The following is a 60,948-nucleotide window of genomic DNA, read 5'->3' as shown; positions in this document are numbered from 1 at the left end:
GGAGAGTTTATTTCGAGAGGGGCTGAACTGTACCGGTATAAATTCGCCGGGAGGGGGGTGGGGGTGGGGGTGGGGTGGGGTGGGGGGGTTGGGGTATTCTGGGGGCGAATATATTTCGTGACACCGGAACTACTGATGTAACTGATTTCAGAGATCTTATTAATCCTCGCAAACATTCGGTTTTAACACTAACTACGTAAAAACTGTCAACATACCCACGCCGTTATACTCTGATTAAAGATCTAAAATATATTCCTTAATACAGGCTACCATTTGAAAATGGTATCAGTGTAATACCAGGGGCTAGAATATCATGGTGCAACCAGGTTTCTGTTAAACATACAACATCATAACTATCTAATTCAGCACTGATTAAATCTACTTTAAAATCTACTAAGACTGCGTACGTTTACATGTATAATCTTTATAAGCAAAGTAACCCAAAATATAGATAATGTGTATCATCTTCCCGAAATGATTAGCATGTAGAATAGATTCAAAAACACCTGTATTGAACAACATCAACCGGCATCGTCAAAGCAAAGTGTACATGTAATTGTTACAATGGGGCTGGCGGTGAATATTAATGTAGAACATCTTGTTAAAAAGACACACGGAAACTGATTTGCATAACTGATGTCCACAACATATTGCAAAATATCAAAATAGTAAAAATGATACAGTTTAACCTCACACTGAAGAGAAAACAAGAACGACACAGAAAAGTAAAATAGTACGTCATATAGAACTGAGATAAAGTAATCTGAGAAGGGATTCATACGTTATATACAACTTAAAAATATAATATTATGAAAAACGAAAGGAAAGGTGTGACACCCCCCACCCCCCACCCCACACAAGTAACTAAATGTATAATTCAGAAAAAATAAAGGAGATAAAAAAAAAATGAATAAAAAAACACATAAACAAATTAACATTAAAACTATTGGCAACTGCATGGCAAGTATTTATAAAACGACCGGGGGAGGAAATATTCTGGGGGGAGATTTTATTTCGTAGGGTGGGGGAGAGTTTATTTCGAGAGGGGCGGAACTGTACCGGTATAAATTCGCCGGGGGGGGGAGAGATTTTATTCTGGGGGCGAATATATTTCGTGACACCGGCTCCGGCCTTTGGAGAATACAGACACAGGCAGATGATGATGATGCTTTTATTAAATGATGGGGGTGGCTGCTGTTGAGGAAATAACCTGAAGAAAATACACATCCTTCCTCCTCAACAGCAGCACATGAAGTCTGGTATTTATGTTTTGCAGAGTTACAGGTATTTATATTAACATGATAGTACAAAGGTATTTTGAAACCGTAATAAAACTAGTAGTAATTTAACATTAAAGTTATACAATACTTGAAAAAGCACATGGGCCAAAATGGACCATGTGGTTTATTATTTTACAAATTAGTTTTATATAATTAATATTTCATTTACTAATCTAGTATTACTTTAAATATCTTATATAAATTATTCAATTTAATTCGGCATCTTAATATAAACATTAATTTCTGTTAGAGGCAGATAAAAACAGATTGAAAAGTGGCCATTCCACACCACACCACACCTCCTTCCTCCTCAACAGCAGCACATGAAGTGAGGAGGAAGTCAGGTATGGAAGGAAGCTACCTGTAGAGGACCAGGGTGGTCAGTTAGAGGATAGATTGCATTAAACATCATAGGAAGTGCTAAATGCAAGATATAAATAGACTGAGGGAGGCCCTACAGGTGTGAAAAAATGTCTTAAGATATACACAAGGTTGAAGGGGTAGATCTAGTGAGAGATTCCCAGAGACTGAAAATAAGGGTGTTAGGTACTGTAAAGAGTTATTTACTGACATGCAACTGATATGTTCAAAAAGATCATTGATCATGATGTTAAACAGGAGTGTCCCTTCCAGAAGCCGCTTTGATCAGGTGTGAGGTTGCCAGTTTCAAGGTGATGCATGTGCCATTTTGTAATGTTTTTGCACGTTTAAGGTGAGTGAGATCGGTGGATAAGAGTTCGGTAGGGCTTTGTCTTTCCCCTGCTTTAGAAGCATAACTAAGCTTTGGGACTTCTCCTTTGGACCACACCGTGTGGTACAACTCAGGGAGGAAGCTCTTTGTTTGATCAGGTAGGCGTTTCAATATCTCGTATCTGGTTGTGTCAAGACCAGGTGCTGTGTCTTTTCTTTGTTGTATTACATCATCAAACTCTGTCACAGTTGTGGTCGACTGGGGATTATTGTTGGTTAATTGTTGTATTTAGGAACATACTGTAGTAGGTGGGTTAGTTTAAGGGGAGTCTTTGTAATCCTTTTCGTAGCAGCTTTTGCCCAGGCGGGCGTAGTGGCTGGGATGCTGCTGGGAGGACCGAGATGAAAGGAGCGTGTTCATTGGTTGTGTCCGTTTTCCTGGTCACATGGTCCACGTGTTGGCTTTATAAGCCTACCCTGGGTAGAGAATCGTCACGGCAGAACTAATGGGCATGGCCTCAGCCCTCCATAGTCAAGAATCCAAGAACCACAATAAAATCCTAATACTTACCGACTCCCTAAGTGGACTGCAAGCCCTCCAAAACAAAAATACCAAAAACCGACCTCAATTAATAAATCTAATACTTAAAAGCTCCAACGACCTAACTAACGCAGGCAAACAAATAACCTTCTTGTGGATACCCGCCCACGTAGGAATATACGGTAATGAAAACGCCGATAAGGCAGCTAAAATATCCCTCAAAATCCCAGAAATAAGCTTAAACTTACCCATCTCAAAATCAGAAATTAAAAGTGTAAATAAGCAAAAAATCACCAAAAAATGGCATAACCTATATCTAAACTCAAATAGCCAAATCAAAAAAGTACTCAGCAAACCACTAACCAAACCAAAAATTCACCATCCATCAAAAAAAATCGACAGAGTAATCACTAAACTCCAAACAGGACACACCAACCTAAATAACCACCTAAAAAAAATAAAAAAACATACTACAGGTAACTGCCCACACTGCAAACAACTAGAAACCCCAGAACACGCACTCATCTACTGCACACACTACCTAACACATCGAACCGCATTACAAACCACCCTCAATCTAAACAAGGCTCTCACTCTAGAAGCAATACTAAACCCACAAAATAAACTAGAAAACTTCAAGGCCTTAGGCGTATTCTTAATCAAAACGGAACTAATAAAACGCATCTAAAAACACTATAATCCACCAAATCAAAATTACATAAACACACAAACATCCACCATACCCAGCTCCCTTAGTTCTCCTCCCCTACCCCATCGGCATCTATTCCAAATCTCAAAATTCCCAAATTCTATATAAGCAGCCCCTAAAGCCCCCTCTTGGGTTGCACACACCACTTTCGCCCCTTTCGGAAACACATTAAATGGCCTGGCCGGGCCCGTGTGCGAAATACGCATCAGTCGGAAAGCGCACGTTAAATCTCCAAAGTAAGTAAGTAAGTAAGTAAGAGAATCGTCCCGTGTGCGAAATACGCATCAGTCGGAAAGCGCACTTTAAATCTCCAAAGTAAGTAAGTAAGTAAGTGAGAATCGTCTTTACCTAAATACAGACAACCTAAATAATTTACAGTTAAACACAGCCCCAAATAACACCTTCACACCCAAACTCCAAACCCCCCAAAATAACATATCTCTCTCCACCAGACTAAATAAAGAAACTGATCCAAAAACCGCTAAATCCATCACACTAGCATACATTCACGAAAAATGGCCCAATTGGTGTCACATTTACACACACGGGCCCTTTGACCCGGGCTTAAAACGCACAGGATTCGGCATCCATATCAACAAACCCCCAAAAGAAACACAATCATACAGGCTCCCAAATAATCAATCAATTTTCACAGCCGAATTAATGGGGCTAGTAACAGCCCTGCTCAGCAATCAAATAAATAGACACCAAAAAACCATAATCCTTTCAGACTTCTTAAGTGGGTTCCAGGCCATAAAAAACAAAAACAGAATATGTCGGAAAGCGCACGTTAAATTCCTAATTTAAGTAAGTAAGGGAATCGTCAGTCGTCGCTCACCAGTATCTGGTAAGATACAGTCGGCACCCGCACCCTGAATCAGGACCATTTATTATTCATTATAGGGCTTTCGATGGGATATTAGATTAGGAGGTATGGGTGGGGGAAATATAGAGTAGCGGTTGAATAGGTTTGTTTTATAGACGTTTTATTTTCGGGAGTTAAGAAAGCGGGGTGGTAAAAAGAACAACTTTAAGTATTACGTCGGCAGGGAAGGGGGAAAATTACGTAGGTTATAGTTAAGTGGAGAAGGATTTTGCCCCTGTTGTTTTTAGGTTTTTTGTTGTTAAATAAACTTAAATCCAACTTCGCTCTTTGTGCTTTATCAGGCTTTCATTCCAAGTACATAGTAGTTAAGACTCACTTATACAGTTGAGTAGGTTTAAGATGCAGTTACTCTGCAGAAGCCTGTTATGTACACAGAAGGGTAAAACATCCAGTGTAACTGCATCTTAAACCTACTCAACTGTATAAACACTGCCTCCTATCCTGTATATATACTTGTCAACCATGCTCTGTAAATTACTTGCTTGATAACGGTGTTAGAACCTACACCGAAACGTTGATCTTAATTGTAATAAAGAAGTTGTTCATCCATATATCTTATCCTTACTTAGTACTCCAACTTCTAAATGCCTCTCAAAGAATTTGTCCTGAGACATCAATCTCACCAGCCCCCTCCCCTCCCCTCCCCTCCCCTACCATGCACCACAAGACACAACCGGCCCCTTGTTTAATCCATTGCCTGGTTGAGTTCGGGTACTTGAGTGTTATTCATCAAAATACATCACATCTTATAGGCGGTCACTGTATTTATTTCATAATAACACTTTATCACTTTGTTACTTAGTCCGATTCTCCAGCAAAAGAAAACTCAAGGCCAAATGTTGTAACAAATACATTGTTCATTCAACATGAGATGTACACATGTAACATGTACAGGGTGGCGTGAAATGTACAAGTCACAGAAGTGCCACAGACTCACACACAGCTAAATAATACACATGCTAGACACAGGTGCTGTGAAATGTGTGACGTCTACACCGTCTAGAGAGCAGTCCTGACACACTAACATCAAACCCCCGTAACTGTAGAGTATGTTTCAGTCCACAAACAATTGCACAGTTGGTGGAAGTACCGTGACTTAGCTCATTTCATAAAAAAAGTCCTTGATTCATATCATAAAAGATTTACAACAAATCATTCTAAAATCAGGTTCAAATACAATTTGTACAAAGAAAATCCTTTCCTAAAATGTATATTGACTATCATAAATCTACTGCTGAGAAATGAATGAGACGCAACATCTTCCCAATTTATCATCATCAGAGCAGAGGCAACTCCAGGGTCTTGAAAAGGTGGCTGCACACAGTACCTATGTCAAGACGTGAACACAACCTCATGATGGTTGACACGTCACAGTACCTATGTCATGACGTGAACACAACCTCATGATGGTTGACACGTCACAGTACCTATGTCATGACGTGAACACAACCTCATGATGGTTGACACGTCACAGTACCTATGTCATAACGTGAACACAACCTCATGATGGTTGACAGGTCACAGTACCTATGTCAAGACGTGAACACAACCTCATGATGGTTGACACGTCACAGTACCTATGTCATGACGTAAACATAACCGCATGATGGTTGACACATCACAGTACCTATGTCAAGACGTGAACACAACCTCATGATGGTTGACACGTCACAGTACCTATGTCATGACGTGAACACAACCGCATGATGGTTGACACATCACAGTACCTATGTCAAGACGTGAACACAACCTCATGATGGTTGACACGTCACAGTACCTATGTCATGACGTGAACACAACCTCATGATGGTTGACACGTCACAGTACCTATGTCATGACGTGAACACAACCTCATGATGGTTGACACGTCACAGTACCTATATCATGACGTGAGTGACTTGGGTTTTAACTCCGCTTTTAACTTTATTCCAGTTATATCACGGCTTAATGTAGGAGGAAAGCCCGAAGTGATGCAGGTCTAAGACGTTTACCACTTCGGTGAAACCCACGATGGTTGACACGTCACAGTACCTATATCATGACGTGAACACAACCTCATGATGGTTTACATGTTAGTTGTGATAGGCCCGCCTTCCCTGGACTCTCCCGTGCAGAGCTACATCCCACAGTAATCTGTGCACATCATGGACACTGGGCATCTCAATCATTGTTTGGTTGTTGTGGATGTGCAAGGAGTGAGACATCTTCCCGAGGCAAGGGAGTTAACTGACTATAAAAGTCAATTTTCGACCCTTGTCAAACAAGGCTGGTATTATGGAGTTAGAATTTGGCTGGACTAACAAGTCTATGCATAGTCCAATCAAAATCGCACATTGAAATCAAAATCCAGTTCGTAAACTGTCATGCAGATTTTGGTCAATTGTAGGATTAGCAAAACATGTGCACTGCCAATTCGTTGTCAAGAGATATTTTCCAAATCTTTTCATGTTTTCAATCAAGGTGCTCACGTGATTTGAGGCACTTCGCGATGTAAGACCTGTCTTATCACAAAATAGATCTTGAGTATCGATCAGATCCTCTTGGCTGGGGGCTGCCATTTTGTTTGAAGCTGATGCAAATGATATGAGAGTATATGGAATCTGATTGGTCCATAGGAAAGGCATAGAAGGGACATAACCTCGTAATAGCCACTTGTGGCACTAAGATCAAGCCAAGGAATTTAAGCCTTGTTCGGCAAGGGTGGAAACTGGACTTTTAAAGTCAGTTAACCCTCTTGCCTCGGGAAGATGGGAGTGAGACTATGAACAGTGTTGTTACAGGGATATGTAAAGAAGGTGCAGCATGAACCCTCCTGCCTGCCTGCCTAGCTTCCTGTCTCCTGTGTACATCGGCAATACTTCACAGTCTGTACACACAACGGCCACCATCACCAGTGCATACATGTCACCACCGTGGGATGTTGTCCCTACATTTGGAAGTCATCCACCCATGGGGCATGGTGGAATTCAGTATATACAAACCTGTGAACTAGTGAGGACATTTATATATGGTATATTATGAAGCCATTTCTGCTACCAGTGCAGGTCTACAATAACATACAATCATGTGGATTAACAGTAGAATAGTCCGACACAATGCCGCCAGAAGTAAGACTGTATCTGACAAGACCCTGCTAATCATGGAGACAGGGAGACAACACAAGCAAGGAGGGATTCAGGTCTTGCCGTGCTCTATTATGACATTAACACACATGTTGCTACATTCCTGTGAAACTAAATGAAGCAGGTGTAGAATTATTTGCCCGCAGAGAAAAGCTAATCCTGTTGCTACCAGTGAGAAGTTGGTTCATTTCAAGAGTGTTCACCTTGTTTAATATTTCACTATCAATCAGAAACATAAACTGAATGTTATGAAGAATATAAAATATCACATATTTGTACTTATTGATCAGACAGAAGAATGACTGCATCATTAAACCTTCGGCATAGTCTAGGAACTAAATAAGGCAAATGTATGTCCAGCAACTTGTATCCAAAAGGTCCATAAGATTTCAGTTCAAATGTTGACAATCTACACCTTGAAATGGACAGCATAAAGAAAACTTGTAAATCTTAACAAATCTGTGAACAGATTTGAAACAGGAATCCCAACCATGGGACAATGTTGTAGTTGATGGTACTATTTGTGGGGCCTCTTCGCTGGTACAATATATATTGTGGAGGACACTGAGTCAGTAAGACAGACTGCCAGCAAGCACTCCAGGGTCAGTGACGGACTCCAGCAGAGCTCCTGGGATCAAGTTGTTATGCAGTACAAAACCAGACTCACTGACTAGCTTGAAAACAAGCTTGATGACTTAAGGACAATGTAAATTAAATATTGATTATTGTAGTAGATGTCCACTGTACAGTCTCCGAACACCGGGGGTATCATGCAATAGCTTTGGCCTCCGGCAGGAATGTTTCCCAGAACTTTATCATCTGAAAGGAAGTACAGCCATATCAGCAACATATTCAGTAAGCGATTAATCATTCTCTTAAGTATTCTCGTGCGTTATGAAATAGCTGCTGGGGTTTTGTCAGTTAAAGTCATAAGACGAAATAGTCACTCAGTGGTTAAGGATACGCATATACACAGAAAGAAGAAACAATCACTCAATGTTTTATGATAGGAAAACTATAGAGTCTGAGTGTCCTAGTATAACTATAGTGTCTGAGTGTCGTAGTGTCGTAGTATAACTATAGTGTCTACGTGTTCTAGTATAAGTATAGCGTCTGCTTGTTCTATTATAAATGAAGTGTCTGCGTGTTATAGTATAACTGTAGTGTCTGAGACCAAGGATGTGATGAGCCTACCTGTGCCAAAGTAAGCATGTGGATGTGATGAGCCTACCTGTGGCTTACTGAGACCAAGGATGTGATGAGCCTACCTGTGGCTAAGTGAGACCAAGGATGTGATGAGCCTACCTGTGGTGAAGAGAGCATGTGGATGTGATGAGCCTACCTGTGTCTTAGTGAGACCAAGGATGTGATGAGCCTACCTGTGGTGAAGAGAGCATGTGGATGTGATGAGCCTACCTGTGGCTTGGTGAGACCAAGGATGTGATGAGCCTACCTGTGGCTAAGTGAGACCAAGGATGTGATGAGCCTACCTGTGGCTAAGTGAGACCAAGGATGTGATGAGCCTACCTGTGGCTAAGTGAGACCAAGGATGTGATGAGCCTACCTGTGGTGAAGAGAGCATGTGGATGTGATGAGCCTACCTGTGGTGAAGAGAGCATGTGGATGTGATGAGCCTACCTGTGGCTTAGTGAGACCAAGGATGTGATGAGCCTACCTGTGGCTTAGTGAGACCAAGGATGTGACGAGTCTACCTGTGGCTTAGTGAGACCAAGGATGTGATGAGCCTACCTATGGCAAGGTAAGCATGTGGATGTGATGAGCCTACCTGTGGTGAAGTGAGCATGTGGATGTGATGAACCTACCTGTGGCTTAGTGAGACCAAGGATGTGATGAGCCTACCTGTGGTGCAGAGAGCATGTGGATGTGATGAGCCTACCTGTGGCTTGGTGAGACCAAGGATGTGATGAGCCTACCTGTGGCTAAGTGAGACCAAGGATGTGATGAGCCTACCTGTGGCTTAGTGAGACCAAGGATGTGATGAGCCTACCTGTGGCTTAGTGAGACCAAGGATGTGACGAGTCTACCTGTCGCTTAGTGAGACCAAGGATGTGACGAGTCTACCTGTGGCTTAGTGAGACCAAGGATGTGATGAGCCTACCTGTGGCTTAGTGAGACCAAGGATGTGACGAGTCTACCTGTCGCTTAGTGAGACCAAGGATGTGACGAGTCTACCTGTGGCTAAGTGAGACCAAGGATACGATGAGCCTACCTGTGGTGAAGTGAGACCAAGGATGTGATGAGCCTACCTGTGGTGAAGTTAGCAGGTGGATGTGATGAGCCTACCTGTGTCTTAGTGAGACCAAGGATGTGATGAGCCTACCTGTGGCTTAGTGAGACCAAGGGTATGATGATGCCTACCTGTGGCTTAGTGAGACCAAGGATGTGATGAGCCTACCTGTGGCTTAGTGAGACCAAGGATGTGATGAGCCTACCTGTGGCTTAGTGAGACCAAGGATGTGATGAGCCTACCTGTGGCTTAGTGAGACCAAGGATGTGACGAGTCTACCTGTGGCTTAGTGAGACCAAGGATGTGACGAGTCTACCTGTGGCTTAGTGAGACCAAGGATGTGATGAGCCTACCTATGGCAAGGTAAGCATGTGGATGTGATGAGCCTACCTGTGGTGAAGTGAGCATGTGGATGTGATGAACCTACCTGTGGCTTAGTGAGACCAAGGATGTGATAAGGTTACCTGTGGTGAAGTGAGATCAAGGATGTGATGAGCCTACCTGTGGTGAAGTGAGCATGTGGATGTGATGAGCCTACCTGTGTCTTAGTGAGACCAAGGATGTGATGAGCCTACCTGTGTCTTAGTGAGACCAAGGATGTGATGAGCCTACCTGTGGTGAAGTGAGCAGGTGGATGTGATGAGCCTACCTGTGGCTTAGTGAGGCCAAGGATACGATGAGCCTACCTGTGGCTAAGTGAGACCAAGGATACGATGAGCCTACCTGTGGTGAAGTGAGACCAAGGATGTGATGAGCCTACCTGTGGTGAAGTTAGCAGGTGGATGTGATGAGCCTACCTGTGTCTTAGTGAGACCAAGGATGTGATGATGCCTACCTGTGGCTTAGTGAGACCAAGGATGTGATGAGCCTTCCTGTGGTGAAGTTAGCAGGTGGATGTGATGAGCCTACCTGTGTCTTAGTGAGACCAAGGATGTGATGAGCCTACCTGTGGCTTAGTGAGACCAAGGATATGATGATGCCTACCTGTGGCTTAGTGAGACCAAGGATGTGACGAGTCGACCTGTGGCTTAGTGAGACCAAGGATGTGATGAGCCTACCTATGGCAAGGTAAGCATGTGGATGTGATGAGCCTACCTGTGGTGAAGTGAGCATGTGGATGTGATGAACCTACCTGTGGCTTAGTGAGACCAAGGATGTGATGAGGTTACCTGTGGTGAAGTGAGATCAAGGATGTGATGAGCCTACCTGTGGTGAAGTGAGCAGGTGGATGTGATGAGCCTACCTGTGGCTTAGTGAGACCAAGGGTGTGATGAGGCTACCTGTGGCAAGGTAAGCATGTGGATGTTATGAGCCTACCTGTGGCTTAGTGAGACGAAGGATGTGATGAGCCTACCTGTGTCTTAGTGAGACCAAGGATGTGATGAGCCTACCTGTGACTAAGTGAGACGTAGGGTGTTATGAGCCTACCTGTGGCTTAGTGAGACGAAGGATGTGTTGAGCCTACCTGTGGCTAAGTGAGACCAAGGATGTGATTAGCCTACCTGTGGTGAAGTGAGACCAAGGATGTGATGAGCCTACCTTCTGTTGGTTCTCCATCAGAGCTTCCAAGTATTTCACTACACTGTTCTTGAAGTCTATGACCCGATACTTTTCAAAGCGGCGAATCTCTTTCCTTATTGTGTCAGAGATCTTCTCAAAATCCTCTTGGCCTTTCTCTACCTTTTGTTCATACTGCAAACAAGCAAACATTCCTATTATATTAACAAGGTACTAGTTGCATTCAATATACCCAGTAAAATAGAGTAGAACATGGAAATAACAAACTACAAGGGACCGGAGAAATCAGTTATACACATTCTTTATATACGTTTTCACTCAGAAACGTCCACCATCTCAGTTAAAACAAAACACAATGCTCGTAATTGCAGCATTGACTTGTATTTGTAGTGATCACTTCATAGCATTCAATTAATAACATTTCATACAGTAATTTAATAACCTTAAATTATATTAGTCCAATTATAGGTAAGATTAACATAAGCAAGTTTAACAAGGTTGAATCATCACCGTTGATCACGCTGATACGCCGCTGATTGCGAATAGCCAATAATCAGTGACACTTGACACTGAGTGAGATTTCAGTGGTATCTGGGCTTGTCGGGGATCAGATATCAGTTAGCTATATACGTTTGTTCACTGTAGAGAGTTCATTATATACAAATATTTTATATGATAATATAGAGGAGATAAATACAGTTCACTGTACACATGTACTACTGCTACGCTGCACTGGACAGCACAGGCAAGGACATATGATGACAGTCCATCACTACTGACATTGTAAACATGTGTGACATTACGAAGGCACTATAAACAGGTTGACATGTAAAGTGTCTGGATAAGGGGACAGACACAGGTTGACATGTAAAGTGTCTGGATAAGGGGATGGACACATGTTGACATGTTAAGTGTCTGAAAAAGGGGACGGACACATGTTGACATGTAAAGTGTCTGGATAAAAGGATGGACACATTTTGAGATGTGAAGTGTCTTAAAAAGGTGTCGGACACATGTTGACATGTAAAGTGTCTCAATAAGGGGATGGACACATGTTGACATGTAAAGTGCCTGAATAAGGTACCGACACATGTTGACATGTAAAGTGCCTGAATAAGGGGACGGACACATGTTGACATGTAAAGTGTCTGAATAAGGTACCGACACATGTTGACATGTAAAGTGTCTGAATAAGGGGACGGACACATGTTGACATGTAAAGTGCCTGAATAAGGGGACGGACACATGTTGACATGTAAAGTGTCTGAACAATGGAACTGATAAAGGGACCGACAGATATCTGAATTCAGGAGAGGTGTGACATGCACAGATCACCTACCTGTACAATGAAACATAGTAAGGTGTTAGAATTCTTTGACACCCCATATGTGTAGCCCATGACAGCCCCTTGCTATATAGAATAATTAAGTGAAGTGTTCCGACTTTTCTGCATAATATGTCAAGCATGACACAGTGACAGTTAGATACCACAAACTGACCTCTGTGATCTCCTGCTGTGCCTGTGAGATCTTGTCTGTCTTGTGTTGCACCTCCAGTTTAGCCTTATTCTCGCGTTTCTTCCCCAGGACCACCTCAGCATCCTTCCAGTTCTTGTACAGCTTGTAGCGCTCATGAAACACCTCCTGCAACACAGTCAGTACAACATGGAAACAAGCTGGGTGTCCGTCTTACCTACTGGGGTGCAGGAACGGATTTGGTTTCCAGTGTTGTAGCCAAATATTTCAGAATGTATATCTGTGTCTAAAAAGTATGCTCAATCACAGTTGTCTTTCAGTACATTTCAGTACAGTTTTGATATCAATATTTTCTGGAACGTGGAAAATTTAACAATTGTGAAACCAGTAAATCTTTGCTGATGCCAAATGTAAACGTAGGGTTACACTGTTGACAACATGACACAGACTCAATTATAATGAATCTCTGAGTCACAAAATGACGGTTAACATTCATGTTACCATATCATCCTACCATGCACACATTCACTGCTGGCTGAACAGAGGAATGTTTCGAACAAAGATGCTAGAAAGCTGAACGTCTGACAACTCTCCACGAGCCCTGATGCTGCACACAGGAGCATGTGCCTGCATCACCAGGTTTGTCCTGGCTTTCATTGCAAGTGTGCTTCATGTAGGAATAGAGGTATCTACAGTTGAGGTGCAGGCTGTCGGGGCCGAGTCTCCCCAGTGTCAGCTCTGCCTGGCACAACAGTGCTGCAGCTCCCTACCTAAGCTCTTCCTGGCACAACAGTGCTGCAGCTCCCTACCTAAGCTCTGCCTTGCACAACAGTGCTGCAGCTCCCTACCTAAGCTCTGCCTGGCACAACAGTGCTGCAGCTCCCTACCTAAGCTCTGCCTGGCACAACAGTGCTGCAGCTCCCTACCTAAGCTCTGCCTGGCACAACAGTGCTGCAGCTCCCTACCTAAGCTCTGCCTTGCACAACAGTGCTGCAGCTCCCTTTGTCAGTTCTGCCTGGCACAACAGTGCTGCAGCTCCCTACCTAAGCTCTGCCTGGCACAACAACGCTGCAGCTCCCTATGTCAGTTCTGCCTGGCACAACAGTGCTGCAGCTGCCTACCTAAGCTCTGCCTGGCACAACAGTGCTGCAGCTCCCTTACTAAGCTCTGCCTGGCACAACAGTGCTGCAGCTCCCTATGTCATTTCTGCCTGGCACAACAGTGCTGCAGCTCCCTACCTAAGCTCTGCCTGGCACAACAGTGCTGCAGCACCCCATGTCAGCTCTGCCTGGCACAACAGTGCTGCAGCTCCCTACGTCAGCTCTGCCTGGCACAACAACGCTGCAGCTCCCTACGTCAGTTCTGCCTGGCACAACAGTGCTGCAGCTCCCTACGTCAGCTCTGCCTGGCACAACAACGCTGCAGCTCCCTACGTCAGTTCTGCCTGGCACAACAGTGATGTAGCTTTCTATGTCAGCTCTGCCTGGCACAACAGTGCTGCAGCACCCCATGTCAGCTCTGCCTGGCACAACAGTGCTGCAGCTCCCTACATCAGTTCTGCCTGGCACAACAGTGATGTAGCTTCCTACGTCAGCTCTGCCTGACACAACATGCTGCAGCTCCCTACTTTGGTTTAAAGAGTCCACAGATGTTGCTGGAGCCTCACCTTGACTGCTCCTATGAGGGAGATGTAGTCCTTCATGAGTTCAGCCATGGTGAAGAAGTCATGCTCTGCCTGTTCTCTGTGCAGCTGCTCGATCTTCTCCTCCGTCTCGGCCAGCTGGGACAAGGCCCGTGACAGAGCCGTGTGTTCCTCCACACTCCCCAACATGGCAGCACTCTTGGCAAACACGGCCGTTGTCATGCTTAGCTCTGCAAGAGAAGATGAGTAAGGAGGAATTGTGAGGTTACTTTACTTTCCTATTGAGTTTTATTGTATGTGTAACAGTGTGTATGTTTCCTGTGTATTGACAGAACATGTAACAGTGTGTATGTTTCCTGTGTATTGACAGAACATGTAACAGTGTGTATGTTTCCTGTGTATTGAGAGAATATGTAACAGTGTACCTTTCCTGTGTATTGACAGAATGTGTAACAGTGTGTATGTTTCCTGTGTATTGACAGAATGTGTAACAGTATACCTTTCCTGTGTATTGACATAATGTGTAACAGTGTGTGTTTCCTGTGTATTGACAGAACGTGTAACAGTATACCTTTCCTGTGTATTGACAGAACATGTAACAGTGTGTATGTTTCCTGTGTATTGACAGAATGTGTAACAGTATACCTTTCCTGTGTATTGACAGAACATGTAACAGTGTGTATGTTTCCTGTGTATTGACAGAATGTGTAACAGTATACCTTTTCTGTGTATTGACAGAATGTGTAACAGTATACCTTTCCTGTGTATTGACAGAATGTGTAACAGTGTGTATGTTTCCTGTGTATTGACAGAACGTGTAACAGTATACCTTTCCTGTGTATTGACAGAATGTGTAACAGTGTGTATGTTTCCTGTGTATTGAAAGAACGTCTAACAGTATACCTTTCCTGTGTATTGACAGAATGTGTAACAGTGTGTACGTTCCTATGTATTGACAGAATGTGTAACAGTGTGTATGTTTCCTGTGTATTGGCAGAATGTGTAGCAGTGTGTATGTTTCCTGTGTATTGACAGAACGTGTAACAGTGTGTATGTTTCCTGTGTATTGACAGAATGTGTAACAGTGTGTATGTTTCCTGTGTATTGACAGAACGTGTAACAGTGTGTATGTTTCCTGTGTATTGACAGAATGTGTAACAGTATACCTTTCCTGTGTATTGACAGAACGTGTAACAGTGTACCTCTCCTGTGTATGACAGAATGTGTAACAGTGTGTATGTTTCCTGTGTATTGACAGAATGTGTAACAGTGTGTATGTTTCCTGTATATTGACAGAATGTGTAACAGTATACCTTTCCTGTGTATTGAGACAATGTGTAACAGTGTACCTTTCCCTTTGCTTGGAGAGAATGTAATAGTGTAGCTTTCCTGTGCATGGACAGAATGTGTTACTGTGTGTACCTTTCCTGTGCATGGAGAGGGCCTCAACACTGGAGTGGAGTTTACGGAGCTGTTGGTCCAAGGCCTCAATCTGTTGCTGTTTCTCCTCAAACCACTGAAAACAAAACTTGTCTGCTATAGTGTGTCTACTAAAGCATCCCAGCATGAGAGTGAGGTCAAAGATTATACATATTTCATCTATGTATGCACTTGACGCACCATTACTATACTTCAACTATGCATGTATGGAGAAGAAGGATGGAGCTTTTTTCAGCTATTGAATGGAAAACTGTCCTTTGGTTTACTGGAATATTTCAAAACATAAGGTTTATCCTCAGATATATAGAAAGAAAGGAGGTCAAGCTTGTATGAAAAGAGATGAAATAAATTAGGTGGAATTAAGAACAAACTTGATTCATGTTTTAGCATGCATTTTGATCTTTGTCATGCACAAGAAATGCATGTGGCTGATACCCACATGCAGGACCATGCACAAGGCGGTGTCAGACAATATACATTCACTGCATTTTGCATCACAAAACTAGAAATGAAAACCGTTATTTCTAAAGACACATCCTTCTGTTGGACCTAACATTAGTCGATGGAATTCCTGTACCTTTTCTGAAACATGCATACACTTGCTGCAGCATCAAGACATGTGGTTTCAGAGTAATGAGAAGCAGTATTGTGTTTATGGCCTGCTGCTAACACATGTGGAGCCTGGTGCTACCAATATTGAATGTGACCTGCAATGCCACTAAGGTGCATTCCAGTCCAGATTCCAAACTATATTCGTTCAATGGAAAAAACAACACTAGAGAAAGATGAACAACTGTTTGCATCTCCATACAAACAGAATTACTGAATTCAATATGCCTCAGACTTTGTAAGTGATTTTGTGCACTTTTAAAAATTGGCTTCACTCACTGTATTCATCCAACAGCACTCATCCTCCCCAATCCTCCTGGGTACAACTCTCAGCCCCAACCCTCCAGGAACCAACACTCCTACCCCCACCCTCCAGGAACCAACACTCCTACCCCCACCCTCCAGGAACCAACACTCCTCCCCAAACGCTCCAGGACACAAACCCCTCCCCCTACCCTCTAGGGTACAACACTCCTCAACCCACCCTCTAGGACCATCCTCCCCTCCCCAAACCCTCCAGGACACAACCCCTCCCTCTCCAAGGCACAGCCCTCCCTTCCCCTCCTCCTGGACAGTTACTGTGCAGTTTACACTGTTAAGTTTGTATTAGGGCATGCTGTTAAGGAAATTGTGTACTGTATGCATGGTAAACTTCATTCCGGTCTCCAGAAATAATACAGTCTAATTTCTAACAAGAGTTATAACTACTTCAAACAAACTGGTAATGAGTATCTACTGATGGCTGTTAGACGCATACATACAGCCGGGAGGTACACAAATGCTGTTCTACAACTTAACCCAACATCAGTTTTCAAATAAAAAGGCATCAGAACATAGTAAACAACATGCAGGATGTCCAAAGTGATAAAAAATAAATACACTCGAGGCAAACACTCTTTTTAAAATGTTGAAAGTGACAACATTTTTTGGCAGAAAGAGCAAAATATCCCTAAATTCATCATACAGGCTACACAAGAAAGGCTTTGTGACCAGCTTGGTGTGACCAGCTTGGTGTGACCAGCTTGGTGTGACCAGCTGGATTTGAGAGATCATTATTTATTGACTTTTTCATCATAGGTTTGTTTTCTATCTGAGTGGAATGGTGTCACCTTTGATGTCTTGGCAAGCAGTTTTGAAAGCTGCCAATATGCACAAATTCAGACACAAAGTTGTATTGACAGACAGACATTTGGACAGACAGACAAACAACAGCTGCAACAATGTGGCTGTGATCCGAGATGCATGTGAAAGTCAATGGAGATGGACACTACACAGATTGTTCTTGTGTTGTTACAGCAGTGTGAGATGGACACTACACAGATTGTTGTTGTGTTGTTGCAGCTGTGTAAGATGTACACTAGATAGATTGTTGTGTTGTTACAGCAGTGTGAGATGGACACTACACAGATTGTTGTTGTGTTGTTGCAGCTGTGTAAGATGTACACTACACAGATAGTTGTTGTGTTGTTGCAGCTGTGTAAGATGTACACTACATGGATTGTTGTTGTGTTGTTACAGCTGTGTGAGATGGACACTACACAGATTGTTGTTGTGTTGTTGCAGCTGTGTGAGATGGACACTACATGGATTGTTGTTGTGTTGTTACAGCTGTGTGAGATGGACACTAGACAGGTTTTTGTTGTGTTGTTGCAGGTGTGTGAGATAGACACTACATGGATTGTTGTTCTGTTGTTGCAGGTGTGTCAGATGGACACTACATGGATTGTTGTTGTGTTGTTGCAGTTGTGTCAGATGGACACTACACAAATTGTTGTTTTGTTGCTGCAGTTGTGTCAGATGGACACTACATGGATTGTTGTGTTGTTGCTGCTGTGCGAGATGGACACTACATGGATTGTTGTTGTGTTGTTGCTGCTGCGTGAGAAGGACACTACACAGATAGTTGTTGTGTTGTTGCAGTTGTGTCAGATGGACACTACACAGATTGTTGTTGTGTTGTTACAGCTGTGTGAGATGGACACTAGACAGGTTTTTGTTGTGTTGTTGCAGGTGTGTGAGATGGACACTACATGGATTGTTGTTGTGTTGTTGCAGGTATGTGAGATGGACACTACATGGATTGTTGTTGTGTTGTTGCAGGTATGTGAGATTGACACTACATGGATTGTTGTTGTGTTGTTGCAGGTATGTGAGATGGACACTACATGGATTGTTGTTGTGTTGTTGCAGGTATGTGAGATGGACACTACATGGATTGTTGTGTTGTTGCTGCCGTGTGAGATGGACACTACACAGATGGTTGTTGTGTTGTTGCAGGTATGTGAGATGGACACTACATGGATTGTTGTTGTGTTGTTGCAGGTGTGTGAGATGGACACTACACAGATTGTTGTTGTGTTGTTGCAGTTGTGTCAGATGGACACTACATGGATTGTTGTTGTGTTGTTGCAGGTATGTGAGATGGACACTACATGGATTGTTGTTCTGTTGTTGCAGGTGTGTGAGATGGACACTACATGGATTGTTGTTGTGTTGTTGCAGGTATGTGAGATGGACACTACATGGATTGTTGTTGTGTTGTTGCAGGTATGTGAGATGGACACTACATGGATTGTTGTTGTGTTGTTGCAGGTGTGTGAGATGGACACTACATGGATTGTTGTTGTGTTGTTGCAGGTGTGTGAGATGGACACTATATGGATTGTTGTTGTGATGTTGCAGGTATGTGAGATGGACACTACATGGATTGTTGTTGTGTTGTTGCAGGTGTGTGAGATGGACACTACATGGATTGTTGTTCTGTTGTTGCAGGTGTGTGAGATGGACACTACATGGATTGTTGTGTTGTTGCTGCCGTGTGAGATGGACACTACACAGATGGTTGTTGTGTTGTTGCTGCTGTGTGAGATGGACACTACACAGATTGTTGTTGTGTTGTTGCAGTTGTGTCAGATGGACACTACGTGGATTGTTGTTGTGTTGTTGCTGCTGTGTGAGATGGACACTACACAGATAGTTGTTGTGTTGTTGCAGTTGTGTCAGATGGACACTACATGGATTGTTGTTGTGTTGTTGCTGCTGTGTGAGATGGACACTACACAGATTGTTGTTGAGTTGTTGCAGTTGTGTCAGATGGACACTACATGGATTGTTGTTGTGTTGTTGCTGCTGTGTGAGATGGACACTACACAGATTGTTGTTGTGTTGTTGCAGTTGTGTCAGATGGACACTACATGGATTGTTGTTGTGTTGTTGCTGCTGTGTGAGATGGACACTACACAGATTGTTGTTGTGTTGTTGCAGTTGTGTCAGATGGACACTACATGGATTGTTGTTGTGTTGTTGCTGCTGTGTGAGATGGACACTACACAGATAGTTGTTGTGTTGTTGCAGTTGTGTCAGATGGACACTACATGGATTGTTGTTGTGTTGTTGCAGGTGTGTAAGATGGACACTACACAGATAGTTGTTGTGTTGTTGCAGGTATGTGAGATGGACACTACACAGATAGTTGTATTGTTGCAGCTGTGTGAGATGGACACTACAAAGATAGTTGTATTGTTGCAGCTGTGTGAGATGGACCCTACACAGATAGTTGTATTGTTTCAGCTGTGTGAGATGGACACTACACAGATAGTTGTGTTGTTTCTGCTGTGTGAGATGGACACTACACAGATAGTTGTTGTGTTGTTGCAGGTGTGTGAGAAGGACACTACACAGATAGTTCTTGTGTTGTTGCAGTTGTGTCAGATGGACACTACATGGATTGTTGTTGTGTTGTTTCTGCTGTGTCAGATGGACACTACACAGATTGGTGTTGTGTTGTTGCAGCTGTTTGAGATGGACACTACACAAACTGTGGTTGTGTGTTGTTGCAGCTGTAAGGCGGACACAACAGGTGGGGGGTGCAGACAGACACTGACATTACCTCCATCTGGTAGCTCCACTGGCCGCCACACGATGGGGAGCGAGGGACGATTGAGCAAAAATAAGTATGCAGATAAAGGCCTATTGACTGGGAAAACACACAGCATTAGCTACCCTCTTACCATCATACTGCATGTACATAGTGCAGACAATCGATAAACAGTTCTGAACTGAATCCTCAGGTAACAGACATCAATACAAGACTCATTGTACAAATGGTGTATTCATAACAAGACATTGTTCTATATTTAAAACCATGAGTTAATCATGTAATAAGATCAGAGAATAACAATTATCATGTACTAACAATAACTATGTTAGCTAAAAAAACATTTAAAGTGTCTAGAAAATCCATGTGATGTAGGCTTGTATTAATTAATTATTTCATTAACATGATTAACAAATCTTCATCAAAATATCTGCTAAGAATAAAACGTGAAAATAAAAAACATGAAATATATCTGAAAACTGATGTTGGGTGCAGATTGCTAAGAAAGAAGGAAGATACTGTCTCATCCATAGTCAGGGTAACGTTCAGGCTTCTTTACTTCTACACGTTTTCCTTGTTGATCACATAATTAGGATATTCTGTGAGATATATCCAAAGATCTGAACAAAAGCATTCATCTCCCTAGAGCTGCAACATTGCCTCATGTGACTGGGTGTGTGTGAAACCTTCAGTCCCGTCACGCTGACAGTTATCTCACATCAGTGACATCACACAGCTAACCCTGCACCTCTGCAACCTCCTTAGTAACTAATAACTTGGCATTTTTAAGTCATCTCAATTCATGAAAAGAAGACATACCTCATCAGTTTCATCCATCTTGAAAGTAATTTTCTCAACAGCATCCCCCATCTTGTGGAAGAGCCGCATGACCCCGGCACCGCTGAGAGCCGAGGTGCTGGTCGACTTTGGCAGCTCCCCGTCCCGTTCCAGGAAGTCCTGGAGGTCAGGGTCACTCCTCAGAACTGGGTGCTGAGCTGTGCGATTCAAGTACCTGCAATAGACTCATTAGGTCAGTGAGTGAGTTGAGTTTTACACCATATTCAGCAAATACTCCACGAATATCATGGAAGGGGACACACAAATCAGTTTACACATTGTACCCATGTGGGGAATAGTGCCTGTCCTTTGTCGTAATCCCACTGCCCGGAGCATTACAGTGGGACTACATAAAGACAACATGTTCCATTAACGTGACAACAGACTTGTTTAGTACAATGTCCTTACTGCATCGCCTCTCAGTATAACAGACTGACTCCTCACTATTACACAGACTGACTCCTCACAAGAACACAGACTGACTTCTCACAATAACAGACTGACTCCTCACTATAACACAGACTGACTCCTCACGATAACACAGACTGACTCCTCACAATTACAGACTGACTCCTTAAATAACACAGACTAACTCCTCACTATAACACTGACTGACTCCTCACTATAACACAACTTGACTCCTCACAATAACACAGACTGACTCCTCACAATAACAGACTGACTCCTCACAATAACAGACTGACTCCTTAAATAATGCAGACTAACTCCTCACTAAAACACTGACTGACTCCTTACTATAACACAACTTGACTCCTCACAATAACACAGACTGACTCCTCACAATAACAGACTGACTCCTTAAATAATGCAGACTAACTCCTCACTATAACACTGACTCCTTACTATAACACAACTTGACTCCTCACAATAACACAGACTGACTCCTCACAATAACAGACTGACTCCTCACAATAACAGACTGACTCCTCACAATAACAGACTGACTCCTAACTATAACACAGACTGACTCCTCACAATAACAGACTGACTCCTCACAATAACACAGACTGACTCCTCACAATAACAGACTGACTCCTCACAATAACAGACTGACTCCTCACAATAACAGACTGACCCCTTACAATAACAGACTGACTCCTCACGATAACACAGACTGACTCCTCACTATAACACAGACTGACTCCTCACAATAACAGACTGACTCCTCACAATAACAGGCTGACTCCTCACAATAACAGACTGACTCCTCACGATAACACAGACTGACCCCTTACAATAACAGACTGACTCCTCATGATAACACAGACTGACTCCTCACTATAACACAGACTGACTCCTCACTATAACACAGACTGACTCCTCACAATAACAGACTGACTCCTCACAATAACAGACTGACTCCTCACGGTAACACAGACTGACTCCTCACGATAACACAGACTGACTCCTCACTATAACACAGACTGACTCCTCACAATAACAGACTGACTCCTCACAATAACACTGACTGACTCCTCACAATAACAGACTGACTCCTCACTATAACAGACTGACTCCTCACAATAACAGACTGACCCCTTACAATAACAGACTGACTCCTCACGATAACACAGACTGACTCCTCACTATAACACAGACTGACTCCTCACAATAACAGACTGACTCCTCACGATAACACAGACTGACCCCTTACAATAACAGACTGACTCCTCATGATAACACAGACTGACTCCTCACTATAACACAGACTGACTCCTCACTATAACACAGACTGACTCCTCACAATAACACAGACTGACTCCTCACAATAACAGACTGACTCCTCACAATAACAGACTGACTCCTCACAATAACAGACTGACCCCTTACAATAACAGACTGACTCCTCACGATAACACAGACTGACTCCTCACTATAACACAGACTGACTCCTCACAATAACAGACTGACTCCTCACGATAACACAGACTGACCCCTTACAATAACAGACTGACTCCTCATGATAACACAGACTGACTCCTCACAATAACAGACTGACTCCTCACTATAACACTGACTGACTCCTCACTATAACACAACTTGACTCCTCACAATAACACAGACTGACTCCTCACAATAACAGACTGACTCCTCACAATAACAGACTGACTCCTTACAATAACAGACTGACTCCTCACGATAACACAGACTGACTCCTCACAATAACACAGACTGACTCCTCACAATAACAGACTGACTCCTCACAATAACAGAGTGACTCCTTAAATAACACAGACTAACTCCTCACTATAACACTGACTCCTTACTATAACACAACTTGACTCCTCACAACAACACAGACTGACTCCTCACAATAACAGACTGACTCCTCACAATAACACAGACTGACTCCTCACAATAACAGACTGACTCCTCACTATAACACAGACTGACTCCTCACAATAACAGACTGACTCCTCACAATAACACAGACTGACTCCTCACAATAACAGACTGACTCCTCACAATAACAGACTGACTCCTTACAATAACAGACTGACTCCTCACGATAACACAGACTGACTCCTCACTATAACACAGACTGACTCCTCACAATAACAGACTGACTCCTCACAATAACAGACTGACTCCTCACAATAACAGACTGACTCCTCACAATAACACAGACTGACTCCTCACAATAACAGACTGACTCCTCACGATAACACAGACTGACCCCTTACAATAACAGACTGACTCCTCATGATAACACAGACTGACTCCTCACTATAACACAGACTGACTCGTCACTATAACACAGACTGACTCCTCACAATAACAGACTGACTCCTCACAATAACAGACTGACTCCTCAAGATAACACAGACTGACTCCTCACGATAACACAGACTGACTCCTCACTATAACACAGACTGACTCCTCACAATAACAGACTGACTCCTCACAATAACACTGACTGACTCCTCACAATAACAGACTGACTCCTCACTATAACAGACTGACTCCTCACAATAACAGACTGACCCCTTACAATAACAGACTGACTCCTCACGATAACACAGACTGACTCCTCACTATAACACAGACTGACTCCTCACAATAACAGACTGACTCCTCACGATAACACAGACTGACCCCTTACAATAACAGACTGACCCCTCATGATAACACAGACTGACTCCTCACTATAACACAGACTGACTCCTCACAATAACAGACTGACTCCTCACAATAACAGACTGACTCCTCACAATAACACAGACTGACTCCTCACAATAACAGACTGACTCCTCACAATAACACAGACTGACTCCTCACAATAACAGACTGACTCCTCACGATAACACAGACTGACCCCTTACAATAACAGACTGACTCCTCATGATAACACAGACTGACTCCTCACTATAACACAGACTGACTCCTCACTATAACAGACTGACTCCTCACAATAACAGACTGACTCCTCACAATAACAGACTGACTCCTCACAATAACAGACTGACTCCTCACAATAACAGACTGACCCCTTACAATAACAGACTGACTCCTCACGATAACACAGACTGACTCCTCACTATAACACAGACTGACTCCTCACAATAACAGACTGACTCCTCACAATAACAGACTGACTCCTCACAATAACACAGACTGACTCCTCACAATAACAGACTGACTCCTCACAATAACACAGACTGACTCCTCACAATAACAGACTGACTCCTCACGATAACACAGACTGACCCCTTACAATAACAGACTGACTCCTCATGATAACACAGACTGACTCCTCACTATAACACAGACTGACTCCTCACTATAACACAGACTGACTCCTCACAATAACAGACTGACTCCTCACAATAACAGACTGACTCCTCACGATAACACAGACTTGACTCCTCACGATAACACAGACTGACTCCTCACTATAACACAGACTGACTCCTCACAATAACAGACTGACTCCTCACAATAACACTGACTGACTCCTCACAATAACAGACTGACTCCTCACTATAACAGACTGACTCCTCACAATAACAGACTGACCCCTTACAATAACAGACTGACTCCTCACGATAACACAGACTGACTCCTCACTATAACACAGACTGACTCCTCACAATAACAGACTGACTCCTCACGATAACACAGACTGACCCCTTACAATAACAGACTGACCCCTCATGATAACACAGACTGACTCCTCACTATAACACAGACTGACTCCTCACTATAACACAGACTGACTCCTCACAATAACAGACTGACTCCTCACAATAACAGACTGACTCCTCACAATAACAGACTGACTCCTCACGATAACACAGACTGACTCCTCATGATAACACAGACTGACTCCTCACTATAACACAGACTGACTCCTCACAATAACAGACTGACTCCTCACATTAACACTGACTGACTCCTCACAATAACAGACTGACTCCTCACTATAACACAGACTGACTCCTCACAATAACACAGTCTGACTCCTCACAATAACAGACTGACTCCTCACAAAAACACAGACTGACTCCTCACAATAACAGACTGACTCCTCATAATAACAAACTGACTCTTCACAATAACAGACTGACTCCTCACGATAACACAGACTGACTCCTCACGATAACAGACTGACTCCTCACAAGAACAGACTGACCACACTACAGAGGCGGTCAGATCTGTGTAAGTTGTCAGTTGACGTATACCGTTGTCCCCCACCACACTACAGAGGTAGTCAGATCTGTGTAAGTTGTCAGTTGACGTATACCGTTGTCCCCATCCACACTACAGAGGCGGCCGGATTTGTGTAAGTTGTCAGATGACGTGTACCGTTGTCCCCCTCCACACTACAGAGGCGGTCAGACCTGTGTAAGTTGTCAGATGATGTGTACCGTTGTCCCCCACCACACTACAGATAATGTATACCTTTCAAGTGCTGCTCGTCTCCTCTCCACAAAGTCAGAAGAACCCGACTCTTCCTTGGACATCTTGATCTTCGTCATACCTGCAACAACACCAGGTTAACTGACACACTGTTAACCTGAGCACAGATTTAAGGAAAACACCAAGTTGATGGATAATGTAACAGTAGAATTCTACATATACCACCTAATCTATTGCAGCAGAAAACATAACAGTGAATCCATCCATGTGTTTCACTACACAAAACAAGCATGCACTACTCATGTATCCCAGCAATATGTCATGTCTGCTTGTGTACAAGGGAAGAAGTATTGTATGGTTTTCAAGATCTGCTCCAGAAACGAGCACTACTGCCATTTTCAGTCAAAGTCACTGTCGTGCCAATGGATACTCAAAAAATAAGTATCAAAAAGCAACAGTTTACCAGTAGACCTAGCTATGCACCAAGTTAGGTGAAGAAATATTGTATGTTTTTCAAAATCTGCTCTGGAAAGGAGCACTACCACCATTTTCAGTCCAAGTCAAAGTCGTTGCCATGAAAACTAATCCAAATGGCTTTGACACCCACTGTAAACATGTCCGTTCTGTGAATGATTCTGTATATTTCTACCTGTGTAACCATATTAAATAACTCCCAATTTCCTTTTCCCAGAGCTAGAGACAAATCCCAGTTCATACCAACGACGCTTTTCTCTGGTGCTGGGGGGACAATGATTCCCATCTTGACATTTTTCTCCTGGAGCCTGGCATGTAGACCCAGGAAGTCACTGAACCTCCGCAAAACACTCAACTCTGGATTGCGGAATGCTGGAATGCTGGTCTGAAACAGTGAAAGGTGGTTGTTGCCTCAGGTAACAGCGCTTAAAAACGGTTTTGGTCATATTGACATGGATAGTCTACATCAGATTTGAAAACAATTGATGGAAAAATCATGCTTCTAGTGTCATAAAAATTCCAGATGATTGTAACTGTGTCATGTTTTGTAAATCTAAAACATCTTGACCATCTGAAACAGACTCCACTGGGCGTAAAATAGTAGTGAAAATAATATGAATGCATCATTGAAATTCAGTGATGACACCAGATGTTTGTGAAAAGGGTAAGCATGTTCTGCTCTACCGGTAGCACCCGCCCTCACAACTGCATAAAAAGTAAGCGTGTGTCGCCTGACATCAAACAGCAGGACATCTGCCTGTCTTCACCAGACAGGGACAGCGTACCAGGCAATCTAGAGACACGATAGTGGATTACTGACTAGTTGAAATTAAAAATGATATGTTACCCGGTACTTTTGAAGTATGTCCTCTGCATTCATGTTAACATACATCTGAATTTAGGAAAGTAGGTATCCCAATTTTGCCCAATATGGTGACAACACCACTTAGTTTGAATCCTAGATAAATCCCTGCTGCTCTAGGCAACAGACCTGAAGCTGAAGGCACTCTCCTATCCAGAGTGCCATGCGTAGTACCTCTGCCACAGGGCAGTGCCATGTGATGATTCGTCACATCTTACACAGTCCATTCAAGTTATTGCATATGTTTTTCATCTGCTTCATTTTTGACAAGTCTACATATCTTGATAGAACATATGTCATGGAAGGGTTATCGGTAAGTTTCATTGAGAAAATATCCTAAATCATGAAAAAGCAGTTGTAGTAGCATATTTATATAATTATGAAAAAAAATGTAAAGTGCCAAATACTTGCATTAGTCCGTTCTATTTTGATTTCTGAAAAAGCGCATTTGTTAACAAACAAGAGAAAAATCCGGTAACGTGATATGCAAATTAGCCTGTGGCAGCGGTGTCATGCATAAGTCAGCACTGCACCGGAGTGTGAGCTGAAGGGTTCAGGTGAAGGACCTACTTTAGTTACAACTCGGTACACCATGTATGCGCCGATGCCATCACCCATCTTCTGTGGCTCCATCACCCGAATCTCTATGGTGCCTTCATCCTCATCATCAACATCCACCTGTGGGCATCAATCGTGTCAAAATTAACAAATTCTCACATCAATACAAGACTATAACATCCGCAAATCATTCAACCAGCATCAAATGATCATTTATACTGATCGTGACTCGTACTTATTGCTTATCTAATCTCATTTCCAAAAGGTAGTGGAAACTTCCTGAACTGTGATCCCAGAGAACAGAAAAAACACTCACCCGAATGCACATTTGAGCCGTGCAAGCACACCACAACCAACATGACCAAACCAGGAGACTCGTCACTTCTTATTTCCCTTTCCTAACGGTCAAAACACAGGGGAAGAGGGGATGGCTGGGTGGGTGCTCTAACATACGATTCAGGACAAGTTTAAATGATATTTTTACTCTAATAAATACATATCCTGACTCACACTTATTGCTTGAATCCCACTGCTGGTGGTGGGTTCCACCAGTGTGAGTGATTCAGATCGAGATCTGTACTTAATTTTTCAATATATACATGCAAGGTACCACCTCTTTGTGAGTGAGGGAGTTGGATTTTACGCTGCTTTCACCAGTATTCCAGCAATATCACGGCAGGGGACACCAGAAAGGGGCTTCACTCATTGTACCCATGTGGGGAATTGAACCCGGGGATTCAGTGCGACGAGCGAGATCTTTAACCACAACTAGGCCACCCTTCTGCCCCTCCCCGTGAAAGGGATAGATTTTGTGGATTATTTATGTGGAAATGTTTTGTTTGAAGCAACTGCATGTGACATGAGAGGTGGAATCTGATTGGTCAATAGGAGGAATAAAGAAGGGACATAACTCGTAACAGACACTGGTGGAACTACGACTTTTACAGTCAGTTAACTCCCTTGCCTTGGGAAGAAGGAAGCTGTCCTCCCTCATATTATGATCTATGAATGATGCAGCATCCTTATCACTGTTCACAATTAAGCATGAAAGGAATTAAATGTGTTCCTCACAATAAAGAAGTTGACATCCATGAATTCTCTTCCTTATGAAAGTAATTACGTGCCTTGTCATTGCCCTAGTTTAAACAGTCCAAGTTTTAGATTTCCAAAACTAACCGCAGGACCCTGTCTACTTGTGGACACTGATAACAAGTTCCATCTACCAGTAGGTGTTATCAAGACTGTATGAAGCAAGCAGGAGGAATGACTTGGTTCTGTACCTCATCTCGAGAGCTCTTTGTCGTCCCTGACAATTTTGACGATGCTGTAGAGGACTGGGAAACACTGATCTGAGGGGTTGGTTCAGGTTTGGGGCTGACGGCACCGACAACGGGTTCAGCTGCTTCCTTCTCTGGCACGGCAGCTGCTACAGGGGGGACTTCCTCCTCCTCATTGTCTGAGTCATCCAGCTTCACCTCATCTCCACCTCCTACACAACAACACATGCAGTACTGAGTGTACAAGCTTGCCTGTTTACTTAAAGAAATAATAACTACCAATTGCTTTCTGACTAGCTTTTAAAATAAATATTCATTAAATTGATTGAAGTGAAGGGAATGAATGGAATAAGCATCATTGGGCAATGCTGGAGTGGAGAGTAGGTCATGTAGTAGCAAGTAAACATGAAATGAATGGGGGCACATGCACCCTGACCAACTGTCCTCAATGATAACCAGCTGTAAACGTACCCTGACAATATAATTAAATGTCTGATCCTAAAATGATAATCCAGGATCCGTCTTAAACTAAGCAAAAGAAGCAATACTGCAGACTTGGGGCATCACATGTTTCAAGGTACTGTACATCTTATTCAGAATTTGGTATTCACAGAAACATGTCAGTCATGAAAAAGAAAATATTTTGCAGTTCATGGCAAAGTGTAGTTTTCAGACTTCTGGAACCCCGGCTTGATCATCTTGCATCTTGACAGTCCCAGCAAGCTGAATTCAAATCATTCAAGAACCATTTTTTTGTCAGCAAGCCCAATTTTGATGCCTGGGTAGCTCTCATGTGATGGCACTAGATCTTATTACACAGAGACAGTCAGTCAGTCAATCACATCACTAACTACAACGTCTAGACATAGGCTGGAGCTTAGACCCTTCAATCACAAGCAGTCGACTTGCTAGAGACAAATGGCATAAGGAGATTTCAATGATTTTATTTTTATAAACTTTTGATAGGAGATTCTTCTATATTATCACCCAGTTTGACCAAAATTTTCAGGACATGCTGCACAACAATGAACCAATTTAAAACCCTGATAAGACATACTTAGTAATAATTCTACATACTGTCCACCATGATCACCAGTTTGTTACTCATTGGAAACAACTTTGTTAATAATCACAAGAACTTGTTTGGAGATACAAATAAAGCAACTACATGCCATACCCTACTTAATCACTGAGCTGACTGGAAGTAAACAGTTTCTGGTAGTATTTTCTTATTTCTGGAACCTGAAACTAACCAGCAAACAAGTCCTCCTCCTCTTTTTCTTTAATTCCAGCATCCTCATCATTGATGGGCAAACTTGCTGGCTCTTCACTAGGTGATGGCTCAGACTTTTGCTGAAACAAAGAAATATTTCCAAGTGTTACAGACATCATGTCATCTTTGTCCGAGTCCCACCCAGGATTATAACTGAAGTAAATATGCATCTGCCACAAGCTCCATTACAAAATAATATGCAGGGTTCATTCTAGGAATTTTCTGACAAATGCTGTTTGGAAAGAGAGTCATTTCTTTTTTCTTGGAGTCAACGACTCACACAAAGTGGCAATCCGAAGCCCTGTGGTCTATGAAAGAAGGACTCCTGACCTCAAAGAATACAACAACATGACACCAGAATGATGAGGGAAACATGATGGACTTTGTCTCTGCCCTACTACCTTTCACATCCTACATAAAAGTATCAACAATGGCCCAAAACATGAAGATTAAAAAGAGGTGAAAACAGAAAACTAAAGTGTTGAAGAACTAAACAGATTTTTTAGTAAATCAACCAAGTTTGCAGCAAATGTCAGTAAAAAATACAAATTTGAAATTAAAGTTCCCAAATTCATGTTAATAATGCCCTAAAAATATTAACTTGTATTTCACTGATGACAGGTCCAGTGAAGAGGCAAAGGAAAAAACTGCATGTCCAAATATACCTTGATGCGTCGTTTTAAACAGAGCTATCAATCATTCGTTCACCCCAAAATGGCCAACTTTCTTACAGACAACAGGTCAGTCAGGCGGACAACAGTATGAGGATTAGCGATACTCGGTAGTCTGTATCTCGGTAGTCTGTATCTCATTTGGACTGTTCACATGCCAACTTTCTTGTAAGGCTTAAATTGAAGATTTTTTGATTGGTGAGCGAAAGTCATCATTTACCAGCATCAGAGAAGGAATGCATATGACTAAATACTCAGCAATTTCTAATGACTGGTGAGTGGCAATCAATAATGTAAAATTGGTCAAAGAACAATGGTGAACATCATTCAATTTCCAATTCTGCATACTTTTAAGGGCCCAACTGTGTCAAGCATCCATATTCAACCATGGCAAACATTCAAGTCAATGTTCAGTATACACTCAGTTCTCAAGGCAGTGAAAACTTGGTTTACGAAGGTTATAAGTTAAGACTTAGGATGAGAAAAGATGTACGAGTTTACTGGACATGCTGGAGATGCTGCATAAAATGAAAACTTATGTAGATTTTTCTAGATGTGCTGAAGACAAAACATCACTTTTGACCAATGTTGAACAAGTGCCAAGAGCTGTATTTACAGACTTTGAAGATGGTGCCCAGACTGCTGTAAGAACTGTGTTTCCTAACTGTCAATTAAAAGGTTGCTTCTTTGACTTTGATCTGTGTGTTTGACATTATGCACAGAAGTGTAGTTTGCAGACAGAATTCTCAAACGTTCCTGAGATCAAGGAACTAGTCAGAAGAGCAGCAGCCCTGCCACTAATTCCAGAACACCACCTGGAAGATGTGTGGGTACGTGCCCTGGAAGATGCACCACTTCATGATCCCAGGGTGTTGCAATGAATGGTTGGTTGGTTGTTTGTTGAGACTAAAGACACAAATGAAACACCTGCAAAATGGAACTTATAAGTATGCTAATGCAGCTTCTTATCTAACTGGCTTGTGAAAGTATTTTGTCCATGTGGTTGAAAATTGTAAAATGTATATATTGTAAATGATAAAATGGATTGTGTATTGTGGATCATATGTTAATATATATGAAATAAAAGCCAGTAAAAAAGCTTTATACTCCTATATGTATATATTGTACATAAATATATGCCTGCCAAAAAACCGCTTACATCTTACTCTTACTTAGAAAAGGACTACAGCCTAATGCACTTGTTGTTTCAAGACCGACTATAGAAACAGTTGGCACAGCGGGGGGACATCCACTCAACACAGGGGCTTTGATCGGGGACAAGACACGCCCCCTGTGTATTGGTGGTACTACCAACTTTAAACAGCAAACACAATCGCTTGGAAAAGTAAACTCGCCCTGCCGATATTACCATCTAGAGCCGTTAGAGCACCTGCTACCATTGTCATAACGTACGTGTGTGTACGTACAACGTGATGCCTTTCTGCTTATTGGAGCTGAACTGTTTATGAATAATCACCAAGGAATGAGTCAAGCCGGCTGCCGATAATCTAATAGTCTTTCAGCTTACTTACGGTGAAACACACATTCATACGTTAATCAGTTCAAGTGCAGATTAAGATGATGAACAGATGCATATAATTATTACCTCCTTGGCGTCAGAAAATAGATCATCTTCGTCCTTCTGATCTGTTTCCTCGTCAAATGGGGGTGGTTCAGACGCCATCTTGATATCACGTGACTGAATCACGAAGACTGGAGTTGTGTCCCTTGGTAGATCACAAAATAGAGTTACTTCCCCTTATTTGTCATTTCTGTTAGCTCACCCGTTTACGATGCTGAAATATAATGATACATAAAATCAACAAATCCTCAATTGAAAACCAATCTATCTTTTAGACAGTAAAGTATACCCAAGAGCTAAGTTAAAAAAATATACATTGGTTTTGTTTATTATTTGTTACAGATTCTTGATGATTTGAAGCAAACACATTGGACATATAAGTGAGTGAAAACATTTCCATTGCCAGTGTTGTCATTTCTGACTGTTCTCTGCTCAGTGCTTAGTTTTGTATTTATAATCATGCCAATAGAAACCAGATATTTAATTGTTGTCGCTAATAACCGGTGCTAAGCAAGTACATTCTATCTTGTGCCAGTCCCTACCCCCGAGTACATTCTATCTTGTGTCTGTCCCTACCCCCGAGTACATTCTATTTTGTGCCTGTCCCTACCCCGAGTACATTCTATCTTGTGTCTGTCCCTACCCCGAGTACATTCTATCTTGTGCCTGTCCCTACCCCGAGTACATTCTAACTTGAGTCTGTACCTACCTCCGAGTACATTCTATTTTGTGCCTGTCTCTACCCCCGAGTACATTCTATCTTGTGTCTGTACCTACCCCCGAGTACATTCTATCTTGTGTCTTTCCCTACCTCCGAGTACATTCTATCTTGTGTCTTTCCCTACCTCCGAATAAAATCTATTTTGTGTCTGTCCCTACCTCCGAGTACATTCTATCTTGTGTCTGTACCTACCCCCGAGTACATTCTATCTTGTGTCTTTCCCTACCTCTGAGTACATTCTATCTTGTGCCTGTCACTACCTCCGAATAAAATCTATTTTGTGTCTGTCCCTACCTCCGAGTACATTCTATCTTGTGTCTGTCCCTACCCCCGAGTACATGTTATCTTGTGTCTGTCCTTACCTCCGAGTACATTCTATCTTGTGTCTGTTGCTACCCCCGAGTACATTCTATCTTGTGTCTTTCCCTACCCCCGAGTACATTCTATCTTGTGCCTGTCCCTACCCCGAGTACATTCTATCTTGTGTCTGTCCCTACCTCCGAGTACATTCTATCTTGTGTCTTTCCCTACCCCGAGTACATTTTATCTTGTGTCTTTCCCTACCTCCGAGTACATTCTATCCTGTGTCTGTCCCTACCTCCGAGTACATTCTATCTTGTGTCTGTTGCTACCCCCGAGTACATTCTATCTTGTGTCTTTCCCTACCCCCGAGTACATTCTATCTTGTGTCTTTCCCTACCCCCGAGTACATTCTATCTTGTGTCTGTCCCTACCCCCGAGTACATTTTATCTTGTGTCTTTCCCTACCTCCGAGTACATTCTATCCTGTGTCTGTCCCTACCCCCGAGTACATTCTATCTTGTGTCTGTTGCTACCCCCGAGTACATTCTATCTTGTGTCTTTCCCTACCTCCGAGTACATTCTATCTTGTGTCTTTCCCTACCCCCGAGTACATTCTATCTTGTGTCTGTCACTACCTCCGAGTACATTCTATCTTGTGTCTGTCCCTACCCCCGAGTACATTCTATCTTGTGTCTGTCCCTACCCCCGAGTACATTTTATCTTGTTGTCTTTCCCTACCTCCAGTACATTCTATCTTGTGTCTGTCCCTACCCCCGAGTACATTTTATCTTGTTGTCTTTCCCTACCTCCAGTACATTCTATCTTGTGTCTGTTGCTACCCCCGAGTACATTCTATCTTGTGTCTGTCCCTACCCCCGAGTACATTCTATCTTGTGTCTGTCCCTACCCCGAGTATATTCTATCTTGTGTCTGTCCCTACCTCCGAGTACATTCTATCTTGTGTCTTTCCCTACCTCCGAGTACATTCTATCTTGTGTCTGTCCCTACCCCCGAGTACATTTTATCTTGTGTCTGTCCCTTCCCCGAGTACATTCTATCTTGTGCCTGTCCCTACCCCCGAGTACATTCTATCTTGTATGTGTCCCTACCTCCGAGTACATTCTATCTTGTGTCTTTCCCTACCTCCGAGTACATTCTATCTTGTGTCTGTCCCTACCCCCGAGTACATTCTATCTTGTGTCTGTCTCTACCCCCGAGTACATTTTATCTTGTTGTCTTTCCCTACCTCCAGTACATTCTATCTTGTGTCTGTCCCTACCCCCGAGTACATTTTATCTTGTTGTCTTTCCCTACCTCCAGTACATTCTATCTTGTGTCTGTCCCTACCTCCGAGTACATTCTATCTTGTGTCTTTCCCTACCCCCGAGTACATTCTATCTTGTTGTCTTTCCCTACCCCCAGTACATTCTATCTTGTGTCTGTCCCTACCTCCGAGTACATTCTATCTTGTGTCTGTCCCTACCCCCGAGTATATTTTATTTTGTTGTCTTTCCCTACCTCCAGTACATTCTATCTTGTGTCTGTCCCTACCTCCGAGTACATTCTATCTTGTGTCTTTCCCTACCCCCGAGTACATTCTATCTTGTGTCTTTCCCTACCCCCGAGTACATTCTATCTTGTGTCTGTCCCTACCTCCGAGTAAATTCTATCTTGTGTCTTTCCCTACCCCCGAGTACATTCTATCTTGTGTCTGTCCCTACCCCCAGTACATTCTATCTTGTGTCTGTCCCTTCCCCGAGTACATTCTATCTTGTGTCTTTCCCTACCTCGGAGTACATTCTATCTTGTGTCTGTCCCTACCCCGAGTACATTCTATTTTGTATCTGTCCCTACCTCCGAGTACATTCTTTCTTGTGTCTGTCACTACCTCCGAGTACATTCTATCTTGTGTCTGTCCCTACCCTGAGTACATTCTATCTTGTGCCTGTTCCTACCCCGAGTACATTCTATCTTGTGTCTGTCCCTACCCCCGAGTACATTCTATCTTGTGTCTGTCCCTACCCCGAGTACATTCTATCTTGTGTCTGTCCCTACCTCCGAGTACATTCTTTCTTGTGTCTGTCTCTACCCCGAATACATTCTATCTTGTGTCTGTCCCTACCCCCGAGTACATTCTATCCTGTGTCTTTCCCTACCTCCGAGTACATTCTTTCTTGTGTCTGTCTCTACCCCCAGTACATTCTATCTTGTGTCTTTCCCTACCTCCGAGTACATTCTATCTTGTGTCTGTTGCTACCCCCGAGTACATTCTACTTTGTGTCTGTTGCTACCCCCGAGTACATTCTATCTTGTGTCTGTTGCTACCTCCGAGTACATTCTATCTTGTGTCTGTTGCTACCCCCGAGTACATTCTATCTTGTGTTTGTTGCTACCCCCGAGTACATTCTATCTTGTGTCTGTCCCTACCTCCGAGTACATTCTATCTTGTGTCTGTCCCTATCTCCGAGTACATTCTATCTTGTGTCTTTCCCTACCTCGGAGTACATTCTATCTTGTGTCTGTCCCTACCCCCAGTACATTCTATCTTGTGTCTGTCCCTACCCCGAGTACATTCTATCTTGTGTCTTTCCCTACCTCGGAGTACATTCTATCTTGTGTCTGTCCCTACCCCCAGTACATTCTATCTTGTGTCTGTCCCTACCCCGAGTACATTCTATTTTGTATCTGTCCCTACCTCCGAGTACATTCTGTCTTGTGCCTGTCCCTACCCCCAGTACATTCTGTCTTGTGCCTGTCCCTACCTCCGAGTACATTCTATCTTGTGCCCGTCAATTCAATTCGGTTTATTTCGTAAGTGTAGGCCATTGGCCCATAGTTACATTTGTATTACAATGGACGTGATGTACACAGCTGTTATTGTTGTGACAATAATGAACTACGAAGTGACATCGCTTGATAGATATAGATAGCTAGACGTTCAATTAATTTACAATCAGTTGTAGACATAATGATATTAAATTTTATTATGGTCGGATATTCATAAAATGTTTGTGGTAAGTGATCCATGCGTAGCTTGTTATACCCGGAGCAAACTAAAAAATAATGATACTCGTCCTTGTGCCTGTCCCTACCCCCATAACATTCTATCTTGTGTCTGTCCCTACCTCCGAGTACATTCTATCTTGTGCCTGTCCCTACCCCCTAAGCATTCTATCTTGTGTCTGTCCCTACCTCCGAGTACATTCTATCCTGTGTCTGTCCCTTTCCCCATAACATTCTATCTTGTGTCTGTCCCTACCCGCATAACATTCTATCTTGTGTCTGTCCCTACCTCCGAGTATATTCTATCTTGTGTCTGTCCCTACCCCCGAGTATCTTCTATCTTGTGCCTGTCCCTTCCCCCGTGAACATTCTATCTTGTGTCTGTCCCTACCCCCGAGTACATTCTATCTTGTGTCTGTCCCTACCCCCGAGAACATTCTATCTTGTGTCTGTCCCTACCCCCGAATATATTCTATATTGTGCCTGTACCTACCGTCGAGTACATTCTATCTTGTGTCTGTTCCTAACCCCAGTACATTCTACCTTGTGCCTGTCTCTACCCCCGAGTAAATTAAATCTTGTGCCTGTCCCTACCCCCGTGTGTATTCTGTATTGTGCCTGTTCCTACCGTCGAGTACATTCTATCTTGTGTCTGTCCCTAACCCCAGTACATCCTTTCTTGTGCCTGTCCCTACCCCCGAGTACATTCTATCTCGTGTCTGTCCCTACCCCAAAGTACATTCTGTCTTGTGTCTGTCCCTACCCCCCCATACATTCTGTCTTGTGTCTGTCCCTATCCACGAGTACATTCTATATTGTGTCTGTCCCTAACCACGAGTACATTCTGTCTTGTGTCTGTCCCTAGCCCCAGTTAGTACTATCTTGTGTCTGTCCCTAACCCGAGTACATCCTGTCTTGTGCCTGTCCCTACCCCCGAGTACATTCTATCTTGTGTCTGTCCCTACCTCCGAGTACATTCTGTCTTGTGTCTGTCCCTACCTCCGAATACATTCTATCTTGTGTCTGTCCCTACCTCCGAATACATTCTATCTTGTGTCTGTCCCTACCCCCAGTACATTCTATCTTGTGTCAGTCCCTAACCCCGAGTACATTCTATCTTGTGTCTGTTTCTACCTCGGAGTACATTCTATCTTGTGTCTGTCCCTACCCAGAGTACATTCTATCTTGTGCCCGTCCCTACCCCCGAGTACATTCTATCTTGTGTCTGTCCCTACCTCCGAGTACATTCTATCTTGTGTCTGTCCCTAACCCCGAGTACATTCTCTCTTGTGTCTGTCCCTACCTCCGAGTACATTCTGTCTTGTGCCTGTCCCTACCTCGGAGTACATTCATCTTGTGTCTGTTTCTACCTCGGAGTACATTCTATATTGTGTCTGTCCCTACCCAGAGTACATTCTATCTTGTGCCTGTCCCTACCCCCGAGTTCATTCTATCTTGTGCCTGTCCCCACCCCCGAGTATATTCTATCTTGTGCCTGTCTCTATCCCCGAGTATATTCTATCATGTGTCTGTCCCTACCCCCGAGTACATTCTATCTTGTGTCTGTCCCTACCCCCGAGTATATTCTATCTTGTGCCTGTCCCTACCTCCGAGTACATTCTATCTTGTGTCTTTCCCTACCTCGGAGTACATTCTATCTTGTGTCTGTCCCTACCCCCGAGTATATTCTATCTTGTGCCTGTCCCTACCCCCGAGTACATTCTGTCTTGTGCCTGTCCCTACCCCCGAGTATATTCTATCTTGTGCCTGTCCCTACCCCCGAGTATCTTCTATCTTGTGCCTGTCTCTATCCCCGAGTATATTCTATCATGTGTCTGTCCCTACCCCCGAGTACATTCTATCTTGTGTCTGTCCCTACCCCCGAGTATATTCTATCTTGTGCCTGTCCCTACCCCCGAGTTCATTCTATCTTGTGCCTGTCCCTACCTCCGAGTACATTCTATCCTGTGTCTCTCCCTACCCCCGAGTACATTCTATCTTGTGTCTGTCACTACCTCCGAGTAAATTCTATCTGTGTCTGTTGCTACCCCCGAGTACATTCTATCTTGTGTCTGTCCCTACCTCCGAGTACATTCTATCTTGTGTCTGTCCCTTCCCCCGAGTACATTCTATCCTGTGTCTGTCCCTACCTCCGAGTACATTCTGTCTTGTGCCTGTCCCTACCTCGGAGTACATTCATCTTGTGTCTGTTTCTACCTCGGAGTACATTCTATCTTGTGTCTGTCCCTACCCCCGAGTACATTCTCTCTTGTGTCTGTCCCTACCTCCGAGTACATTCTGTCTTGTGCCTGTCCCTACCTCGGAGTACATTCATCTTGTGTCTGTTTCTACCTCGGAGTACATTCTATCTTGTGTCTGTCCCTACCCCCGAGTACATTCTATCTTGTGTCTGTCCCTACCTCCGAGTACATTCTATCTTGTGTCTGTCCCTACCCCCGAGTACATTCTATCTTGTGCCTGTCCCTACCCCCGAGTACATTCTATCTTGTGTCTGTCCCTTCCCCCGAGAACATTTTATCTTGTGCCTGTCCCTAAATCCGAGTACATTATATTTTGTGTCTGTCCCTACCCCCGAGTATCTTCAATCTTGTGCCTGTCCCTACCCCCGTGAACATTCTATCTTTTGTCTGTCCCTACCCCCGAGTACATTCTATCTTGTGCCTGTCCCTACCCCCGAGAGCATTCTGTCTTGTGCCTGTCCCTACCTCCGACTACATTCTATCTTGTGCCTGTCCCTACCCGCATATTATTCTATCTTGTGTCTGCCTTACCATGAGTACATTCTATCTTGTGCCTGTCCCTACCCCCGAGTACATTCTATCTTGTGTCTTTCGCTACCTCCGAGTACATTCTATCTTGTGTCTGTCCCTACCCCCGAGTACAATCTATCTTGTGCCTGCCCTTACCTCCGAGTACAATCTATCTCGTGCCTCTCCCTACCCCCTAGTACATTCTATCTTGTGTCTGTCCCTATCCCCGAGTACAATCTATCTTGTGCCTGCCCTTACCTCCGAGTACAATCTATCGTGTGCCTCTCCCTACCCCCTAGTACATTCTATCTTGTGTCTGTCCCTACCTCCGAGTACATTCTATCCTGTGTCTGTCCCTTTCCCCATAACATTCTATCTTGTGTCTGTCCCTGCCTCCGAGTACATTCTATCTTGTGCCTGTCCCTACCCCCATAACATTCTATCTTGTGTCTGTCCCTACCCCCGAATATATTCTATATTGTGCCTGTCCCTACCGTCGAGTACATTCTATCTTGTGTCTGTCCCTAACCCCAGTACATTCTACCTTGTGCCTGTCCCTACCCCCGAGTAAATTATATCTTGTGTCTGTCCCTACCCCCGAGTACAATCTATCTTGTGCCTGTTCTTACCTCCGAGTACAATCTATCTTGTGCCTCTCCCTACCCCCTAGTACATCCTATCTTGTGTCTGTCCCTGCCTCCGAGTACATTCTATCCTGTGTCTGTCCCTTTCCCCATAACATTCTATCTTGTGTCTGTCCCTGCCCCCGAGTACAATCTATCTTGTGCCTGTTCTTACCTCCGAGTACAATCTATCTTGTGCCTCTCCCTACCCCCTAGTACATCCTATCTTGTGCCTCTCCCTACCCCCTAGTACATCCTATCTTGTGTCTGTCCCTGCCTCCGAGTACATTCTATCCTGTGTCTGTCCCTTTCCCCATAACATTCTATCTTGTGTCTGTCCCTGCCTCCGAGTACATTCTGTCTTGTGCCTGTCCCTACCCCAATAACATTCTATCTTGTGTCTGTCCCTACCCCCGAGTATATTCTATCTTGTGCCTGTCCCTACCCCGAGTATATTCTGTCTTGTGCCTGTCCCTACCCCCGAGTATATTCTATCTTGTGCCTGTCTCTATCCCCGAGTATATTCTATCATGTGTCTGTCCCTACCCCCGAGTACATTCTATCTTGTGTCTGTCCCTACCCCCGAGTACATTCTATCTTGTGCCTGTCCCTACCCCCGAGAGCATTCTGTCTTGTGCCTGTCCCTACCTCCGACTACATTCTATCTTGTGCCTGTCCCTACCCGCATATTATTCTATCTTGTGTCTGCCTTACCATGAGTACATTCTATCTTGTGCCTGTCCCTACCCCCGAGTACATTCTATCTTGTGTCTTTCGCTACCTCCGAGTACATTCTATCTTGTGTCTGTCCCTACCCCCGAGTACAATCTATCTTGTGCCTGCCCTTACCTCCGAGTACAATCTATCTCGTGCCTCTCCCTACCCCCTAGTACATTCTATCTTGTGTCTGTCCCTATCCCCGAGTACAATCTATCTTGTGCCTGCCCTTACCTCCGAGTACAATCTATCGTGTGCCTCTCCCTACCCCCTAGTACATTCTATCTTGTGTCTGTCCCTACCTCCGAGTACATTCTATCCTGTGTCTGTCCCTTTCCCCATAACATTCTATCTTGTGTCTGTCTCTGCCTCCGAGTACATTCTATCTTGTGCCTGTCCCTACCCCCATAACATTCTATCTTGTGTCTGTCCCTACCCCCGAATATATTCTATATTGTGCCTGTCCCTACCGTCGAGTACATTCTATCTTGTGTCTGTCCCTAACCCCAGTACATTCTACCTTGTGCCTGTCCCTACCCCCGAGTAAATTATATCTTGTGTCTGTCCCTACCCCCGAGTACAATCTATCTTGTGCCTGTTCTTACCTCCGAGTACAATCTATCTTGTGCCTCTCCCTACCCCCTAGTACATCCTATCTTGTGTCTGTCCCTACCTCCGAGTACATTCTATCCTGTGTCTGTCCCTTTCCCCATAACATTCTATCTTGTGTCTGTCCCTGCCTCCGAGTACATTCTGTCTTGTGCCTGTCCCTACCCCAATAACATTCTATCTTGTGTCTGTCCCTACCCCCGAGTATATTCTATCTTGTGCCTGTCCCTACCCCGAGTATATTCTGTCTTGTGCCTGTCCCTACCCCTGAGTATATTCTATCTTGTGCCTGTCCCTACCCCCGAGTATCTTCTATCTTGTGCCTGTCTCTATCCCCGAGTATATTCTATCATGTGTCTGTCCCTACCCCCGAGTACATTCTATCTTGTGTCTGTCCCTACCCCCGAGTATATTCTATCTTGTGCCTGTCCCTACCCCCGAGTTCATTCTATCTTGTGTCTGTCCCTACCCCCGAGTATATTCTATCTTGTGCCTGTCCCTACCCCCGAGTTCATTCTATCTTGTGTCTGTCCCTACCCCCGAGTATATTCTATCTTGTGCCTGTCCCTATCCCCGAGTATATTCTATCTTGTGTCTGTCCCTACCCCCGAGTATATTCTATCTTGTGCCTGTCCCTACCCCCGAGTTCATTCTATCTTGTGTCTGTCCCTACCCCCGAGTATATTCTATCTTGTGGCTGTCCCTACCCCCGAGTTCATTCTATCTTGTGTCTGTCCCTACCCCCGAGTATATTCTATCTTGTGCCTGTCCCTACCCCCGAGTATATTCTATCTTGTGCCTGTCCCTGCCCCCGAGTACATTCTATCTTGTGCCTGTCCCTACCTCCGAGTACATTCTATCTTGTGTCTGTCCCTACCCCCGAGTATATTCTATCTTTTGCCTGTCCCTACCCCCGAGTACATTCAATCTTGTGCCTGTCCCTACCCCCGAGTATATTCTATCTTGTGCCCGTCACAGTCTACGCCTCACACTGTCCGCAGTATCCGCATCAGAAAGTACGGATAATGGCCCTCTGTATGCTACCAAGGTAACACGGCATCAGCCGTCAAAGGCAATATATCATATATACTCAAATAGCAAGTAAATATGTTCAGATTGCAAAGTAAGATAAGGTTACAGTTATGACGTACTAGTATTTAATTTATGTATGTATTTTTTGTTCCCTATTTGATGAATGCGGGTGAATTAAACAGTGAATATATCGTGAATCAGTTGGAACAACTTCCGCCACAACAAGATATATTTAGACGTGGGTAAAACGATGTGGAAATATGAATATCAATTGCAAATACTAACCCAAAGGAAACATTTGTATACAAATAATGACGACATTTATCAAGACCATGTCAAGCGAGAACTGCAGACTGTCAAAAGCAAACTGAAAAAGAAAAAGAAGCGACCGTAAAATATAACAACTTGCACTCAAAGTTCACATATTTTATTGATTGTATTTACAAACCTGGGGTACAAATTATTTCTATTTGTCATAATGATATTTTATATAGGTCACGAGATCGGTTTTACATTTAGTTTTACTTTCATGCGCCATAAACGTACAACCGACTAATTTTGTCGCCTGAGACTCCAGCTGCGTGATTGGCATTCTAGAAGTTGGCAAATAAGAAAGAAAAACGTACAACTTGATGGATAACAGCTTCTGGTTTATTGCATATAGCGACTTTTCGATGTAGATTCTTACACCGTTATCAAGCTGGCTACACCGTTACTCCATGATGAATATACATCGAAACGCTGCTATATGCAATAAACAAGAACTTCTTTGATAGGCATTTAGAAGTTGGAGTACTAAGTAAGGATAAGAATTTATGGATGAACAACTTCTTTATTACAATTAAGAGCGACGTTTCGTATGTAGGTTCTAACACCGTTATCAAGCAAGTGATTTACAGAGTGTAGTAGGCAAGTATATATACAAGTAGGAGGCAGTGTTTATACAGTAGAGTAGATATTGTTATACTGGAGTAGAGAAGACGTGTGTACACACAAGGGTAGTGATGACAATCATCGGTGAAGTCAGTGCCTTAAACAAGGGATGTAGTCAGTAATGTAAACAACGGGATTATGGCTGATTGGGGTCTTTGATGAGTTGATGGTACGCCGGGGCTCGATTCCCGACATTGGTACAATGTGTGAAGCCAATTTCTGGTGTCCCCAGCCGTGATATTGCTGGAATATTGCTAAACGCGGCGTAAAACCATACTCACTCACTCACTCACTTATGACGACTTATGACTGCCAGGCACACCTTGCCTCGCTCACTGAGTGAAGACACAATTGTCTTCATCATCTCTCTACCCGGACCGAGTTGGAAATAGTTGTTGAACTTCCCGAGTCGTCATCAGCCAAGGACCAACAGCATAATTACGTTGATGCAAACACCCGTATAGAGATTCTGAGGACAATTGTTCAACAACATGACCAGTAATTTGTTTCAAAATGTTTCTCGAAGTATGAGAAATAAATAAGTAGTTCGCAAAGGGATACCATGCCTGGCTAGCTACCCCGACTCTACCGATTGGGAAGCAAAGCACTCAGATCAGATCGACTTCATGCTAGGTTTTCCACAGATTAGGATGTAGCCTTGTTATTCAGTTTGAAGGCCAAATCCGATATACAAATAACAATTTCCGAGTATGAAACAGACTGTAGTGGCAATATATATCATTTTAAACAATGTTTAACGAATACTTCTTTTATATGCATGATAAATAAACAAGCATGCTGATTTCATATGTTTAGGATAGTTCGTGGTAATTATGCATATTTACATAAGTCATACACGCCTTTGGTAACTATTTCCGTCTAGCAGCAACACAAGTAGCGCATACATGAATAGTAGCGTAAAACATGATAGTATCCTCTGTAAATGTACCTCGATCACATAAAGGACAGTTTCTCACACATACATCAATGTTTTGCCACCTACCATCCTTTCCCAATCGTAGAGGCTCCCTCTGAACTTCACTGAAATGTTTCGAAGCTTTAATTCCCTAATTGCATAAAGATACTTCTCTAGTTCTACCAAACATTAAGTTCTCTAAAATGGCAATATCTTGAGCAATGAATCTTTTCTTTACATTAGATATCCAATTTGATGACACATAATGGTAACACAATCCTTCAACATACTTATTAAACATTTTATACACTTTGGAATCTCCTCAGTATTTTATTATTGAAGCCATAGGAGGCCATAATTTCCATAGCTTTGCTCGATTGAATCCAATGTCGGTCTTAAGCCAATAAAAGTAACATATTTATGCGCGTTCGGTACCAAATTCAATCGAGTGCGATTAAGCTATAGATAACCTGGCTTCACAATGATTACACAATAGGTTTATCTACTAGGAAATACTGTCAGTTCCTCATGAACTCAGTAACAAGTGCTCAGTCACCAGGCTCACAACATCCGCCAGTAGGTGCAGCGCTGTACACAGTACACAGTGTATCCAAGTCATCGTGACCCCCGTGTTCCGCTACGTGAGCCCCACGTGCTACCCTTTCATCAGAGTGTGTCAGCACTACCTACATCGTCTCAGCCACCACTGGGAGGAATCCATATTGACGCTAGTTTCACTTGGTCACGTGGCTATCACATTAAAGAACACAATCCAGTGACAGACGTGATTTTCGTATAAGATTGCTCTATATCAGATTGTATACCAAATCTCGTTTTTGCTATAAGGGTAAAGGTTTTATGTTGATAACGGCATTAGCCGAGAGAACGTCGGGTTTGGTTGAGTCACGCTTGTTACACAGTGAAGCGGACGTACTTCCGTCTATAGATGAACCACACATACGTTAACTCTTATATCACGGATACTATCATAAATATTATCTCTGAAATAGCTTCCCATTTGTACCCAGATCTAGGTTTTTGTGAGAATTCACGATCATTATTTCTTATATCGTTTTCGCTCACACTTCCCAATCATGACTGTATAAAGAGTTCCTTGTTAAAACAAACTAACGCTAAAGGAGTGGACGTCAAGCTATATTTCAATAATCAGCATATTATATGTGTAAACCACTGAACAGTCCATCATGACAGCAACCAGCCACACACTTGCACGACATCGGTTACTACGTACTTCCAGTCCCGTTCCACAAAGCGATCTTAGCGCTAAGCCGTTCGTTACCTTTACTTGGACATAGAGTTATGACGACCTTTATGCTAAGATCGCTTCGTGGAACGCGGCTCTGAGTCTTACCTACGTATGGTTGCACAGGTTATGGATTATAATTTGTAGATTAAAATATAAGCTATCCCCGTTTCTGATAACATACTGTTGTGGTTTTGAGAAATAGATAGTCTCAAGACATACCAGACGATACTTCAAAACGAATAGGTCTTCGGATATACAGTGAAAACCACTTCAGGAAGGAAAACACAGAAAAGGGCATGTTGAAAATAGTGGAGAAGTCTAGTCAGACCCACCAAGGAGTATTGGAAGCCTAAGGGTATCAGCTCTTCCCGTCGGCATTTGTGGCTGAATATGGGTTCACTGGAGTGTTTAAGCAGTAAGGGTTAACTGGAGTGCTCAAGCTGTAAGGGTTAACTTGAGTGCTCAAGCTGTAAGGGTTAACTTGAGTGTTCAAGCAGTAAGGGAACTGGAGAGTTGAAGCTCTGAGGGTTAACTGGAGTGTTCAAGCAGTAAGGGTTAACTGGAGTGCTCAAGCTGTAAGGGTTAACTTGAGTGTTCAAGCAGTAAGGGAACTGGAGAGTTGAAGCTCTGAGGGTGAACTGGAGCGTTCAAGCTGTAAGGGTTAATTGGAGTGTTCAAGCTGTAAAGGTTAACTGGAGTGTTCACGCTGTAAAGGTTAACTGGAGTGTTCAAGCTGTAAGGGTTAACTGGAGTGTTCAAGATGTAAGGGTTAACTGGAGTGTTCAAGCTCTGAGGGTTAACTGGAGTGTTCAAGTTGTAAGGGTTAACTGGAGTGTTCACGCTGTAAGGGAACTGGAGTGTTCAAGCTGTCAGGGTTAACTGAAGCGTTCAAGCTGTAAAGGTTAACTTGAGCGTCAAGCTTTAAAGGTTAACTGGAGTGTTCAAGCTGTAAGGGTTAACTGGAGTGTTTAAACCTTGATCCCTCTACAACACCTTTCGACTGCCAACTCTTGCCGAAGCGCTACTGGTGTATTCACAGTGGATACAGATTACAGTAAACACAACACGCTGAACACTGATTACATGAGCTTGAAGCGTTCTTTGCCTGCCAGTTATAGCCGCTGTCACTGCTGAAAGTAGAGGGCCCAGCAAACACGATGTATATGTTAGAATGCGTGTATTGTGGCAAAGTGAGCGTGAACCTATACACATGCGGTATTGCATTGTAATGTATTGTTCTGATCAGTATGCTGTTTTATCATGATACAGTCAATACACAGCCAGTAAGCCCCGTCTAACCGCAGTGCGCAACAACTTGCACAATACACATAGTGTCTATTCTACATTTATTATTTAGTCACGTTCTTCATTTACATATATGCTCTGAACGATTAACAGTTAACATCCCATGTCCTACTGAACAAGGAAGTAAATTTACGAGTGTCTGTTACCGGCCTCAGGAGGAGTCACACTCAAGCAATGCATCGCCAGGGACACATCGCTCTTCGTGTGGTGCTCGTTATAGCAGGTACGTGCATTTTTATAATACATGTTACACTTGTACAAGAGAAGCGCATTTAATGAAATAGGGGCACCGTCTTCGGGGCAAGGAGACGGGCGAAGAATTAAAATTCCTTCGGTCACCTTTTCGTCACGCCTGATGCAGGGTATATGCTACTGACATGCATTGTTGCATGTATTATATTGTTGGGATGCATGTGAAAGGGGGGGGGGGGGGGGGTAGATAACAGACTGTTTTACTATGTTTAGTCTGTGTACCGGACTCAGAGGGGATAGATAACAGACTGTTTTACAATGTTTAGTCTGTGTACCGGACTCAGAGGGGATAGATAACAGACTGTTTTACTATGTTTAGTCTGTGTACCGGACTTAGAGGGGATAGATAACAGACTGTTTTACTATGTTTAGTCTGTGTACCGGACTTAGAGGGGATAGATAACAGACTGTTTTACAATGTTTAGTCTGTGTACCGGACTCAGAGGGGATAGATAACAGACTGTTTTACAATGTTTAGTCTGTGTACCGGACTCAGAGGGGATAGATAACAGACTGTTTTACTATGTTTAGTCTGTGTACCGGACTTAGAGGGGATAGATAACAGAATGTTTTACAATGTTTAGTCTGTGTACCGGACTCAGAGGGGATAGATAACAGACTGTTTTACAATGTTTAGTCTGTGTACCGGACTCAGAGGGGATAGATAACAGACTGTTTTACTATGTTTAGTCTGTGTACCGGACTTAGAGGGGATAGATAACAGACTGTTTTACAATGTTTAGTCTGTGTACCGGACTCAGAGGGGATAGATAGCAGACTGTTTTACTATGTTTAGTCTGTGTACCGGACTCAGAGGGGATAGGTCACAGAATGTTTTACTATGTTTAGTCCAGACTCAGAGGGGATAGATAACAGACTGTTTTACTATGTTTAGTCTGTGTACCGGACTCAGAGGGGAAAGGTCACAGAATGTTTTACTATGTTTAGTCCAGACTAAGAGGGGATAGGTAACAGAATGTGTTACAATGTTTAGTCTGTGTACCGGACTCAGAGGGGATAGATAACAGGCTGTTTTAATATGTTTAGTCTGTGTACCGGACTCAGAGGGGATAGGTCACAGAATGTTTTACTATGTTTAGTCCAGACTCAGAGGGGATAGATAACAGACTGTTTTACTATGTTTAGTCTGTGTACCGGACTCAGAGGGGATAGATAGCAGACTGTTTTACTATGTTTAGTCTGTGTACCGGACTCAGAGGGGATAGATAACAGACTGTTTTACTATGTTTAGTCTGTGTACCGGACTCAGAGGGGAAAGGTCACAGAATGTTTTACTATGTTTAGTCCAGACTAAGAGGGGATAGGTAACAGAATGTGTTACAATGTTTAGTCTGTGTACCGGACTCAGAGGGGATAGATAACAGGCTGTTTTAATATGTTTAGTCTGTGTACCGGACTCAGAGGGGATAGGTCACAGAATGTTTTACTATGTTTAGTCCAGACTCAGAGGGGATAGATAACAGACTGTTTTACTATGTTTAGTCTGTGTACCGGACTCAGAGGGGATAGATAGCAGACTGTTTTACTATGTTTAGTCTGTGTACCGGACTCAGAGGGGATAGATAACAGACTGTTTTACTATGTTTAGTCTGTGTACCGGACTCAGAGGGGATAGGTCACAGAATGTTTTACTATGTTTAGTCCAGACTCAGAGGGGATAGGTAACAGAATGTTTTACAATGTTTAGTCTGTGTACCGGACTCAGAGGGGATAGATAACAGGCTGTTTTACTATGTTTAGTCTGTGTACCGGACTCAGAGGGGATAGGTCACAGAATGTTTTACTATGTTTAGTCCAGACTCAGAGGGGATAGATAACAGAATGTTTTACAATGTTTAGTCTGTGTACCGGACTCAGAGGGGATAGATAACAGACTGTTTTACCATGTTTAGTCTGTGTACCGGACTCAGAGGGGATAGATAACAGACTGTTTTACTATGTTTAGTCTATGTACCGGACACAGAGGGGATAGATAACAGACTGTTTTACTATGTTTAGTCTGTGTACCGGACTCGTCACATGGACAAAGCGGGATTGAGAAGGAACTTCATCCTCAAAATGGATTCTACAACAACCTATTCGAGCCTGAATGGGGGACCACAGGTCGGTGATTATTCTTTACTGCTTTGAGTGTGTGTGATCAAGTATGAAGCTCTTGTTGAATATTATTACGTAGCGCGGTCTGCGTGACGCCCAGATATTGTCTCTCCCCATCATTAATACATGTTACAGATTCTTTAAGACGACAGTAAAAACTGCAATACGTAAGAAAATGATGATGATCACCACATCTGATTATATCATGAATATATGTTATTATGTTCCGGGTATACTACAGTGAATTCTCGACAAGTAGAAACCGTTTAAGTGGACAAAACTCTTACGTAGATACTTGACTTTGGTCCTGGCAGGCTCACTATATCAGTATCATTATTTTATATCTGATAAGTAGGAACCTCTAAGTAAAAACCGGTTATCTAGATACATTTCCTTGGCCCCCAACGACATGCTGCAGGGTAAATTTGACTTGGTAAGTGGAACAGCAGTCAATGTGGTCGTAAACACACGACTGACTAAATAGAGTAATTAACAGACAAATGGAAGTATATATATGGCGTCAATTTCCAGATTGGATCTGCTCAAAGGCGCTTTTGCATGAGTCTGGTGGCCAAAGTGAGAGAGAGAGCTCAGTGAGCGTTGTAGGCGGATTGGAACAAATAGGTTTTTAACAGTCCCTTAAATTGGTTGATATCTTTGGCACTTTTGATGTTGACGGGAATGCTGTTCCAAAGCGTTGGGCCGGCCTTGGCAGAGCACCGGTCACCAAGTGACATAGTCCTGGTTTGGGGCACAAACAGGAGCTGACTGTTACCAGGCCTGAGTGATGGTACTGGTTGATATAGCTGCATCACTTCACTGATGAGGGTGGACCGATATCATGAAGTGTTTTTTGTACAAACACAAGTAGTTTGAATTCGATGCTCTTTGCGATAGGGAGCTAGTGTAGTTGCATTAGAGCAGGTGTGATATGCTCGTACTTCCCAGCACGGGTTACCACTCTGGCAACTGCGTTCTGAACACCTGAATCCCTGCGATCTGGTATCTAGGCTACCCGTCCAGAAGAGCATTACAACAATCCAGCCGGGATATAACGAAAGACTGAATGAGAGATGGATTGATGTGTTTCCTGATAGGCCAATATCTCTGATATTGTAGTATGTCAGTTTGCAGATGTTACTGATGTGACCATCGAGACTTTAACCAGAGATAATATCTATGTACCATTTGGAGTTAGGACATTAGGCAAGAAGTAGGAATCTTTATGGTTCCAATTATGCTCGCCTCTTGCGGATCTCTTTCGTTATGCGCATGAATCGGAATTTCTGCTCGGATTGGCGAAGCTAAAAGAAGGTAATTTGGCCAAGAAGGTTAACTTATGCTTCAAGTATATCGATGATCCGATATGCGTCAATAACCACCAAATAGCCAGTTCCCTTCCACTGATTCACACACCTGAACTAGAAGTAAAGGAGACCAGTGAGACCGGCTCACCCGTTTCATCTGTTTACATCTTTTCATACAGATTCAGGGTGACAGGACACTCACCACAAGACTGTATGACAATATATTTTGTGGATGTCACGCAGTATTCCAGCAGCTCCAACCCTTGATTTCTACATTTCACAACTTTTGAGGTAGATTCGAGCATCTTTTATGCCAAGATTTCAAAGAGCGTCATGCAATTCTTGCTCAGAAGACCACAGCATTTAAAGCCTCATTAAAGCTTTCAAAAAGATTTATGATAGACATGTGGAGGACATTTCCAAATTTGTCGCATCAGTGATTTTGATTTGTACCAAATGTGCCTGTGTTTTTTTAAGTGAACAATTGATTTGGTTTTGTATGTGTTTGTGACGGGTGCAGTGGGGCAGGATACGCTCACCTTTTCGCGAACACCTGGTATCATCACTAATTGATAGTGATTCATAAACACACTCTCAGGATATAGTCGGAATCGTACAATCGACTCTGGTTTTGGCAGAGATTTGTAATTAATGTGGAAAGGTCTTTGTCGTATATTATCATTATAACTTATCACAGCTTATACCTTTCAGATACCTACTGGTACATAGATATATATCTACTGAAAGTCGTGACACACACATTCGGATCTTTACGTAACCATAACACATCTAGCGAAAATCGTGACACAAACAAGCGGTGCCTTCCGTAACCATGACATAGAACATTTTTATGTTTGCGAAAATTCCCGCAACTTTGTCCCCGTCCTGCGAGGGTCATAAAGGTGTGTAACCCCGGATGCAGGCAAGATACTTCATAGTCATGTGACATCTGTGAACACATGCTATTGGTTTAATTCCATTAGAAATAGATCAATTTATGAAAATCGCGTTTTCAGGGAAGTAAGATCTTTTACAAATTTGTTTAGTTTATAAAGGTATGGTTGAACTGTAGAACACGCTCAGGGTGGCAGCTGTAACATGTAACATCAAGTTCATGAAACCAGAACTGCTTCATGATATGAAAGACAGACGCAGGTGTTGTTCGAAATTACAGCCAAGTTTATTACTGATAAATGTTTTTTGAACCCTGAAACAATTGTAAAACATTCATTACACAAAATATAAACATATGCTGACATCAAATATTTCATTACATTTGATGATATATACAAAATGCTATAACTACTAATTGATAAACTTACATCTCATCAAAACTTAATTAATCTTATAACATAAACATACTCAACCTGCATATATACTTATATATGCGTATCATATAAATAGAGTAACACAAACGTGACATGATACATTTACTATCATGTATACATACAATGTACAATATATGAGAAATATATATAAAACCTAGTAAACCCACCAAGTGTGTGGACCTGGGTTCATCAGTCCAGACACAGACCTCTGCACAAGTAATACAGCTACATCGGCACGACAAATAAATGAATATACACACTGTGCAGACCAATCTGATAGCAGCAATATTACTACAAACAGATACATAGTGTTATTGCAGAGTAACTTAAAACATTTCTAAAATATAATAGTAAAACCCTGATTCATTCATACATTCATACATTCTACATTCATACATTACACGTTCATATATACCAATATGTAACCAAGCAACACATATGTTTCCTATTCTTACTTTCATACTTTATACTTTCATACATCAGCTTCACAGTGATTGAAGATTTAGTTAAATAGTATTTTAGGCCTAATCTTAGCGCTTACTGAATTATTTACCTTACGTAAATAATAACACTTGTAATGCATTCAGAATCACAACTAGTTACTATGATCTAGCTAATATTTACAACATGACAAAAACTGCCAAATTATCAACAACATAAACATAATATACCTACAAATCCTAGGAATACGTACAAACAATAAAATATCATCAAAAGACCAACGTTTAGAAGTGAATTCCAAAGTCCATAAATCAAACACCACAATTAGTCCAAATTGTGAATTCCAAAATATCCAATATACGTGATACGTGCGTTCGACAGTAACATCAAATGTGATCTCTACTGTAGTAAAACTAAACCCTTTAAACTGGAGACAGTAAGCTGGAAAGATAAACACAAAGGGGCTGTGAGGGGCACGCTTGGGCAGGCTGTTGTGTGATAGTGCACTAGGTGATTGAGGCTGTGGCAAAGTACTCATGCAGTAAGCTGAAACAGAGAATTAGGAAAGCTAAAGTGTGAAGTATATAATGTTTAAAACATACTTGACTGAACATTTTATTCAGTAAAAATCTAAACTAATAAAACTCTGAAAATATATACAATTATCTGATCCTGTCACATTCATAAAAAGTAGTACACGACAGACGGCAATGTTCAGTAGGACCATCCCAAGGTGCTGCCTTCAAAGTCGGCTTTCATGTTGAAGAAATACGTTTATAATTGAATGTTACAAAAATCTACACTTTGTAATTGTACCATTTCGAAATTATTAATAATGCCAGAAAAGAAACGGACATTCTTCGGGAGTTCAAATGATTCAAACAACGTTATCTCTATTTGCAAGTCTTTTAAACATGTTTGAAAAACTCCCGAACCTGTTGTGTCTATATACATACTATTGCAGACGTTTTAGTAAATCACCCTGAGTTGTACACAACAAACTTTTGAATTATATACGAATACGAAATGATATTCTTCTGCAACAGATATATCACAAACAGGGTACAGGCGTTACGGATGACAAAGTAGACACAATTGATGGATAACATCTTCTTCCTTTACTGTGAAGGCACAAGTAGACACAGTTGATGGATAACAACTTCTTTCTTGACTGTGAAGGCACAAGTAGACACAGTTGATGGATAACATCTTCTTTCTTGACTGTGAAGGCACAAGTAGACACAGTTGATGGATAACATCTTCTTCCTTTACTGTGAAGGCACAAGTAGACACAGTTGATGGATAACAACTTCTTTCTTGACTGTGAAGGCACAAGTAGACACAGTTGATGGATAACATCTTCTTTCTTGACTGTGAAGGCACAAGTAGACACAGTTGATGGATAACAACTTCTTTCTTGACTGTGAAGGCACAAGTAGACACAGTTGATGGATAACAACTTCTTTCTTGACTGTGAAGGTACAAGTAGACACAGTTGATGGATAACAACTTCTTCCTTGACTGTGAAGGTACAAGTAGACACAATTGATGGATAACAACTTCTTTCTTGACTGTGAAGGTACAAGTAGACACAGTTGATGGATAACAACTTCTTCCTTGACTGTGAAGGTACAAGTAGACACAATTGATGGATAACAACTTCTTTCTTGACTGTGAAGGTACAAGTAGACACAATTGATGGATAACAACTTCTTTCTTGACTGTGAAGGTACAAGTAGACACAATTGATGGATAACAAATTCTTTCCTGACTGTGAAGGTACAAGTAGACACAATTGATGGATAACAACTTCTTTCTTGACTGTGAAGGTACAAGTAGACACAATTGATGGATAACAAATTCTTTCTTGACTGTGAAGGTACAAGTAGACACAAATGATGGATAACAAATTCTTTCTTGACTGTGAAGGTACAAGTAGACACAATTGATGGATAACAACTTCTTTCTTGACTGTGAAGGCACAAGTAGACACAATTGATGGATAACAACTTCTTTCTTGACTGTGAAGGCACAAGTAGACACAATTGATGGATAACAACTTCTTTCTCTACAGTTTGGCACAAAGTAGACACAATTTATGGATAACAACTACATTTTTTACTGTGAAGGCACAAGTAGACACAATTTATGGATAACAACTACATTATTGACTGTGAAGGTACAAGTAGACACAATTGATGGATAACAACTTCTTTCTTGACTGTGAAGGCACAAGTAGACACAATTGATGGATAACAACTTCTTTCTTGACTGTGAAGGCACAAGTAGACACAATTGATGGATAACAACTTCTTTCTCTACAGTTTGGCACAAAGTAGACACAATTTATGGATAACAACTACATTATTGACTGTGAAGGTACAAGTAGACACAATTGATGGATAACAACTTCTTTCTCTACAGTTTGGCACAAAGTAGACACAATTTATGGATAACAACTACATTATTGACTGTGAAGGCACAAGTAGACACAATTGATGGATAACAACTTCTTTCTCTACAGTTTGGCACAAAGTAGACACAATTTATGGATAACAACTACATTATTGACTGTGAAGGTACAAGTAGACACAATTGATGGATAACAACCTCTTTCTTTACAACATAGGCACAAAGTAGTCACAGTTTGATTGATTACAACTTCTTTCTGTACTGTAAAGGCAGAAAGTAGACACAATTGAGGGATAACAACTTTTCCTTTACAGTAAAGGCACAAAGTACACACAATTGATGGATAACAAATTCTTTCTGTACTGCAAAGGCACAAAGTAGACATTGGTGGTGTACCGTTAGATATATAATAGAGGTGTAGCTAAACAGTATCAGGTGAACTGGGTAGTGTAATGTTAGATATATACATACAGGTATAGGTAAACTGTGTCAGCTGAGCTGGGTGGTGTACAGTCAGCTATATACATACAGGTGTAGGTAAAGAGTGTCAAGTGACATTGGTGGTGTACCGTTAGATAAATACATACAGGTGTATGTAAACAATGTCAGGTGACATTGGTTGTATACAGTTAGATATATAAAAGAGGTGTAGGTAAACAGTGTTAGTTGACATTGGCGGTGTACAGTTAGATATATACATACAGGTGTAGCTAAACAGTGTCAGGTGACATTAGCGGTGTAAAGTCAGATATATACATACAGGTGTAGCTAAACAGTATCAAGTGACATTGGCGGTGTACAGTCAGATATATACATACAGGTGTAGGTAAACAGTGTCAGGTGACACTGGTGGTGTACCGTTAAATATATAGCAGAGGTGTAGGTAAACAGTGTCAGGTGACATTGGTGGTGTAAAGTTAGATATATACATACAGGTATAGGTCAACTGTGTCAGCTGACCTGGGTGGTGTACAGTCTGTTATATACATACAGGTGTAGGTAAACAGTGTCAGGTGACATTGCTGGTGTACAGTCAGTTATATACATACAGGTGTAGGTAAACAGTGTCAGGTGACATTGGTGGTGTACAGTTAGATATATACATACAGGTGTAGGTAAACAGTGTCAGGTGACATTGCTGGTGTACAGTCAGTTATATACATACAGGTGTAGGTAAACAGTGTCAGGTGACATTGGTGGTGTACAGTCAGATATATACATACAGGTGTAGGTAAACAGTGTCAGGTGACATTGGTGGTGTACAGTCAGTTATATACATACAGGTGTAGGTAAACAGTGTCAGGTGACATTGGTGGTGTACAGTTAGATATATACATACAGATGTAGGTAAACAGTGTCAGGTGACATTGGTGGTGTACAGTCAGTTATATACATACAGGTGTAGGTAAACAGTGTCAGGTGACATTGGTGGTGTACCGTTAGATATATACATACAGGTGTAGGTAAACAGTGTCAGGTGACATTGGTGGTGTACAGTCAGTTATATACATACAGGTGTAGGTAAACAGTGTCAGGTGACATTGGTGGTGTACCGTTAGATAAATACATACAGGTGTATGTAAACAGTGTCAGGTGACATTGGTGGTGTACAGTTAGATATATACATACAGGTGTAGGTAAACAGTGTCAGGTGACATTGGTAGTGTACAGTCAGTTATATACATACAGGTGTAGGTAAACAGTGTCAGGTGACATTGGTGGTGTACAGTTAGATATATAATAGAGGTGTAGCTAAACTGTGTCAGGTGACCTGGGTAGTGTACAGTCAGTTACATACATACAGGTGTAGGTAAACAATGTCAGTTGACATTGGTTGTATACAGTTAGATATATACATACAGGTGTAGGTAAACAGTGTCAGGTGACATTGGTGGTGTACAGTTAGATATATAATAGAGGTGTAGCTAAACTGTGTCAGGTGACCTGGGTAGTGTACAGTCAGTTACATACATACAGGTGTAGGTAAACAATGTCAGTTGACATTGGTTGTATACAGTTAGATAAATACATACAGGTGTATGTAAACAGTGTCAGGTGACATTGGTGGTGTACAGTTAGATATATACATACAGGTGTAGGTAAACAGTGTCAGGTGACATTGGTAGTGTACAGTTAGATATATACATACAGGTGTAGGTAAACAGTGTCAGGTGACATTGGTGGTGTACAGTTAGATATATAATAGAGGTGTAGGTAAACAGTGTTAGGTGACATTGGCGGTGTACAGTCAGATATATACATACAGGTGTAGGTAACCAGTGTTAGGTGACATTGGCGGTGTACAGTCAGATATAGACATAGAGATGTAGGTAAACAGTGTCAGGTGACATTGGTGGTGTGCAGTTAGATATATACATACAGGTGTAGGTAAACAGTATCAGGTGACATTGGTGGTGTACAGTTAGATATATACATACAGGTGTAGGTAAACAGTGTCAGGTGACATTGGTGGTGTACAGTTAGATATATACATACAGGTGTAGGTAAACAGTGTCAGGTGACATTGGTGGTGTACAGTCAGTTATATACATACAGGTGTAGGTAAACAGTGTCAGGTGACATTGGTGGTGTACAGTTAGATATATACATACAGGTGTATGTAAACAGTGTCAGGTGACATTGGTAGTGTACAGTTAGATATATGAATACAGGTGTAGGTAAACAGTGTCAGGTGACATTGGTAGTGTACAGTTAGATATATACATACAGGTGTAGGTAAACAGTGTCAGGTGACATTGGTAGTGTACAGTTAGATATATACATACAGGTGTAGGTAAACAGTGTCAGGTGACATTGGTGGTGTACAGTTAGATATATACATACAGGTGTATGTAAACAGTGTCAGGTGACATTGGTAGTGTACAGTTAGATATATGAATACAGGTGTAGGTAAACAGTGTCAGGTGACATTGGTGGTGTACAGTTAGATATATACATACAGGTGTAGGTAAACAGTGTCAGGTGACATTGGTGGTGTACAATCAGAAATATACATACAGGTGTAGGTAAACAGTGTCAGGTGGCATTGGTGGTGTACAGTTAGATATATAATACAGGTGTAGGTAAACAGTGTCAGGTGACATTGATGGTGTACAGTTAGATATATACATACAGGTGTAGGTAAACAGTGTCAGGTGGCATTGGTGGTGTACAGTTAGATATATACATACAGATGTAGGTAAACAGTGTCAGGTGACATTGGTGGTGTACAGTCAGTTATATACATACAGGTGTAGGTAAACAGTGTCAGGTGACATTGGTGGTGTACAGTTAGATATATACATACAGGTGTAGGTAAACAGTGTCAGGTGACATTGGTGGTGTACAGTTAGATATATACATACAGATGTAGGTAAACAGTGTCAGGTGACATTGGTAGTGTACAGTCAGTTATATACATACAGGTGTAGGTAAACAATGTCAGGTGACACTGGTGGTGTACAGTTAGATATATACATACAGATGTAGGTAAACAGTGTCAGGTGACATTGGTAGTGTACAGTTAGATATATACATACAGATGTAGGTAAACAGTGTCAGGTGACATTGGTAGTGTACAGTCAGTTATATACATACAGGTGTAGGTAAACAGTGTCAGGTGAAATTGGTGGTGTACAGTTAGATATATACATACAGGTGTAGGTAAACAGTGTCAGGTGACATTGGCAGTGTACAGTCAGTTATATACATACAGGTGTAGGTAAACAATGTCAGTTGACATTGGTTGTATACAGTTAGATATATAATAGAGTTGTAAGAAAACAGTGTTAGGTGACATTGGCGGTGTACAGTTAGATATAGACATAGAGATGTAGGTAAACAGTGTCAGGTGACATTGGTGGTGTACAGTGAGATATATACATACAGGTGTAGGTAAACAGTCAGGTGACATTGATGGTGTACAGTCAGATATTTACATACAGGTGTAGGTAAACAGTGTCAGGTGACATTGGTGATGTACAGTTAGATATAGACATAGAGATGTAGGTAAACAGTGTCAGGTGACATTGGCGGTGTACAGTTATTAGTTAAAGAAACAGTGACTCATCATAATCAGCATGATATTGCAGCCGGTGTTTCTGGCTTCAGGTAACGAGTTGCTCCGGTCAGCACAGGCCTCCTACAGTGACCAGGTATATGAGCCGAACCAACAAGGACGACCTAACCCCCTGGACATCAGCCAGGCGCTTCACGCCGCCGGCAGCAGCGGAGACGCATCGACATCAGGCAAAAATGCCATGCTGGTATATTTTGGTACGCGCAAGTATGACAAGATAAAATCTGATGATGGCAAGGGTCGTTACTCAAGTACAGAGATGTGATGTGTGTAGGAGATTGATATAGGGCATAGAGTAGTGTTGTGTGTCCGAGAGTGATATAAAGTAGTGTTGTGTGCAGGAGAGTGATATAGAGTGATGTTGTATGTATGCGGGAGATATAGAGCATAGAGTGATGCTGTGCGTAGGAGAGTGATATAGAGTGATGTTGTGTGTAGGAGAGTGATATAGAGCATAGAGTGCTGTTGTGTGTAGGAGGAGGAAGTAGAGCATAGAGAAGTGGTATGTAACCGAGAGTGATATAGAGTGACGTTGTGTGTAGGAGAGTGATATAGAGCATAGAGTGCTGTTGTGTGTAGGAGGAGGAAGTAGAGCATAGAGAAGTGTTATGTAACCGAGAGTGATATAGAGTGATGTTGTGTGTGGGAGAATGATATAGAGCATAGAGTGATGTTACACCGCTTTTAGCAATATTCCAGCAATATCACGGACACCAGAAATTGGCTTCACACATTGTACCCATGTCGAGAATCGAACCCGGGTCTTGGGCGTGACGGGCGAACGCTTTAACCACTATGCTACCCGACCGCCCCGTTGTGTGCAGGAAAGTGATTTGGAGCATTGAGTGATGTTGTGTGTAGGAGAGTGATGTAGAGTATAGAGTGATGTTGTGTGTAATAGAGTGATATAGAGTGATGTGTATAGGCGAGTGATATAGAATATTTAGTGATGTGCGAAGGAGAGAGATATAATGCATAGAGTGCTGTTGAGTGTAGGAGGGGGAAATAGAGGAAAGAGTGGTGGTGTTTGTGTAGGAGAGTGACATAGAGTTGACTTGAGTGTATGAGAGAGATATAGAGCATAGAGTTTTGCTTTGTGTCGAAGAGTGATATGGAGTATTGAGTTGTGTTATGTGTAGGAGAGTGACATAGAGTTGACTTGAGTGTATGAGAGAGATATAGAGCATAGAGTTTTGTTTTGTGTCGAAGAGTGATATGGAGTATTGAGTTGTGTTATGTGTAGGAGAGTGACATAGAGCATAGAGTTTTGCTTTGTGTCGAAGAGTGATATGGAGTATTGAGTTGTGTTATGTGTAGGAGAGTGACATAGAGTTGACTTGAGTGTATGAGAGAGATATAGAGCATAGAGTTTTGTTTTGTGTCGAAGAGTGATATGGAGTATTGAGTTGTGTTATGTGTAGGAGAGTGACATAGAGTTGACTTGAGTGTATGAGAGAGATATAGAGCATAGAGTTTTGTTTTGTGTCGAAGAGTGATATGGAGTATTGAGTTGTGTTATGTGTAGGAGAGTGACTTAGAGCATAGAGTTGAGCTGCGTGTATGAGAGTGATGTAGAGTCTCTTGTGTGTAAGAGAGTGATAAAGAGCATTGTATTTGCTGTGTGTAGGAGAGTTACATAGATGAGTGTGTGAGAGAGATATAGAGCATAGAGTTTTGTTTGTGTCGAAGAGTGATATGGAGTACTGAGTTGTGTTGTGTGTAGGAGAGTGACATAGAGCATAGAGTTTTGTTGTTTGTAGGAGAGTGATATAGAGTGACGCTGTGTGTAGGAGAGTGACAGAGCATAGAGTGAAGTGTGTAGGAAAGTGACATAGAGTGATGTTTTGTGTAGGGAGTGATATAGAGTGGTGTTGTGTGTAGGTGAGTGACATAGTGCATAGAATAATGTTGCATGTAGGAGAGTGATATAGAGTTACCTTGTGTGTAGGAGAGTGATTTAGAGTCGTGTTGTGTGTAGGAGAGTGACATAGAGTGATGTTTTGGTAGGGAGTGATATAGAGTGGTGTTGTGTGTAGGTGAGTGACATAGAGTGATGTGTGTAGAAGAATAACATTGAGTCTGTTGTGTGTAGGAGGGTGATATAGAGTATAGAGTGATGTTGTGTGTAGGAAAGTGATGTAGAGCATAGAGTGATGGTGTGTGTAGGAGGGTGATATAGAGTATAGAGTGATGTTGTGTGTAGGAAAGTGATGTAGAGCAAAGAGTGATGTTGTGTGAAGGAGAGTGACATAGAGTTTCCTTGTGTGTAGGAGAGTGATGTAGAACATAGAGTGGTGTTGTGTGTTGGGGGGTGACATGGAGTGGCATTGTGGGTAGGAGAGTGACATAGAATTGCCTTG

At 42.4% G+C, this 60,948-nt stretch overlaps 2 protein-coding genes across 6 annotated transcripts in view; one reads left to right on the top strand and one right to left on the bottom strand.

Annotated features, from left to right (window-relative positions):
- Positions 1 to 4,945: 4,945 nt before the first annotated feature.
- Positions 4,946 to 32,585, bottom strand: LOC124122516 (sorting nexin-2-like). Of its 5 annotated transcripts, none has more exons than XR_007223269.1 (14): positions 32,477 to 32,583; positions 30,180 to 30,279; positions 28,930 to 29,138; positions 27,662 to 27,769; positions 26,473 to 26,614; positions 25,798 to 25,876; positions 20,857 to 21,049; positions 20,050 to 20,136; positions 15,534 to 15,627; positions 14,136 to 14,341; positions 12,494 to 12,637; positions 11,016 to 11,168; positions 5,507 to 8,047; positions 4,946 to 5,456 (listed from the first exon to the last, which is right to left on the bottom strand). XR_007223269.1 is itself a non-coding variant. In XM_048403745.1 (13 exons), exons 1-13 carry the CDS (start codon positions 32,552 to 32,554, stop codon positions 7,997 to 7,999), a joined length of 1,644 nt encoding a protein of 547 aa, XP_048259702.1. In that variant the 5' UTR covers positions 32,555 to 32,585; the 3' UTR covers positions 4,946 to 7,996. The 5 variants fall into 5 exon arrangements, 3 of the variants coding, with proteins under 3 accessions (XP_048259702.1, XP_048259704.1, XP_048259707.1); XR_007223267.1 differs by having other exon boundaries at positions 4,946 to 5,933; positions 5,984 to 8,047; XM_048403745.1 differs by having other exon boundaries at positions 4,946 to 8,047; positions 32,477 to 32,585.
- A 13,874-nt stretch (positions 32,586 to 46,459) lies between these two features.
- LOC124122515 (dual oxidase 2-like) overlaps positions 46,460 to 60,948 on the top strand; it is a 66,946-nt gene continuing 52,457 nt past the window's right edge. The window contains exons 1-3 of the mRNA XM_048403732.1: positions 46,460 to 46,875; positions 48,924 to 49,028; positions 58,621 to 58,785. Coding sequence (XP_048259689.1) covers positions 46,827 to 46,875; positions 48,924 to 49,028; positions 58,621 to 58,785 — 319 coding nt within the window. The 5' untranslated portion in view covers positions 46,460 to 46,826. The remainder of the gene's footprint in view (positions 46,876 to 48,923; positions 49,029 to 58,620; positions 58,786 to 60,948) is intronic.

The sequence above is a fragment of the Haliotis rufescens genome, unplaced genomic scaffold (assembly GCF_023055435.1).
Source record: "Haliotis rufescens isolate VD_foot unplaced genomic scaffold, xgHalRufe1.0.p SCAF_1, whole genome shotgun sequence".
Classification (NCBI taxonomy): domain Eukaryota; kingdom Metazoa; phylum Mollusca; class Gastropoda; order Lepetellida; family Haliotidae; genus Haliotis; species Haliotis rufescens.
Note: the sequence above shows the minus strand (reverse complement) of the source record. Positions and strands in the feature narration are given on the sequence as shown.

Coding starts and splice junctions, on each gene's coding strand:
- LOC124122516 (XM_048403745.1), bottom strand. CDS start 32,554: ATGGCGTCTGAACCACCCCCATTTGACGAGGAAACAGATCAGAAGGAC. Junction 25,877..26,472: donor ACCAGAGAAAAGCGTCGTTG/GTATGAACTGGG, acceptor GTGTTGTTGCAG/GTATGACGAAGATCAAGATG. Junction 12,638..14,135: donor CCCTCATAGGAGCAGTCAAG/GTGAGGCTCCAG, acceptor ACTGTGTTGCAG/GAGGTGTTTCATGAGCGCTA.